Source organism: Quercus lobata, chromosome 4, assembly GCF_001633185.2.
Source record: "Quercus lobata isolate SW786 chromosome 4, ValleyOak3.0 Primary Assembly, whole genome shotgun sequence".
In the NCBI taxonomy this organism is placed as follows: Eukaryota; Viridiplantae; Streptophyta; class Magnoliopsida; order Fagales; family Fagaceae; genus Quercus; species Quercus lobata.
In genome coordinates this window covers 54,482,847-54,554,935 of record NC_044907.1, presented here as the reverse complement: position 1 = coordinate 54,554,935, position 72,089 = coordinate 54,482,847, and the positions used below count along the sequence as shown (strand labels likewise).

At 38.5% G+C, this 72,089-nt stretch overlaps 3 protein-coding genes and 1 pseudogene across 3 annotated transcripts; 1 reads left to right on the top strand and 3 right to left on the bottom strand.

Annotated features, from left to right (window-relative positions):
• Nucleotides 1-37,749: 37,749 nt before the first annotated feature.
• Nucleotides 37,750-39,477, bottom strand: LOC115985467 (flocculation protein FLO11-like). Its single transcript, XM_031108408.1, has 5 exons — nucleotides 39,151-39,477; nucleotides 39,012-39,074; nucleotides 38,335-38,881; nucleotides 38,035-38,214; nucleotides 37,750-37,928 (listed from the first exon to the last, which is right to left on the bottom strand). Exons 1-5 carry the CDS (start codon nucleotides 39,475-39,477, stop codon nucleotides 37,750-37,752), a joined length of 1,296 nt encoding a protein of 431 aa, XP_030964268.1.
• Nucleotides 39,478-54,029: 14,552 nt separating this feature from the next.
• Nucleotides 54,030-57,436, bottom strand: LOC115985466. Its single transcript, XM_031108407.1, has 5 exons — nucleotides 57,167-57,436; nucleotides 56,703-57,080; nucleotides 56,381-56,575; nucleotides 55,213-55,600; nucleotides 54,030-54,397 (listed from the first exon to the last, which is right to left on the bottom strand). The coding sequence occupies exons 1-5, from the start codon at nucleotides 57,434-57,436 to the stop codon at nucleotides 54,030-54,032; spliced, it is 1,599 nt and encodes a 532-aa protein (XP_030964267.1).
• A 1,600-nt stretch (nucleotides 57,437-59,036) lies between these two features.
• On the top strand, nucleotides 59,037-60,251 carry LOC115985464 (annotated as a pseudogene).
• Nucleotides 60,252-68,218: 7,967 nt separating this feature from the next.
• Nucleotides 68,219-69,085, bottom strand: LOC115985463. Its single transcript, XM_031108406.1, has one exon. It carries the CDS (start codon nucleotides 69,083-69,085, stop codon nucleotides 68,219-68,221), a length of 867 nt encoding a protein of 288 aa, XP_030964266.1.
• Between the last annotated feature and the right edge of the window lie 3,004 nt (nucleotides 69,086-72,089).

Below are 72,089 nucleotides of genomic sequence, written 5' to 3'. Positions count from 1 at the left end.
CTTTGTGAATAAAACCTCTCCTTAGGTGTTCTAGCTCTTTCTTGTTCCAGGAGAGCCGCTACTTTAGCCATAGTAATGAAGCGCTGTTCTGCGTTTCGTGGGACACCTCCTGCTAGTGTCTCTTCTCTGTCTGCTACATGCTCTGGGTCATGCTTGCTACCTTTCTCCTTTGTCTTATCTGCTTTTAGTTGACAGATCTCTTCCATCATTTGTTGCTGCGAGTGCTGCAGTGATTGCAATACTTCAATAAAAGTACTAACATTGTCCCTGGGACTCTTGGCTGCAGCTGAGGATCAGACCTCGTTCTGTTGGCACTTTCTGTTTGGTTAGGTTGTTGTTGGTGGGGCGTTGTTGACCTGGATTCTGCTTGCGAGGGTATGACACTCATATTCCATGTCGTTCTGAACTTTGGTGGCATTGTTTGCGAGGGGCTCTATTTTTTTTTTCTTTTACCCCTATCTGTTTCCCAACTCCCCAGTGAAGTCGCCAATTGTAAGGTGGTGGGCTGTGATAGTGGTGTTGGGCTTCTTCCTGCTGCACTAAGCCCAAATTTTTTGGATAAGGGAGTTGAGACCGGTCCAGCTTCAACTTAAGTTGGTCCAGCTTTTGCGCAAACTAGGACAGGTCTGCCAGGAATGTGTTCACGGTAGGCAAAATTGTTTCAAGCAAGTTATGGCAGACAGACATGATAATAATAAAATAAACAAAAAATATCTGGCCACTCAATGGGAAAGAACCAAACAACCCTTAAACTCAATTACAACAGCAATATTAATCGTTTTTATGGAAGGGAAAGAACAGAACAGAAGTTAAGAAATATTAATATGTATGGGTTAGTCAGAATGTTAGGGAAATCGACCAAAATCCGATCCGTAGGAGTAGAGACAAAGAGGAAAGAACGTTCCTTCTCAACGCAGTTAATCTCTCAGGAAAGAGTCCTACCATGGAGATTAACTGCCCTGAGGGAAACGGACCTGAGTGGTTTTTCTACACAGATGCTCCTTGAGGTTTTCACAGAGAGCCGAATTTCATGGGAGAGAGAGGGAACCAATCTACCGGTGCATACCTATCATTCTAATTCTCACTTTTGTCTTTCTTTCTTGTGGTTTTCTTTCTTTCTTTTCCCCCTCGTTTCTTTGCTGTTTCTTTGTTTCTCTTTTTAAGTTCCTATTTCTTAGTCGAAGTTCCCGTCGTTCCCCCCTTTCTGCTCACGCCAAGACCCTCTTTTTATAGTGCTTGTCGTGACCAGATTTTACTATTTTAGCCCTTAACTCCCTTTGTCTGGTATGGGTGTACTAGCCGACCATTACTGTTCCGTTTGTGTGTCACCCTCCCATCACCAGACAAGGAAGAGTATTTTGGTTGCTTGTCTGCCATGGCTCCCTTTCCTACTACGGTCTGGGTTCTTTCTCTCTCCCTATCCCTCATGGCATGCACCTAGTGGTTCCAACTCAACTTGTCTCTTTTGGATAGTAAGCCATCCCAGCAGGACACCTCCCTGAAAGAGCCTGACCTGAAACCTTCAAAATAGATTTTTCCCCTCTCCCCACCACCAAACCATGCCTTCTGAATCTCTGACCCCCCGACCTCACCATGCTCTGTATTGGCTGGGTACAAGTTGATGGTGCCTGGGCCTTGCGCGTACCTTCTTTCCATATGTTTCCAAAATCTGCCTGTTGCCCATTCGTCTGCAGTGGTCCGGAGGCTTGCCTGCATTGCCTGCCGTCCGTTTTCTTTGACCTTCTATGTGGTTGCTTCTTGATTTCCCGCTCCTCTCAGGAGCTGGGCTTTATTTGATGATGGATCTTATATTTCTTTGGCCCACCTCATTTCCTGCCATATTTGTTCTGTTATTCCTGCTGTAATGATTTAATCCTGCTGGGCCTCTTTAGGCAAGTCGTTTATTCTTTTTCCCAGTGGCTCGGTATGGCCACTGGTTTCTTTTCTTACTTATGGGCTCCTGTGTCCCTTTTGTTTTTCTCTTTAGCTTCCTTGGCCTATTTGCTTTCTTTGGGCTTCCTTGGCCCTTTTGCTAATTCTGCATTCCCATGGCCTTTTACTAACTTCATTGGGCTTCCCTGGCCCAATAACCTTCTTCTCATCCTTGGGGTTCATGGGCCTGCCATAAACTCCTTACTTTCTTAGTTTGCATTACTTCGGGCCTGCGGCAGCCCTTTCTCACTTTTCTACATCATACACTGCCCATGGGATGCTATTTCTCTCTTTCCGGACTTCTCTAAGCCCACTTGCCTCTTCAAGGCTCATTTGTTTATTTCTTGGGCTTGTGATCCATTATTCCTGCCGCTTAGGCCTGATAGTTTTGCTGTCTGCTTTGCCAATTCTTTGCTGCCCTTGTTATTGGGCTTTCCTTCTTTCCACCGGGATTCTCACAAATGGCCCTCAACACCATCAAATACAAATTACAAACCTGAAATAATAATAAATCTTTTTTTTCCCCATCAAATACAGATTACAAACCCGATTCTTATTAAAACCCAACTACAAGAGGAGCCTAAACGCAAAAATCAGCTGTAGGTATCTCAAAACTATCTCTCAAACACAAACTCAGCCCTAACAAAACCCTTAATCAAACTCTCTCTATTTCAAACTCACTCCCATCTCCTTTTTCTTTTTTAACTCTCTCATTCAATGTAGCTCCCTCCTTCTTTTCTCAACCACAACTCCTCTAGCTGATGTCAATTTTGATTCATGGTTATTTTGTTCTTGAGTTTTTATTATCTAGGCATTGATTATTTTTTGGCCCCCTTTTTGGGCATTTGATTTCTAGGACTAACTTGAAGAATTTGGATCCTTTTCTGTTTCTGATGTTGGACGAATTTGGATCCTTTTTCGTTTTTTGATGTTGGATGATTTTTCAGGTATGAAGAATTCTAATCTAATCTTTTTCAAGTTCCAAATTTGATTGATATGGGTTAAAATTCATATTGAAATTGGTTTAAATGGAACAGAGCCTCAAAGTTATTTTTTAATTATATGTCTTCAATTAGGTTTTATATCGATTTAGGGATTTCAAATTGTATAGGTTTTGTAAGAAAATATTGTTAATATCGATGGATTTCTTAGTGGAGATAGTATCGATTTAATGGTTTTTTTTTTTTTTTTGGGTGTGTTTTTGTGTTTTGAAAGGCCTAAGAGTCGGCTTGATGATTAATTTATTTTGGCTGAAAAATTAATTCTGTGATATGTATGGGTTGTGTGTTGCAGATAGTTATGGGGTTTAATAATAATTTTAGGCATGATTGATTTGTTTACCTCTTGATTTCATTTTTTTCCCTATAATGAATGTGTTGTGTAGAAAGAATTGGAGAGAAAGATCTATGAGAGGCCCTTCACTACTATCCGGTTCCCTTTGATATTGATGAAGAGATTACTGCATCAATTGCTAATCTAACATAACCGGATGAAGCATGGAGTCGAATGTTTTGTCTATGAGATTGTTCTGGTATTGGACAGATTTTTTTTCTTCTCTTTTATACTCTTCCATAGATTGTTTGTTCTTCTCTGTTTTGGTTTTTTTTTTTTTTTTTTTTTTTTTTTTTTTTTTTTTAATTTGAATCATTGATGCAACTAAATGACCAATCTTTGGAACTCTGGCATATTTCTCAAGGAGTCAATAGTTTATAGTTAGCATGTCTATTTGTTGGGCTTGGTTCCTGCGGTTGTTGGGGGTTTGTTTTAGTTTTGCGTTGCTACTGGGGTTTGTTTTAGTTTTGGGTTGCTGGAGTTTTTAATATTGTTCTTTAACTGAATTTGTTTTAATTTAGGCTTATTTTGGATTTATCAAAAATTTATGCTTATGTTTGGGCATGTGATTTTTGAAAGAAAAATTCATTTTGTTAACAGAGAATGTTCATAATATATGATTGTTTTAGGTCCTCAGATATTGTCAAGAACTTTTTTTTTTCATTTTTGTTTCTCTGTTGATATGACTTTTGATTTTAGTTCTAATATCACATTAGCTACTGAGCATGTGAATCTATTTCCAACTACTAAAGCTTAGAATGACGTGTTTTTGATGTTGTCTTCCAGATCTTGCACATTTTTTTGCTGCCTCCTAAAGATTGCAATCTATGTAGTTCTGTACCTCTATAATCATAATGCACTTGAGCATGTGAATCAGTTTCTGACTATTAAAGATTGCAAAGCCAATAATTCTTTTCTCTGAGAAACTGAACATTTTGGTACTACACACAGACAGACATACATTGATCCAAGTCTAGGTTTAGAAATATATATTATGTTACTTTCTTTTTTGCTTGCTTGGAGTTGCAAAGGATGTAGGAGTTAATTCTCTTACTGTTGTTTTTGTAAGTAGGTATTAACTTGATTTAGGTGGTCATTTACTGCACTATTATTGATCTTCGTTATTCTGTTTTTTACAAATTATTTTAATTAAAAAAAACTAAAAAAAATACTTATTTTGTAGGTTCTACTTTCATTTTTGGATAAAGAGCTGCATACTTAACTGCATCGACTCAAGGTTTGTTAACAATTTCTGTAAAAAAAATTTAAAAAAAAGTTCCTGTTGCATAAAAGTTATATATAAATAGTCAATATAAAACCATTAATCAGACCATTTACTGCTTTGCTACTAATACACATATTGCACTATATGTCTGCTGTTGATAGTTTTGTTTATGGAATCTATATTTGTTCATTATTCTGTTTACTTGCTAAATAAAAGAAAAAACAAAAAGAAAAAAAAATTGACTCTTTTGTTTTTAGACTATTTTCATTTTAAAATTTTTTTAAAAGTATATTTAACTTAGCTGAGTTGTTATACAAAATAAAAGAAATATTTCTTTTAAATGGTTGGAACATATTGTTTATTGCAATTGTTATACTCATTATAATTGTTTTTAGTTGTTTTTCCAATAATTCATTGTGAGATGGTAAAATATTTCTTTTAAATGGTTGGAAGGTAAAATATTTGTTTTCAATCATACAACCTGCCCTTGAATATTTTGTATCTATAAAAATTCTTCTCTTTGCTTTGTAGGGGCCTTTTTTGTGTATTGTGCGTTGGGTTGGGCTGCCTCCTGCGGTAATGGGCCCGAATATTTCTGAGTAAGGGAGTCGGGGCCGGTCCAATTGTAACTCAACTTGGGCCGGTTTGTGCACAAACTATGCCTTGTCTGCCAGGAGTGGGATTACAGCAAGCAGAATTGTTTCAGATAAGTTACAGTAGGCAGATATATTAATAATAACTAAAACAGAGTACTCTGACTATTTAAATAAAATGGCCAAGTAATCCCTACTTATAAAACATGATTACAGTCGTGATAATGTCATTTATAGAGAAAGTAAAGGAGAAAGAAAACAATATGAACTAATCAAGAATGGGCATAAATCAAGTTTTAAGTTTGGTCTGCCGAAACAAAGCCAAATAAGGGAGAACGCCTCCTCTCAATGCAAATAATCTCCCAAGAAAAGATCCTGTCGTGGGGATTAATGGTTTTGAGGGAGTCGGACCTGAATGGTTATTTCCCAAAAGGAATCCTTGTTACGTTTTGGAAGAGAGCAGGATTTGAAGAAGGAGAGAGGGAAACCGACCTACTGGTGCATGCCCATTGTATTATCTCTTTTTTTTTCCTCAATTACCTCTCTTTTTTTCTCTGTTGTCTTTCTTATCTTTTTTCTTTTCTTTTACTCTGTTTTCTTTTTTTTTTACTCCGTGAATACTCTGTTTTTCGATCCTCTTCTTAGGGCACGGCAATGGTCCTTTTATAGTGCCTGCCGTGGCCAGTTTTTACCGCTTTGCCCCTTAACTGCCTTTATCTGGTTTGGGCGTACTTGTCGACCACCAAAGGTGTGTGACATTCACCCTTGCCAGACAAAGGCAGATTTGTTTCATTCCTCAATCCACCGTAGCACTCTTTCCTACCACTGCATAAATGCTTTCTCTCTCTTTCCCTTAAGGCATGCACCTAACGGTTCCCCCCTCAACTTTGCCTCTTTTGGGTGGTCTATCATCCTAGTAGGATGTACCTCCCGAAAGGGCTTGAGTAGGAGCCGCAAAATAGGTCTTTTCCCCTCTCCCCACCACCAAACCATACCCCATTTACCTCTTACCTCTATCCCATGGCCCCATCACGTCCCATATTGGCTGGGTACAAGCTGGTGGTGCCTGGGCCTTGCGCGTGCTTTCCTTTTAGATATGTCCAAAAGTCTGCCTGCTGCTCATGCGTTTGTCGTGATCTAGAGACTCTCTGTCAGTGTTTTCTGACCTTTTATGTGGGCTTTTCTTTGGTTTCCCACTCTATTCAAGAGCTGAACTTTGTCTGATGATGGGCCTTACATTTCTTTGGCCCACTCTCGATTTTCTTTATTTCTTACAACGTTGTACTGTTATTCCTGCCGTAATAACTTAATCCTGCTGGGCCTCTTTTGGGCCAGCCATTTATTCCTTCTCTCAGTGGCTTGTCATGGCTACTATTTTGCTTTTACTTATGGGCTCCTATGTCCCTTTGGGCATCCATGGCTCGTTTGCTTTCTTTGGGCTTCCTCAACCCATTTGCTAATTCCACATTCCCATGGGCTTTTTACTAACTTCATTGGGCTTCCCTAACCCAATAACCTTATTCTCATCTTTGGGGTTCATGGGCCTGCCATAAACCCCTTACTCTCTTAGTTTGCATTGGCTTGGGCCTGTGGCAGCCCTTTCTTACTTTTCTACCTCATACACTGCCCATGGGATGCCATTTCTTTCTTTCCGGGCTTCTTTGAACTCACTTGCCTCTTCAAGATCCATTTGTTTATTTGTTGGGCCTATAATCCATTATTCCTGCCGCTTGGGCCTAATGGTTTTTTGCTATCTATTTTGTCAATTCCTTGTTGCTCTTATTATTGGGCTTTCTTTCTGTCTGCCTAGGCTCTCACAAATGGCCCTCAACATTTAGCCCCCTGAACATATGAAATGTTCCTGCGATTCATATGTGAATGAAAAGGCGTTTCTGCCCTTCTCTCATCTTTTTTTTTTCTTCTCTTTTTTGCGGGTCTTTTTAAGCTGTGGACCCCTTCTTATACATATATATATTATATGTATATTTTCCTTTCTGCTGCGAACATGGTTGTCTTTTCGAATTTCCTAGTTTGGCAGTTATTTTCGAAACAGAGCCGCCGCTTCATTAATTTCATCCCATTCTGATGGCTAACCCGTCACCTTCTTTCGTGCTATTATTAATGACCTGGGTATTTAAGGAAGAATCCTTCTGCACTTTAAACACAAACTCTTTCTTTTCCCAGAACATACACTCTCCGTCTCTTACTCTCCTTTTTTCTTTTCAAACACCCATACCCATCTTCTCCAACTGAGCCTCCTCACCATGTCGCCGGTGAAAAGCCAAGGCTCTTCCTACCGCAAAGGGAAGGCAATCGCTTCTGATTCTCCTGCCATTCCTGATGTGAACGAGGAGATGGAATATTCTGATTTGGAGCAATCCGCTGAGGAAGAGACGCAGTGCGATCCCAACAGTGAATACGCTCCTTTAATCGACCCGTGGTATGAAGTCCATCCTCACTTTTCAAAAGTTCCTGGTGACTATGCACCGCCGCCGCTGGGTCGTGTGTGGATTGCCCTTGTCCGGCAAAACCCCGACGTCTCTTGGGCTCCTTTAGCATCTTCGATCCCCGATCTGGTCATTCGCCAAGGTACCTCACTTCCCATACCCCTTCATTTTGAATTTGGGTCCGGTACAGCCTCGGGTTGGAGGGAATGGGTTGACAGTGAGCTTTCCGATACGGGCTTTATGGGTTTGTTGCAACGAGCCGGCGTCTTGAAGGTTGTAGTCTCATCTTGCTGCTTGTCGAATTTCCAAGACCTCTATAACCTCCGTCATTTGGTCCGACGATGGTGTACTACCACCCACACCTTCTTTTTCTGGTGCGGCGAACTCACTGTGACCCTTGAAGATGTGGCTAATTAGTTGCTCCTGCCCATTCTTGACAATACCGATCCTGCCACCCTAGAGTTTTCTCCGGAGGAAGAGGCCATTGAGGCTGAGTTGAGGAAAAGGATGGCCGGAAACGCCAAGTTGTCATATTGGGTGAGTTCTTCCTCTAAGTTTTCTGTTGCTGCTCGCCGTGCGGCTTTTATTGCATTTTGGCTTTGCAAATTCGTTTTTAGGTCCCACCCCCACTACGCCATAAAGTCTTTGTACTTTCATTTAGCTATTAAAATATCTGCTGGGGTGAGCCTGCCGCTAACCCCCATGTTCCTGAAACATTTGTATGTTCGATTAGACATTCTCCGTAGTGATGAGAGTCAGGCTGGGTCCTACCACATTGTTACATCTTCCATTCACTGTAACATACTTCAGCAGTTGTTGTTTGAGCATTGTGCTCAGTACTTGACAAAGTGTAGATCTGCTCGGTTTGCCAAAGAGAAGTACCAGACATGTCCAAGAGTGATTATTGACTTTTGTGGTAGGTTTGAATCTGATTTTTCGCTTGCTTTTTGTTGGTCTGGTTTGAAGCCGATTGGCTATTCTGTGGTTGAATCTTTTGATGAGGGCATCGGTTTTTCTTGAAGAGCCTATAGAAACTTGGGTGCATATTACACTTGCGTGGATTCTGCCATGGGTTCGTTTGTTGACACCATTGGGCCCACTACCCCATTGGTTAGTTTTGATGAGACAGGAATCACCTATCTTGCTACTACTAATTCCGGATGGCTGCCTTACCTAGCCGATGAAGGCATTAAGTTTGTTCACAATCCTGCCAATCGGGTGAGAAGGCAGTTTGGGTTGGATCAAGATATCCCTGATGACATTTCTTTCCTTATGGAATCTCCTACTTCAGTCCGTCCTTTCCTACGGCACACTTCCTTTGAGTTTTGGAGGCAGCGTTTCAACGCCGTTACAGTTCCCGGTTCACTAAGGGAGGGTCTCTGTACTCTTCCCATGCACGGTTATTGGCACGCAGTGATGACTACATTTGTGGATGAGCTAGCAGGTAGCCATGGCTTCTCCCTTATTCCTCCTGATGGGCTAGGTATGGTTGTCTCAGTTAACCCTCTCTTCCTTTTTCCTTCTAAATCTGTTTTGGCGTATGCTAGAAAACAAAGCCAGTCAGCCATCTTTGAGTGGGACGCAGAGAAGAAAGGATGGTACTAGCACGCTGGTGATTACCCTCCAGGTTGGGAGAAGAAAGTTAAAGTAACAAACATCTCTATACCGAGCAAGAAAGCTCCTACCAAACTTAAGTCTGTCGGCAAAACCAAGCCTACCACCCCATTATCTCCTACAGGTGCTCCTTTGGCTAGCAGAACTCATGGTAGCAAAAGGAAGACTACTCCTCACCCCGTATCTGCCGCTGAACGGAGGGTAAGTTATCTCCCATTTTTTTTTCTTTGACAAAGCTTCTTAACTTTCTTGCGGCTGACTTGCTAATTTCCTCTGCCTCTTTTCTTTTTCTCGCATCTGTATGACCCTCAAGGACGGTGTCATTATTTCTGCCGGACTCACTACTTCAGTTCCGTAGACTAAGGAAAAGGGTGAAAAGCTTGTGGTTGACTTTGGTGATTTTCTGTAAGCCCAAAGAGCATCCGGCAAGTGCATCGCCCATCCTCCCGTATACTCTTGGCTCATTTTGCTGATGATCTTTATGAGAGTTTTGTTTGTTGCCTCTGCCTGCCCATTCCCTTGAGGGTAATAAGTTGATGACCTATAGTGCTTGACTTGGTAGAACTCTAGCATTCTCCTTACATCATTGTTGACAAATGGTGTGCCGTTGTCACTGATGATTCTGTGGGGCACCCCGAACCTCACAATTATATTTTCTTTGATGAAGTTTGCCACTGCTCCTCCTGTGGCCTTACGGAGTGGCACTGCTTTTGCCCACTTAGTAAAATATTCTCTAACCACTAATATCCATATGTATCCACGTGATGGTGGGTTAACTGGTCCTACCAAATCTAGCCCCTAAGTGTGGAAGGGCCATGGGGTGACCATGTTGTGCAAGCCCTGTGGATTGGTATGAATCAAATTGGCTTGCACTTGACAACTGTGACACTTTTTTATAAATTCTGCCGCATATTTCTTCATGGTTGGCCAGTAGTAACCCATCTGCAGCAGGCATCTGTAAAGCTTTTTTTTCCCTTGGTGTTCACCACATTCCCCTAAATGTACTTCTTTTATCATTTCTTTTGCCTCTTCAAGGCTCCAAACACCTCTAAGGGTCTCCATCATATCCCTTTTTGAAAAGGACCATGTTATGCAAGAAGTAACGTGTTGCCAACCTCTTAAGCTTGTATCTTTCATTGTGACTTTGTGGCAGGACGCCTTTTGTTAGGTACTGCATGAAAGGGCTTCTCCAATCCTCACTGATGAATACAGCGTAACTTTCCTCCCTGTTTGCCGCAAGCTGGCAGGTCCCACACTAGGTTTGGATTTGATCTGCATCTTTGCCCATGCTTGGCTAATAGAAGCCTGCTCTCTGAAGTCTTCAGTAAAGACTGACTTCTCCGCAAGACCCGCAAGTCTTGTCGTGTATTTCTTTCAATTTTCTCTGGGCTTCCTCCTGCCCCACGCATCTGGATAAGACCCCACCTGGCATCCTGCGGTACAACTCTTCTTTTATCAAGGCATAGTCTTTTAACATCTTTAATTCTGCTGCATCGTCTCCCTTCACCAAGGTTTCCTTTATGGGGATTCGCCAATCCCCTTCACCCTGTTCCTCCCAGAACTTTTCCTTCAACACCTCAATGATGGATTCTTCCTTCTTGCTGACTTCTATATTAGTGCTATTCCCTTTGAAGATTATTTGCAAACCCAATGCAGCTAACGCGTTCATAAACCGATTTTTGTTTCTCGGAGCATGTTCTATTTCAAAGGTTGAGAATTTTTCTTCCATTCTCTGGGCCATCGCTCTGTACGGGGCTAGGCTAGGCTCCTTTAAGGAAAAGCTTCCTTTGGCCTGGCATTTGACTCCCATTTCGAGCGCCGTGGCAAGCCCGGTTAGATAGGCCTCGTACTCCGCCGTGTTGTTTGAACAGGGGAACTCTAACTTAAATGACAGCGCCATTGCCTTTGTCTTCTTCATGATATAGAACTACTCCCACCCCTCCAGAATGGGTAGTAGAAGACCCATCGAATTTCATTACCCACTGTTCTCTGACTTCTTCTACCATGGCTACTTCCCTTGGAACTTCATCATCCAGTGGGAATTCTTCCTCTTCTGGAAACTGTGCCAATAAATCTGCTATAGCCTGACTTTTCATTGCCCTAGGTGTCCCCATTCTCAAGTCGTATTGTGATAACTGTAGCAACCACTGGGATATCCTGCCAGAGAGGATCGGCAGTTGTAACAGAGCTTTAATGGCATGGGAATTAGTCATTAGCCATACTTCGTAGGCCAAGAAATAGTGACGCAACCTCTGCGAAGTGTATACAATGGCCAGGCACGCTCTCTCTGCCCTTGGGTAACGAGTTTCTGCATCTTTTAAGGCGTGGCTGATGTAGTATATTGGCTGCTCGACACCACCTCCATCTTCCTGAGCGATTAGTGCACCGATGGCATACTAGTTGGTAGCCAAATAGAGTAGCAGTGGTCTTTTATGAATAGGGGCCTACACCGTGGGAAGGTTCATCAGTATCTGCTGTAGCCTTTTGAAGGCCGTCTGCTAAGCTTCCCCCCATTCAAAACTTTGCCCCTTCTTAAGCAACTTGGTGAAGGCAGAGGTGATTGATGCTAACCCAGGGATGAATCTCTGGATATATGAGACTTTTCCTAAGAAACTCTTCAATTCTTTTACTGTGGCCGGAGGTCTTATAGTTGCTATGGCCGTGGCTTTGGCCGGATCCATGTCTATGCCTCTGTTGTGAACCAGGAAACCCTAAAATTTCCCAGAGGACACTCCGAATGCGCACTTGAGGGGATTCATTCTTAACTTAAAAGCTCTGTATCTTTCGAATACTCTTTTTAACACACGAAAGTGTTCTTCTCTCCTCCTTGACTTAACCACTATGTCATTCACATAGTCTTCTAGCTCCTGGTGCATCATGTCATGAAATATGGCCGTCATTGCTCGTTGATAAGTTGCACCTGCATTTTTTAACTCGAAGGGCGTCACAGTATAGTAGAAATTGCCCATGAGTGTTCTGCAAGCAATTTTCCCTGCATCCTTTGGTGCCATCTTGATATGATTGTACTCGCTGAAACTGTCCATGAATGAGAACATGGTGCTTCCTACCGCGGAATCTATTAGTAAATCCATGTTCGACAATGGGAATTCGTCCTTTGGACAAGCTTTGTTGAGATTCCTAAAATCTACAGAACATCTTATTTGGCCGTTCTTCTTCTTCACTGGTACTATGTTGGATAGCCAACGAGGATGCTGAATAAGCTTGATGAATCTTGCGGCCAGCAACTTCTACACTTCTTTGACTATCTGCCCTTCTATTTCTGTGTGAAATATCCTAACAGGCTGGGCCACCGACTTGGTCTCTGGGTCCACATTTAATGTATGCGCAACTAGCCCGGGATTCAGCCCTGGCATTTCACTGTAATCCCAAGAAAAAACGTCTTTGAATTCTTTCAACAACAGTATAAGCTCTGACTTCTCCTTTTCTATCAGGCTTGCACTAATTGAGATAGGCTTTGGTTCTCGTGAATAAGACCCTAAGTCAACTTCTTCCAATTCTTCCTCTGCCATAACCTAGATGTCCTTTTCTGCCGCAATTGCCTCATCCTTCTCTTCTTCTTTTCCCAAACTTCCTTCAGCAACGCAACACGCCAAATTCTTGTGTTGCCCTTTTTGGGTGGGACCCACTTGCATCTCACCCGTGGGCCCCACGCAGCTTCATAATTTATACACAATCCTACCATCAAGGCCTCGAACCCTGATGCACTGGGGTGTTTCGTCTGGCTCTGCGGCAGGGGCTTCTTTTCTTTTCTCCTTTCGTGCTAGCAGTTCTCTTAAATCGGATTCTGGATTGTCTTGAACATCTTCCCACCTAGGCACGAAGGTGCCTCGTGGCTTTGAAACCGAGTTTTCCCCAGATGGAGCCCATTGGTCATAAAACATGGTTTCCACCAAGTGGGCTTCTGCCTGCTTGAATGGCAAGGGGTTTGCAGCTATGCGTATCATCCTGCCATTCAATCTTCCTTTCACACATTGGTGGTAGGTGGATGGGACTAGTCGGTGTTTGTGTAACCAGGGTCTTCCCAAAAGCACATGGTAAGATACTTCCATTCTGACCACATGGAAACGAGCTAAAGAGGCTATAGGGCCTACTTTCAACCATAGCTGAACGTGTCCTGTGGTGTACTCACCTCTTCCACCAAACCCCATTACTTCCATCGAGCATCCTTGGATCTTTCTTTCTGAAATTCCTGCGGCTTGCAAGGTGCTCAACGGAATGAGGTTTACGGAAGCACCTGTATCCATCAAGGCCCTCTTGATGGGGATTTGATTTATAGATGCTGCTAAATAGAGAGGCCTCCTATGATCTGGGTGCCCCACCTGCATATCCTCATTGCTGAACGTGATTTTTGTTGATTCCTACAGGAGGGCCCTGTCTTCTGGCATTTCTGCTGATAGGCACTCCACCCCTGCCCCGGAGGCGATGCTTACCAAAGCCTCCGTGGCTTTTTTTTCTTTCTTTTGCTGTAAGTCCCAACTGGTCAAATAGATTTTTGAACTTGGCACTCTACTAAAGAGTGGTAATCGCCGCGGCAGGTAGGGCCAAGTTTTCTTCCTCGTCTTCTCCCGGGTCTGCATATATCACCACTACTGCTGCACCCTTTCCCTTGTGGTTTGGGAATGGGTTTTTTTGGACTTCCTGCTGGGTTAGTTCTAATGTGTCTTCTTTAATCCTGCGGTGCACCAGCTTGCGAAGTGCCCAACATTCTGCGGTAGGATGTTGTACATAGTTGTGCAAGCGGCAGAAGCGAGGATCCCTCCTTTCTTCCTCAGTGGGCTCTCTAGAAACCTGGTTGGGTTTAAAGATCCTATCCGCTATCCATTTGTCAAGTAGCACATCCAGCTCCTTAGGAGTACATGGTAAGGGTGGGGGTGTATCATACTCCCTCCCCTCTATTTTCCTTCTCCGATCTCCAGTGGACACCGCCATAGCCTGCGGGGCGTTTCTCTTGTCTGAACTGGGTTTTACAAACTGAACCGTCTTTCTAGCTTTCTGTAATAGCTGTGCGAACTGGGAAATTTCTAGATTTTCCAGGATAGCTCTAAATTCCCGAATCATATTGGTCATGCACATTTCCACTAATATCCTTTCTTCACAGTGGTCGTAGCAATCAAGTGCTATGTCCCTGAACCGTTTGATGTATTCCATCAAATCTTCACTATTCTTTTGCTTGGTTGCTTGCAGAGTTGCGAGCGTTACCATTTCTTCTCCGTGGAAGTACTTAGTGTAAAATACGTCCACCATGTCATCCCAAGTTAGGATCGATCCTGGTTTTAAGCCAATGTACCAGGTGTATGCCCGGTCACACAGTAACTTTGAAAACTCCCGCAGACATAAGTCTTCATCTGATGTGTAAGGGCCAAGGGTATCAATAAATTTGCTCATGTGCTCTACTGCACTTCCCTTCCTGCCATCGTACTGTGCAAAGGCCCTTGGTTCATACCTCTTGGGGTACGGTTTACTAAGTAATTTTAGAGGATAAGGAGGTCTTCGTGCGTAAAACCTCTCCTTTGGTGTTCTGGCTCTCTCTTGCTCCAAGAGAGCCGTTACTTCAGCCATGGTAATGAAACGCTGCTCTGCGTTCCGTGGGACACCTCCTACCAGTGTCTCCTCTCTATCTGCCTCATGGGGTCATGCTGGCTGCCTTTCTCTTTTATTTTTTCTGCCTTCAGTTGACAGATCTCTTCCATCATTTGTTGCTGCGAGTGCTGTAATGATTGCAATACTTCAATGAAGGTGATGACATTGTCCGCGGGGACTCTTGTCTGAGGCTGAGGATCAGCCCCCGTTCTGTTGGCACCCTCTGTTTGGTTAAGTTGCTGTCGGTGAGGCGTTGTTGGCCTGAATTCTGCTTGTGAGGGTACGACACTCATATTCCGTGTCGTCCTGAACTTTGGTGGCATTGTTTGCGAGGGGCTCTATTTTCTTTTCTTTTCCTTTGCCCCTATCTGCTTCCCAACTCCCTAGCGGAGTTGCCAATTTCATGTAAGAGCCTTTTTTGTGTATTGTGCGTTGGGCTGGGCTGCCTCCTACGGTAATGGGCCCGAATGTTTCTGAGTAAGGAAGTCGGGGCCGGTCCAATTGTAACTCAACTTGGGCCGATTTGTGCACAAACTATGCCTTGTCTGCCAGGAGTAGGTTTACAGCAAGCGGAACTGTTTCAGATGAGTTACAGTAGGCAGATATAATAATAATAACTAAAACAGAGTACTCTGACTATTTAAATAAAATGGTCAAGTAATCCCTACTTATAAAACATGATTACAGTCGTGATAATGTCATTTACAGAGAAAGTAAAGGAGAAAGAAAACAATATGAACTAATCAAGAATGGGCATAAATCAAGTTTTAAGTTTGGTCCGCCGAAGCAAAGCCAAAGAGGGGAGAACGCCTCCTCTCAATGCAAATAATCTCCCAAGAAAAGATCTTGCCGTGGGGATTAATGGCTTTGAGGGAGTCAGACCTGAATGGTTATTGCCCAAAAGGAATCCTTGTTACGTTTTGGAAGAGAGCAGGATTTGAAGGGGGAGAGAGGGAAACCGACCTACTGGTGCATGCCAATTGTATTATCTCTTTTTTTTTCCTCAATTTCCTCTCTTTTTTTCTCTGTTGTCTTTCTTATCTTTTTTCTTTTCTTTTACTCTGTTTTCTTTTTTTTACTCCATGAATACTCAGTTTTTCGATCCTCTTCTCAGGGCACTGCAAGAGTCCTTTTATAGTGCCTACCATGGCCAGTTTTTACCACTTTGCCCCTTAACCACCTTTGTCTGGTCTGGGCGTACTTGCCAACCACCAAAGGTGTGTGACACTCACCCTTGCCAGACAGAGGTAGGTTTGTTTCATTCCTCGGTCCACCGTAGCACTCTTTCCTGCCACGGCATAAATGCTTTCTCTCTCTTTCCCTTAAGGCATGCACTTAACGATTCCCCCTTCAACCTTGCCTCTTTTGGGTGGTCTGTCATCCCAGCAGGACGTACCTCCCGAAAGGGCTTGGGTAGGAGCTGCAAAATAGGTCTTTTCCCCTCTCCCCACCACCAAACCATACCCCCTTTACCTCTTATCTCTGGCCCATGGCCCCACCACGTCCCATATTGGCTGCGTACAGGCTGGTGGTGCCTAGGCCTTGCGCGTACTTTCCTTTCAGATATGTCCAAAAGTCTGCCTGTTGCTCATGCGTTTACCGTGATCTGGAGACTCTCCCTCTGTGTTTTCTGACCTTTTATGTGGGCTTTTCTTTGGTTTCCCGCTCCATTCAAGAGCTGGACTTTGTCTGATTATGGGCCTTACATTTTTTTGGCCCACTCTCGATTTTCTTTATTTCTTGCAACGTTGTACTGTTATTCATGACGTAATAACTTAATCCAGAGGCTTGTCATGGCCACTGTTTTGCTTTTACTTATGGGTTCCTATGTCCCTTTAGGCTTTTCTTTGGGCATTCATGGCCTGTTTGCTTTCTTTGGGCTTCCTTGGCCCATTTGCTAATTCCACACTTCCATGGGCTTTTTACTAACTTCATTGGGCTTCTCTAGCCCAATAACATTATTCTCATCCTTAGGGTTCATGGGCCTGCCATAAACCCCTTACTCTCTTAGTTTGCGTTGCCTTGGGCCTCCGGCGGCCCTTTCTCGCTTTTCTACCTCATACACTGCCCATGGGATGTCATGTCTTTCTTTCCAGGCTTCTTTGAGCCCACTTGCCTCTTCAAGACCCATTTGTTTATTTGTTGGGCCTGTGATCCATTATTCCTGCCGCCCTAATGGTTTTTTGCTATCTATTTTGTCAATTCCTTGTTGCCCTTATTATTGGGCTTTCTTTTTGTCTGCCTGGGCTCTCACAAATGGCCCTCAAGAGGCTTCAACTCAAACTTTTCTCATAAAAAATACTACTTTTGTTAGTGGGAAAGAAAGGAAAAATAGCTACCATACATCATCTGTAAAGGATAAACCAAACAGCTCAGCAACCCAATCTGTTCTGTGTTAGACACCACCTTTAAGATAATATACCCAATTGTTTTGTTCTTATTACAGAATCTAAATCTAAATTCCCAAATTTGAATGTTTACATAAATGTATGATCTTTTTCACTCATTTTTATTATGTCCATGCTTTAATTTAAAAGATATTGCATTAAACGACATCATTGGGTTATTTTGGCATTTTAAAAGGTGCAGGAGTGGTGGAGAAAGTAGAGGTAGAGGTGGAGATAAAGGAATATAAGTATGAGGAATTAGTTAAAGCCCTTGAAAATTTTGAAAACAGGTATTATATCTTTCTATTCTTTTTGTTTGTTTATCTAATTCTTTGACTGGATTGAAAAGAATTAGATTCCTATAGGTGTATAAAATTTGTTAACCCTAACAAACTTTAGTAGTTTTGGAAATCCTTAAACATTTTTGGCAGTTATAAATAAACAGTTAAGTTCTTTCTGATACAATGTAGAGTCAACAACAATATGCTTGCACTTGTTTTCTCATATTTAATATGATAACTTAAACAAGTCTTATGAAGAAGGTTATTTTTACTGATAAAATATAGTTAGTGAAGCTGCCTCCAGCAATTTAATAAGATTTTGTTGTTGATTTACAAAACTCTTTGAATATTATGCTCATTTGTTATTAGTGCATGTCATATATTTTACTTTCTGTTAGTGTTTCTTTTAAATGTGTTATGTAATCTTTTGATTTGAAATTTTACCCTTTTTGTTGTGAAGGCAATAACCAGTGATAGAACATCATATTATTTTTCATCTACTCAAATTGTAAATCACAACAACGAAGGGTATGTAAGCTTCTACCTAGAATGAACATTTTAAATTGCTTCAAATGGGCAATAATTTGTTTTGTTGGTAGATTAAAAAAAAAATTATATATATATATATATATATATAGACACACTCACACATACCTTGGTTGATCAGCTCAAATCCTAATGAAATTTGTATATTCGTTTTTGTGTGAGTTATTCCTTAAAATCCAAAGCGAAAAGGTTCATTTAAGTTAACTAAATTGTTCTCAACCCTACTAAAATGCATTTAATTTTATTAAAAAAAATATTTAGCATTTCTAAGAACTTTCCCATGCATCGCACGGGTTAGCGACTAGTATCTATAAATTATAAATAAATTCTATTAAAAGATAATACAATTTTCATTGTTGTTTATTAAAAAAAAAAAAAAAAATCATTGATCGTTACTATTTTATTCTACCACTTTCAATCATAGTCTAATCGTTAACATGATATTAGAATACCTGCTGTCACTCCCCCAAAGTGTCAACAATGATTTAAATCATTTAATAACTGATTGAGCTTCATAGTAAAAACTCTTGTAACTACATCAGGTTAATCTTCTGCATTTAAATTCGGATAACCTATTGAGAAAATAGCTCAATAACATTTAAAATTATAGTTGTATATTTATATATCAACTACACTCATCATACACGTTTTGCACATGCAATAATACTCTTTTTTATTTATTTGTTTTTTTGGTTTAGTATTATACTCTGTAATCCTTAAAAGTGATATATAAATAACCATATATATATATATATATATATATATATTTAAGGAGGTAAGGTAACATGGAATAATGTTAAAAAATGAGATAGAGAACCGTAAGAAGTTGGAACTCATTGGAACATTTGAATTTATTGATTGGGATAAGAATTGTGATAAGTAAAAAAAATTTAGATTTGAACAAAAGAAAGATGATATACGTTAATGTAGATAGATGAGGATTTGTGAAAATTGTATAAAATTTGGATAACAAAAATTTTGGAATGTTTTAAAGAATTGAAAAAATAAAAAATAAAAATAAAAAACCCATAGAAATTTCACGATAAGAATGAATAGTTTTTACATGAGGTAGTGGATTATTTTTTTGGAAGGAGTAGTTTTGTATTTTTATTTTTATTTTTTATAAAGATAATTGAAGTATTTGAATTCAAATAGATAACAAATACACATAGGAATCAGACATTTGAATACAAATGGGTGGTGAGAATAATGGCTTTTTCTTTTTTTTTTTTTTTTTCCTTTTGTACATGAGATAGTATTATTGTTTTAACCTTTTTGCTTTTTTGTAGGAAAAAAAATTAAATTAAAGGTATGTTATTTTGGAATTTGTATGAGAATATTTTGGTATGCCAAAAATTGAAGAAGAAACAGGAGAACCCTCTTTTTTTTTTTTTTTTTTTTTAAGAAAAGAGATATGTGTGCTTAAGGTAGAGATTAGTGATAAAATTAGCATTTAAAAAAATAGAAACAGTGCATAACTATAAACTTGCAATCACTAAGGGTGGCATAATATATAACATTATCCCTATGTCCTCATTAATAGTATATAATAGACAAATACCATAAGCCAATTTAACCCAATTTTAGTTCTTCACGGCTAGATCTTAGTTTGCAAATTAAGTTCTGAAATCTTCATCTTTTATCTAACATTTTTTTCAAGGATTTCAATACAATACAATTAAGGTAGACTTCAAATTCGTAAGAATACAAAGAAGCCTGAAAGCTCAAAAATGTGTTAAAACACAAGAGCTGTTTAGACCCCCAAATTAAAGATTATGGCTCGATTGATTTTACTCTAACTTATACAAAGTGCTTCTGAGAGAAAACCCTAGCCACAAACATTGAGAATTAGAGATTGTTATACGCACAATTCTCTACACAATTACTTGTGGATTTTCCTCAACTCCTACCTCTCCATTTCCATACCATTGAGAGGTTGATAGCCCAAACACTTACCACACCCTTTTAGAGTGTCAAGTGAGGTTTTGGTGCTGCTGGGAAGTATTGGAAGAAGCTAGGCTTTGGCGGATGCAATCGGGCATATTGTGGGATCCAGAGAGCTAAACAAGACATGGTTCCGAGAAGCCTTGTTGGAGTAGGAGCTTGGAGGGCTTAGGTGCATTGGGTAGACTAGGCTTGGAGGGTCTTTTGCTATTCGAGTATCCCAACTAATTATCTAGTAGATTGATTACTGCTTGAAGGGCGGCAGAGAGGTTTTACGCCGAGTACTTTGGTTTCCTCTTCGATAACACATCAAAGTGTTATCTTGTGTTTGCATTCTTCTTCCTATTCTTTTACCTTTCATTTTACTGCTGTGTTATAATGATTATGGGTTAGAGTAGTTTGTTTATTTATTCTCTTGCATTTACTCTTTTTTGCACTTTGTATAAGTTAGAGTAAAATCAATCGAGTCGTAATCTTTAATTTGGAGGTCTAAATAGCTCTTGTATTTTAACACATTTTCGAGCTTTCAATTGGTATTAGAGTAGGTTCACTCGCTATGGTTTTATTACCTGAGTGTGATCCTTGACCCTTTTGTGATGGACCGATCACAATCACTTAATGCTCTACCATTCTTTGATGGGAGCAACTATGCATTTTGGAAAGTCAGCATGAGGGCTTTCTTGTGTGCTATAGATGAGTTGGTATAGGACTTCGTCGAGAATGGGTATGTTAAACCCATGACAGCCAAGTCCGAGTGGGACAAGGCAACTCTTGCTTTGGCTAATGCAAACAATAAATCTATTAATGCTATATTTTGTGGTGTGTCTATTGATGAATTTCATAGGATATCGCATGTGAAGACAGCCAAGGAAGGTTGGATGATTCTTGAGACTACCTATAAGGGTACCAAGAAAGTCAAGGACACGAAGCTCTAAATGCTTACCACCAGATTTGAAGAGCTCAAGATGGGTGATGATGAGTCTTTCAATTCATTCTATGGGAAGCTCAATGAAATTGTAATTGCTAAGCTCAATCTCGGAGAGAAGATTTAGGATGCTAAGGTGGTAAGAAAGATTTTGAGGTCCTTACCGGAAAGCTTTCGTGCGAAGGTCATAGTTATAGAGGAAAGTATGGATTTGGATGAGATCAAAATCCAAGAACTCATTGGATCTCTCCAAACATATGAGCTGGTATTGCCTTCTCACAAGACATGCAAATCTCTTGCTCTCAAAACCATCACTGAGGGAATGGATGACTCCTTTGAAGAAGATGATATGGAGAAGGAGGTAGCATTCCTTGCAAAGAACTTCCGAAAATTTCTGAAGATGAAAAACAGTGGGAAGCCATTCAGTAAAGGAAAGTTTTCATCCTCTAAAGGTGATAGGAAGGAGTTCAAAAAGAAAGATGGAAAGGAGTTTCAATCCCCTCAAGGAATCGTGTGTTACGAATGCAATGACCATGGACATCTCAAGAAGGAGTGTCCCAACTATTTGAGAGGGAAGGGTAAAGTGTTTGCCACTACCCTTAGTGATTCTGACAGCTCAAATTCATATACGAAAGGAGAATGTGACAATGAAGGAAACTACAAAGCCTTCATGACAATTGCCTTCGTTGATTCAAAGAATGATTTGAGCAATTTGGTTGATGAACTTGGTAATATTTCTAAGGATGAGGAAATTAAAGAATCAGAAGATGAAGACATGTGTCAAAATGAAGGGGAGATCAACCTTCAAGAAGCATATGATTCTCTGTTGGAAGATTGTGGCAAATATGCCAAAATTGCGAACCTTGCTGTGAAAAAGATGAAAAAGGTTGAAGAAGAGCATAGGTGTATACTTGTGCAACACAAGGAAGCAAAGTGTGAAGTAGAAAGACTCAAGGGAGAGTTGGTTGAAGCTTACTCTAAAATCAAGTTTCTTGAACTTGAAATTATTCAAGCTAATGTCAAGGTTGAGCACATCTCTACCAAGAAACTTGACAATGTGCTGTCCTCTCAAAAATCTTCTGATGATAACATCGGTTTAGGCTATACAGGAGAAGGAAGTTCTAACAGCGGACCCAAGAAGGAAGTAAGGTTTGTATCAGCCAAGAATGATGAGAAACTCAAAGAAGTGAAGCCTGAGATTGAGACCCCTGCTACTGTAGAAAGAACCATTGGTACAAGACCAAAGGAAAAAGGGAAGTCATTACCCAAAAATCAAAGGGTGCCTCACGTGAAACATGTGTGTCATCATTGTGGTGTACAAGGGCACACAAGGCCGAATTGTTTCAAGCTTCATGCTCTAAAAAGGGCCAACTCTATCCGTGGCCAAGAAAGTTCAAAGAGAAGACCAAAGGAAGTACAAGCTAAGGGAGATAGTGAAGGACATCTCATTGGAGATTTAATGGAAATGCTAAAGAACATATCACTATGCTAGCTTCACTCCGAGGTTTGAAAGTTATGTAGGCCATACCCTGCCATCTAAGGCTCTCACCGAAAACACTCGTAAAGAGTGGGTGAAGAAGGGTACCTATGCATGATCACTCTCTATGCCCATGCATTAATACTTCCGATGTTTAGGGTCATAGATTCATGCATCATGACATACATATTTCTCTTGTGTCATTGCCTCCAGTTAATAGCATGTTTCTTTTTCAAGTTTCATTTTGTTCTTGTTGTTTTGTTGATCTTACTTTTCTTGTCCTGTTTTTTAATGTGTTCAAAAATTCAAAAACCCATAAAAATTGAAAAATCTCCAAAAAGTTTGATTGCTTGTGTTGTGTATATCACATGTGAGTTTAGCCTAGTACCTTCATACTAATAGCGTAGTGAATTTACGAGCTTAGCTTGTTATGTATGCACATCTATCTGTGTGGGAGAAATCTTGAAAACTATGTGTGATTGTTGTAAATAGATCTTCAAGCTTGTCATGGATGATTGGTCAATAGTCTTAATGGTCTTGATACTTGCATAGACTTGTGCCTATATCTCTTCCCACTTTACTTTTATGACTTTGCATTAGAGCTCACTAAATGTAAATCTCAAAATGAAAAAGAGATTATGAGCTGTAAAAGCCATCACACGTACTAGTATTTGACTAGGAAAAAGGGAAAGTGACTTTTAAATTGAAATGTATGGTGCTCAAAAAGCCAAAGGCTCACTCTCAATATTGAAATATCAAAAATTTCAAGCACTAATCTCAAAATAAGATGTATTGTTCAGAAATGATCAAATGTTATGATTTGTGTAGAAACCAAATGAAAAGTTTCTAAGTTTTGTAATCATTTTCTTATGGGAGGTCATATATGTTCATTTCTATAATTGAGATAAACCATTTGACTTAGTAGCAGTTGTGTATGACTTGATTGAGTTGATCATTGAAGCTTCACTCTGGTTTAAGGATTATTCCACATTTGATACTCACCCACAACACACAAGTTTAGTTTAATTAATGCTTATCTCATTTATGTGATTGTACATGTTCAAATGTGATGTGTTTGCTCAATTGCTTGATGATCAAACCCAAAATATTTTTGAGTATTTTATATGTTTTTTAAAGTGATTTTATACTTTCGTGCTTTAAGTTTTTGTTCAAAATGCTATTTTGTGTTGTTCTTAAAAAACTAGTTTAGAGGCATTTTTGCAAGAAGCTTGCAACTAAGAGCTTCCCGCGAAAAGAGTTTAAGGGAAATCTAAAAATCTCAAAATTCATACAGAGAGTATTGCGACTGTCTCGCAACCAAGCACTTCTCGCGAAAGTTTCTGTTCTTCAGTGGCATTTTTCACGAGTAATTTCACGACTATCTAACCCGCAAAAAACGTGTGTTTTCAGTTTTATAGGGCTGATGTGACAGTTTTTTAAAATACTCTTTATTTCCCTCTTATTGCCTCACTCGAACCTCTCTTAACCCAAAACTAATTTTGAAGCAAACCCCATCATTTTCAAGCTTGATTTCTACACAATCAACTTAAAGGTATGTTTTTCTTAACCTTCTTCTCATGTTTTTTCTAGATTATGCAGAAATTAACTTAGGGTTTTAAAATTTGGGATTTTTCGAAAAAGGGGTTGGGAACTTTGTTTTTGGGCAAATTTTTTCAAAATTTTGATTGGGCTGTGTCCCATTTGATTTGTATGTATCTGTGTTGACCTCTTGTGGCATTTTAAACCTGTATTTAGGCATATTTCTATGTGTTCATGCATTGCCCATAGGTGTATTGTAGTGTTGCATGCCATGTGTTTGACAAAATGCTCAAGTGACATTTTTGTGGTGTTTTGGACTCAATTGAGTTCCATTGTTTGGGTTTACCCTTGATTGAAATTGCTTGACATGTTTTGATTAATGGGTGTGTGTTTTACACACTTTGCCCATCTTGTGCCTCACCATGCCTTGCCATGCACACACTAGGCACACCTCATGCACTATAGATGCACACACATGCACAGTTTCTAATTTCTTGCATTCTAGTTATTTTTTCATGGTTTAGCACTTATAGCATGTTGTTTTAACATTGTTATGTTCTGTGTTAAGTTTTTATACTTAAGTTTTTGGACTAACTTGAATCTAATTAAGTTTGTGCTCAGTTTTTATGTTATTTCACTTGCTTTTCTCTTGCTTGTAAATTATGTGTGCAGATGTCTCCATTCAAGACGTCAATTGTGAAAGGAGGCAGCAACAAAGGAAAAGAGCCTATAATTGATGTTGATGATCTCTCACCAAGGCCAAAGAGGACTCGATCAATAATAGGAGTTTTTGAACCTGACAAGTTCAGATCCTATGCTGCATTTCAAAATTATGCGATCTATTTTCGAGAAGCTTCGTTGTTGGTTGAAAGGGCCGTTGATCAGCCATCTCTCCTTGACACCAATATTCTCAAATGGTTTGCCACCAAGGATTGGAACTTTCTCCTCTCCAATCTTGATGATGCATACAAGAACTTGGTGAAAGAGTTCTATGCCAATGTCATTGTTGAAGGAGAGGAGCTAAAATGTTGGGTTAGAGAAAAGATTTTCTCAGTAACACCAGTTTATCTAGCGGAGATCCTATATATTAATTGGCCAATATTAACTACACCATTGGTATATGATGAACTGAATTTGGATAAGGAGGTTCTTTGAGAAGGTTTAGGAGATAATTTGGAGTTCGCATCCAATGGGAAGTCAGTAAGTGTGGCATCTCTATCTCCTGAATTAAGGCTACTCACGATGATCATGTTTAGCAACCTCTATCCTTTGTCAAGTGAAGCGCAAAGGCAAACATCCCTTGGAAGATAAGCACCCATATCCTCGGCCAAGTCCAATTAACATCTGCACTCTCGATGCCAATATGAGTCACACCAAGAAGAGTACCAAGCAAGAAAGCCATACTATTCCTGGAATTTCAAGCTCTACCTCACCAAGCTTTTGATCAATAGCTAGACAACATCATGGCTGCTCTCCAAGAGATTAATACCAAAATATTCGAATTAGCTACAATCATGCACTCCCAACACATTCGCTTTGACACAAAGTTCACATCTCTCCAGACTCAGTTGGACCAAATTCAGAGGAAGTTAGAAGAACATGGAGACTAGCTATTCCATGAAAAAAAGGGGGAGATGTTGTCATTGATAGGGGGAGTGTAGAGATAGGGGGAGGAGAAGCTAGAAACTACTGTTTGTTGATAGTTTTATTGCTTTCTTTTAATGCTTAAGTACTTTGGGTTTATCTTTCAGTTTAATATTCAATACTTGTGTTTATCTCACTGCTTTGTAGCATTTCTTTGTACTTTTAGATGTTGCAAAACTATCTTAAGTACCTCACACTTGTACCCTCATAGGATCTTGTATCCTAGATACAAATACTTTGTGTATTTTGCATTGGTTGTATGTTGGACATGCAATTGATCATTATGATTGGTCTTTATTGCTTTGCATGTCCGGATGAGCATTTACTAGCTAAATGTTCATTGTCGTCATTGTCGTCATTCTTTGATCAAGATATGCTTACATGTTATATAGTGTTTACAAACTTGATCGCACTTTACTTGCTCATGTACATACCATGTATTCAACTTTTCATAAGCTTAATGAAAGTTTTGTTTGTGTGCGAGTGTTTCAGGTTACAGGTATATACATGCAAGTGCTTCACAGCTTCGAGATTAGGTGTGTGTGAGTTTTGCCACTGTTCCCAAACTCACGTTTAAGTCTAGAGTCTGTTTTAGGGGTTTTGTCATGGAATAGCCAAAATGGGAGATTGTAAAGTTGTAATTTACAACTATGTATTTGTTAGCTTTTATTCCGTGCCAAATTTGATTGTAATTATATTCAATCTTATGTACCCTATATTTCATTTGGGTTTTATTTGTAAGGGTTGTGTGTGAGAGAGAGAGAATGTGAAGACTCAAGGCAATTGAAGACTAAAGTTGTTTTTACGGGTAGCTCGTGAGTAAGCTTCCCACGAAATGATGCATGTGCCCTGCATATGATTGGAATGCAAAGAGTCAGGACAGGATGGAGACAGCTGGTTATCGCAAGTGTCTCGCGGGTAAGGCCTTCCTATAAGACACCCGCGAAACATTCTGTTTTGCCAGATTGTCATTTCCGATATAATCTATCCTTACCCACACTATATATACCCTCATTACTCACATATGTTGAGGAGTGCTTTTGAGAGAAAACCTTAGCCACAAACATTGAGATGTAGAGATTATTATACCTATAATTCTCTACACATTTACTTATGGATTTTCCTCAACTCCTACCTTTCCATTTCCATACCATTGAGAGGTCGATAGCCCAAATACTTACCACACTCTTTTAGAGTGTCAAGTGAGGTTTTGGTGCTACTGGGAAGTATTGGAAGAAGCCAGGCTTTGGCAGATGCAATTGGACATATTGTGTGATCCAGAGAGCTAGACAAGACACGGTTCCGAGAAGCCTTGTTGGAGTAAAAGCTTGGAGGGCTTAGGTACATTGGGTAGACTAGGCTTGGAGGGTCTTTTGCTATTCATGTATCCCAACTAATTGTCTAGTGGATCGATTACCACTTGGAGGGCGGCAAGAGGTTTTATGCCGAGTACTTCGGTTTCCTTTTCGATAACACATCGGCGTGTTATCTTGTGTTTGCATTCTTCTTCCCTACTCTTTTACCTTTCATTTTACTGTTGTGTTATAATGATTATGGGTTAGAGTAGTATGTTTGTTTATTCACTCACATTTACTCTTTTCCGCACTTTGTATAAGTTAGAGTAAAATCAATCGAGCCGTAATCTTTAATTTGGGGGTCTAAACAGCTCTTGTGTTTTAACACATTTTCGAGCTTTCAAAGCCAAATACAAATATAAATCAAGATCTCCTCAAATTCTACTCTACAAAATTCGATTCACTTCCAAAATGAAAGCAAAATGTTACATATAAGTCCAGGTAATTTAAAAATAAAAACAAAAGAACTAATTAGTATTTTAATCAAAGTTGTTAGCAACTTAGTATCAACACACAATTGATACCCATGATGACGAAAGTTCAGTTTTTCATTACACACTAAAAACAAATTCAAAAAATAAAAAAAAGCATTAGAAATATTGGGTTTCTTGGATGAACAATTATTCTAAAAACTATATCCTTTCTTTTATCCTATTTTCTCTTGGATTTCTCAATCTTCTAAATTTATATCTTATGTTTCTCTCTGCATCCACATCCATATTGGATTAAAGCAATATCTCTTTCATCTTTCACAAACAAAAATCTTTTAAAGGTTTTTTCTTTGACATTCTGTTCTTAAATTTTTCTCTTTTGGCTTAAATATAAACTATGGTAAAGTTAATTCTTTCTCCTATAGAGTAGTATATCTTGATTCCATCTATCCCAGATCATTTCTTATAATTATCTAATAGGACATTTCCTATTAGGGGTATCTTTCTGAGATAAGTATCTAACAAATCTGGTGTACACTCTCGTACTTGGTAATAGAGTTGGCTATAATTATTCAAGTAGGGAAAAATAATTTTAATTTGATTTACAGATTCAACTACACAAGAAACTCGTAACAGAACTGAGTACAACAAAACTTGAATCTCACCACGCATAACAGAACAGATATTATACATATTACAGGAAAAACAACTTCAAAATTAAATCTCTCCGCAAAGCATAACAAAACAAAAGAACCTAAAGTAAAATTGCAAAAGAAAAATAAATATCAGCACAGCGTTCAATCTAATATTGATTTTATCCCAAAGATATCATAAAAAATAATTACATGTAACTGTTTTTAGTTCCATTAATTTACAATGAAGACCCAAAACTAAAACATGTTGGTATATAATAGTAATAGGTGATCATACCATAATATGATGCACCCTTACTTATATAATAACCCCCACTTGGTGGATGGTGTTGCTTCACCAACCTATAGTAGAGAATTAATTAAGCATTAGAATTAGTTATATACTGAAAAGTTATGTCTCTTAGATGAGATACAACTCTTGGTAAAAATACATATCTCTTCCCAAAAGGTGTGAAGGAATCTATAAATACTGGGATTCCTCATTCATTTTTACATTACATTTTTATTCTCTCTCTATTTGTGTCGGTGATTCCTAGTCTAACAACATTACCATACACAATAAGGGACCATCAGTGGTATCAAAGCCAATGGTTTCACAGAGAAAAAAACACACCACCACAACCACAACAACAACCACCGCCCTCACCCACAAGTTATAATCATTCTACCAATTTGTTGAAATTAATTTTTCAAACAATTTGTAGACAAGTATTGGGCTTAGTAACTACACGGTCTTATTATAATTATCATCAATACATTGCCTATCCTAATGAACCACCGTTTTGGTTGAGAATTGGCAGTCTTCCATTCACCAATGATATTCATCAAGTACATGAAAATTTTGTTCTTCAAGAAAAATAGTGGAATTCTTATATAGAACAAGAAAATGTACAAGAAACACTAAATTCACAGGACTTTGAGATTGACAGTTTGAAAATTGAAGAATAAGAACATACCCATTTTTGCACTACAACAAAATGTATTTTCAGTGACGAAAATATTCATCACTAAAAGTCCAGTTTTTTTTTGGTCAAGAACCTTTAGCAACGAAATCTACTATTTAGTGACAGAATAAATTTCATCGCTAATACCCCATCGCTAAAGGTCTTAGCGATGAAATATTTCATCACTAAAGGTTCAATTCGTTTAAAGAAAAAAAAATTAGTGACAAAATCATTTCATTGCTAAATATTTCATCTCCAAAAACACTTGATTTTATTAAATCATATTTAGTGACGAAATATTTTGTCGCTAAACTATTTTGTAAGAAAATTCAGGTACATATAGTGATGAAAAAATTTGTCACCGTTGAGGGTCATTTGTGAGAATCCAAGTAGAAAGAAGCAAAGCCCAACAATGAGGGCAGCAAAGAATTGGTAAGCAAATAGCAAAACTATTAGGCCTAAATGGTAGGAATAATGGATCACAGGCCCATGAAATGAACAAATGGGTCTTGAAGAGGCAAGTGGGCTTAAAGCCCAAAAAGAGAGAAATAGCATACCCATGGGCAGTATATGATGTAGAAAAGTGAGAAAGGACCGCTGCAGGCCCAAAGTAATGCAAACAAAGAAAGTAAGGGGTTTATGGCAGGCCCATGAACCCCAAGGATGAGAATAAGGTAATTGGGCCAGAGAAGCCCAATGAAGTTAGTAAAAGCCCATGGGAATGCAGAGTTAGTAAAAGGGCCAAGGAAGCCCAAAGAAAGCAAGTGGGCCAAAGATGCCCAAGAGAAAGACAAAAGGGACATAGGAGCCCATAAGTAAGAAAACCAAGGGTCATACCAAGCCATTGGGGGAAAGAGTAAACGACTGGCCTAAAGAGGCCCAGCAGGATTGAGTTATTACATCAGGAATAACAAAACAATATGGGAGGAAATAAGGGAAATCAAGAAGTGGGCCAACGAAATATAAGGTCCATCATCAAATAAGGTCCAGCTCCTAAGAAAAGCGGGAAATCAAAAAGCAACCCACATAAAAGGTCAAAGAAAATGGATGGCAGGCTATGCAGGCAAGCCTCCAAACCACGGCAGACGAATGGGCAACAAGTAGATTTTGGACACATATGGAAAGAAGGCACGCGCAAGGCCCAGGCACCACCAGCCTGTACCTAGCTAATACAGGGCATGGTGAGGTCGGGGATCAGAGATTCAGAGGGCATGGTTTGGTGGTGGGGAGAGGGGAAAAATCTATTTTTGAGATTCCGGCTCAGGCTTTTTCAGGGAAGTGTTCTGCTGGGATGACTTACTACCCGAAAGAAGCAAGCTGAGGTGGAACCACTAGGTGCATGCCATGAGGGATAGGGAGAGAGAAAGAACCCAGACCGTAGCAGGAAAGGGTGCCACGGCAGACAAGCAAACAAAATACCCTTCTTTGTCTGGTGATGAGGGGTGGCACACAGATGGAACAGTGATGGTTAGCCAGTACACCTAGACCAGACAAAGGAGGTTAAGGGTTAAAATAGTAAAATTTGGTTACGGCAGGCACTATAAACCATTCAGGTCCGTTTCTCTTAGGGCAATTAATTTCCACAGCAGGACTTTCCTAAGAGATTAATTGCACTGAGAAGGAACGTTCTTTCCTCTCTAGCTTTGCTCCTGCAGACCAGGTTCTAGTTGATTTCTTTATCTTTTGATTAACCCATACATATTAATATTTGTTCACTTTTGTTCTATTCTTTTCCTTCTGTAAAAGTGATTATTATTGCTGTAATTGTGTTTGAGGGTGGTTTGGTCATTTCCCACTGAGTAGCCAGATATTTTATTTATTTTATTATTATTATTTTTGTCTGCCACAACTTGTCTGAAACAGCTCTGCTTGTCGCAAGCGCGTTCCTAGCGAACCTGGCTTAGTTTGTGCACAAGCCGGACCAACTTGAGTTATAGCTGTACCAATCCCAACTCCCTTATCCAGATAACTTAGGCCTAGTGCCGCAGGAAGCAACCCAACACCACTAGCACAGCCCAACACCACTAGCACAGCCCACCACTTTACAATTGGCGACTCCACTAGGGAGTTGGGAAATAGACAGGGGTGAAAAAATAGAACCCCTCGCAAACAATGCCACTAATGTCCAGAACGATACGAAATATGAGTGTCATGCCCTCGCAAGCAGAGTGTAGGCCAACAACGCCTCACCAATAGTAACCTAACCAAACGGAAGGTGCCAACAGAACGGGGGTTGATTCTCAGCCGCAGCCAAGAATTCTCACGAACAATGTCAGTACTTTTATTGAAGTACTACAATCACTACAACACTCGCAGCAACAAATGATAGAAGAAATCCGTTAACTAAAAGTAGACAAGACGAAGGAGAAAGGGAGCCAGCATAACTTAGAGCATGCGACAGACAGAGAAGAGACACTAGCAGGAGGTATCCCACGGAATGCAGAACAGTGTTTCATTACTATGGCTGAAGTAGCGGCTTTCTTGGAATAAGAAGGAGCCAGAACACCTAAGGAGATGTTATATGTACGAAGGCCTCCTTACCCACTAAAAGTACTCAGCAAACCATACCCCGAGAGGTATGAGTCGAGGGCCTTTGCACAATATGATGGCAGGAAAGGAAGTGCAGTTGAGCACGTGAGTAAGTTTATTGATACCCTTGGCCCTTACGCCTTAAACGAAGACTTATGTCTTTGAGAATTTTCAAAGTCACTGTGTGACCGGGCATACACCTGGTACATAGGCCTAAAACCAAGATCGATCCCCACTTGGGATGACATGGTGGATGTATTTTGTACTAAGTACTTCCACAGAGAGGAAACAGTAACGCTTGCAACCCTGCAAATGACCAAGCAAAGGAATGACGAAAATTTGATGGAATACATCAAGAGGTTCAGGGACATAGCACTTGACTGCTATGACCATTGTGAAGAAAGAACCTTAGTAGAAATGTGTATGACTAATATGATTCGGGAATTCAGAGCAGTCCTGGAAAATCTAGAAATTTCCCAATTTGCACAGCTGTTGTAGAAAGCCAGGAAGATGGCCCAATCCGTAAAACCAAGCTCAAACAAAAGAAACTCCCCGCAGGCTGTGGCGGTGTCCACTGGAGAATTGAGAAGGAAAACTGAAGGGAGTGAATATGACACGCCCCCACCCATATCGTGTACTTCTAATGAACTGGATATGCTACTAGACAAATGGATAGCAGACGGAATCTTTAAACCCAACCAGGTTTCCAGAGAACCCACGGAGGAAGAAAGAAGAGACCCTCGCTTCTACCGCCTACACAACTATGTACAACATCCCACCGTAGAATGCTGGGCGCTTCGCAGATTGGTGCACCGCAGGATTAAAGAAGGCACACTAGAGTTAACCCAGTAGGAGGTCTAAAGAAACCCACTCCCGAACCACAAGGGAAAAGGTGTAGTAGCAGTGGTACTATGCGCAAACCCGGGGGAGGACAAGGAGGAAAATCTGGCCCTACCTGCCGCAGCGATTACCACTCTATAGCAAAGTACCAAATTCAAAAATTTGTTTGACTAGTTGGGACTCACAGCAAAGGAAAGAAAGATAGCCACAGAGGCTTTGGTGAGTATCGCCTCCGGGGCAGGAGTAGAGTGCTTATCAATAGAAATCCCAGAAGACAGAGCCCTCCTATAGGAATCAACTGAGATCATGTTTAGCTATGAGGATATGGGGGTGGGACACCCGAATCACAAGAGGCCTCTCTATTTGGCAGCATCCATAAACCAAATCCCTATCAAGAAGGTCTTGGTAGATACAGGTGCTTCCGTAAACCTCATTCCATTGAGCACCTTATAAGTGGCAGGAATTTCAGAAAGAAAGATCCAAGGATGCCTGATGGAAGTAACAGGGTTCGGCAGAAGGGGCGATTACACCGCAGGCCACATCCAGTTGTGGTTGAAAGTAGGTCCTATAGCTTCTTTAGCTCGTTTCCATGTGGTCAGAACGGAAGTATCCTATCATGTGCTTTTGGGAAGGCCTTGGTTGCACAAACACCAATTGGTGTCGTCCACCTATCACCAGTGTGTGAAAGGAAGATTGAATGGCAGGATGATGCATATAGCTGCAAACCCCTCGCCATTTGAGCAAACAGAAGCTTACCTAATGGAAACCATGTTTTACGACCAATGGGCTCAATCTGGGGAAAGCTCAGTTTCAAAGCCACAAGGTACCTTTGTGCCTAAGTGGGAAGATGTCCAAAGTGACCCACAACCTATTCTAAGAGAGTTGCTGGTACAAAAGAAGAAAAGAAAAGAAGTGTCTGCCACAGAATCAGATAACACACCCCAGTGCATCAGGGTCCGAGGCCTTGATGGCAAGATTGTGTACAAGTTATGAAGGCATGTGGGGCCCATGAGTGAGATGCAAGCGGGCCCCACCCAAGAATGGTAGCACGGGAGTTTGGCATGTTGTGTCGCTTAAGAAAATTTGGGAAAAGGAGAAGAAAAGGATGAGGAAGTTGTGGCAAAAAAAAAATGCACAGGTTGTGGTAGAAGAAGAATTGGAAGAAGTTGACTTAGGGTCTGGTTCACAAGAACCAAGGCCTATCTCAATTAGTGCAAGTTTGACAGAAAAAGGTAAGTCAGAACTGGTACTACTGTTGAAAGAGTTCAAAGACTTTTTCGCGTGAGACTACAGTGAAATGCCAGGATTAGACCCCGGGCTAGTTGCACATACATTAAATGTAGACCCAGAGGTCAAGTCAGTGGCCTAGCCTACTAGGATATTTCACACAGAAATAGAAGGACAGATAGTCAAAGAAGTATAGAAATTGCTAGCCACAAGATTCATCAAGCCTATTCAACATTCTCGCTGGTTATCCAACATAGTACCAGTAAAGAAGAAGAACAGCTAGATAAGATGTTGTGTAGATTTCAGAAATCTCAACAAAGCCTGTCCAAAGGACGAGTTCCCATTGCCAAACATGGATTTACTAATAGATTTTGTAACAGTAAGCGCCATGTTTTCGTTCATGGATGGGTTCAATGAATACAATCAGATCAGGATGACACCAAATGATGCGGAGAAAACTGCTTTCAGAACACCTATGGGCAATTTCTACTATACTGTAATGCCCTTCGGGTTAAAAAATGCAGGCGCAACTTACCAACGGGCAATGACGGCCATATTTCACGACATGATGCACCAGGACCTAAAGGACTATGTGGATGACATAGTGGTTAAATCAAAAAGGAGAGAAGAACACTTCTATGTGTTGAAAAGGGTATTCGAAAGATGCAGAGCCTTTAAGCTAAGAATGAACCCCCTCAAGTGCGCATTTAGGGTGTCCTCTGGGAATTCTTGGGTTTCCTAGTTCACAGCAGGGGGATAGATGTGAACCCAATCAGAACCACGGCTATAGCAACTATAAGACCTCTGGTCACGATAAAAGAGTTAAAAAGTTTCTTAGGAAACATCTCATATATTCAAAGATTCATCCCTGGGTTGGCATTAATCACTTCTGCTTTCACCAAGTTGCTTAAGAAGAGGCAAAGTTTTGAGTAGGGGGAAACACAAGAGATGGCCTTCAAGAGGCACAGCAGATAATGATGAACCTCCCCACAGTAAAGGCCCCTGTCCACAAAAAACCATTGCTACTTTACTTGGCCACCAACTTGTATGACATTGGTGCATTGATCGCCCAGGAGGATGGAGGTGGCGTCAAGCAACCAGTGTACTACATCAGTCGTGCCTTAAAAGATGCAGAAACTCATTATCCAAGGGCAGAGAGAGCATGTCTGGCCATTGTATATGCTTCGCAAAGGTTGCGTCATTATTTCTTGGCCTACGAAGTATGGTTGATGACTAAGTCTCATGCCATCAAAGCTTTGTTACAACAACCGATCCTCTCTAGCAGAATATCCCAGTGGTTGTTACAATTGTTATAGTACGACTTAAGAATGGGGACACCTAGGGCGATGAAAAGTCAGGCTATAGCGGATCTATTGGCATAGTTTTCGTGAGAGGAAGAATTCTCGTTGGATGATGAAGTTTCAGGGGAAGTAGCCATGGCAGAAGAGGTTAGCGAACAATGGGTAATGAAATTTGATGGGTCTTCTACTACCTAGTCTGGAGAGGTGAGAGTAGTCTTGTATCATGAAGAAGACAAGGCAATGGCACTGTCGTTCAAACTAGAATTCCCCTGTTCAAACAACACGGTAGAATACGAAGCCTACCTAACCGGGCTAGCCACGACTCTCAAAATGGGAGTCAAACATTTGAGAGTATTGGGAGATTCAAACCTGGTCATCTGCCAGGCCAAGAGAAGCTTCTCCCTAAAAGAGCCCAGCCTAGCCCCATACAGAGCAATGGCCTAGAGGATGGACGAAAAATTCTCAACCTTCAAAATAGAGCATGCTCCAAGGAATGAAAACCGGTTTGCAAATGCATTAGGCGCACTGGGGTCACAAATAATTTTCAAAGGGGATAGCACTAGGATAGAAGTCAGCAAAAGGGAAGAATCCATCATTGAGTTGTTGAAGGAAAGGTTCCGGGAGGAACAGTGCAAAGGGGATTGGCGGATCCCCAGAAGGGAAGTCTTGATAAAGGGAGAAGATGTCGCAGAATTAAAAATACTAAAAGGTTACGCCTTGGTGAGAGAGGAGTTGTACTGCAGGATGCCAGGTGGGGTCTTGTCCAGATGCGTGGGGCAGGAGGAGGCCTAGAGAAAATTGAAAAAAGTACACGACAAGACTTGCGGGTCCTGCGGGGAGGTCAGGCTTTACCGCAGACTCTAAAGGGCAGGCTTCTATTGGCCAAGTATGGGTAAAGATGCAGATCAAGTCCAAACCCAGTGTAGGATCTGCCAGCTTGCGGCAGACAGAGAGGAAAGTTACACTGTATTCATCAGTGAAGACTAGAGAAGCCCTTTCATACAGTACCTAACAGAAGGCATCTTGCCATAAAAGCACAGTGAAAGATACAAGCTTAAGAGGTTGGCAACACGTTACTTTCTGCATAACATGGTCCTTTTCAAAAAAGGATACGATGAAGACCCTTTGAGGTGCGTGGGCCTTGAAGAAGCAAAAGAAATGATAAGAGATGTACATTCAGGGGAATGTGGAGAACACTAGGGGAAGAAAAAACTTTACAGATGCCTGCTGTAGATAGACTACTACCGGCCTACCATGAATAGAGATACGATAGAATTTGTGAAAAAGTGTCATAGTTGTCAAGTACAAGCCAACTTGATTCATACCTATCCGCAGAATTTACATAGCATGGTCACCCCATAGCCCTTCTACACTTGGGGACTAGATTTAGTAAGACTAGTTAATCCACCATCACGTGGATACATATGGATATTAGTGGCTATAGAGTATTTTACTAAGTGGGCGGAGGCAGTACAACTCCGTAAGGCCACAGGAGGAGCAGTGGCAAATTTCATCAAAGAAAATATAATTGTAAGGTTTGGGGTACCCCACAGAATCATCAGTGACAATGGCACACCATTTGTTAACAGTGATGTAAGGAAGATGCTAAAGTTCTACCAAATCAAGAACCATCGGTCATTGCCTTATTACCCTCAAGGGAATGAGCAAGTAGAAGCAACAAATAAAACTCTCATCAAGATTATCAGTAAGATGAGCCAAGAATATATGGGAAGATGGGCGACACACCTGCCAGACGCTCTTTGGGCTTATAGAAATTCACCAAAGTCAGCCACAGGCTTCTCACCTTTTTCCTTAGTCTACGGAACTGAGGTAGTAAGCCTAGCAGAAATAATGACTCCGTCCTTAAGAGTCATGCAAATGTGAGAAAAAGAAAAGGAGGGAGAAGTCTTTGGCAGAAAGGTGCGAAGATCTAGAAGGACTTGATGAAAAGAGAGAAAAGGCCTAGGAACGCAGTCGCAGATACAGACAAAAGATGAATGAAGCCTATGGCAAGATAACCAAGGAAAGAGTGTTCGCAAAAGGAAAACTTGTGTTAAAGGTGGCAGATTATGTCAGGCAAGGCATGGCAAGACCATCTAAGTTTGCACCGAAGTGGGAAGGACCCTTTGTGATAAGGGAAGCACATTAAAGTGGATATTACCGTTTGACTCAAATAGATGGCAGAGACTTAATGGATCCCATCAATGGGAAGTGGCTGAAACGTTATTATGCCTAAGAAAAAGAGTTATGTGGTTGTCCCTTTCTTTTGTCTTGTTAAAAGCTTTTATGTTTCCTTTACTCTTTTTTTTTCTTCAAGTGATTATGTCACAGGACAAAAAAATTGTAACGTGCTTTCATGAATATGTAATGAAAAAGTACGAAGTATTAGCACTATGTCATAGCAATAGTAAAAGTAGTAACAAAGTGTAGCATCATAATTACAAACTCAAACTGTGGTAAACACACGCCAAATAAGTGCTATAGGAAACATATAAGTATTCTGGATGAAGTAATAAAAGAAGGAAAGCAAAAAAGAAGAATAAGGGAACTGTATCATCATCAACGGAGTCCGAAAATGAGAGTCTGATCTCCAAAACAGCTAGGCCCACCAATGTTAGAAAGAAGGCGCTCGCGACGACCCTCCAGGTCTGCCACCTCCTTCTTCAGAATCTCAATTCGGGCATCTATAGCATCAACAGGTGGCTGAACTCTCCTCATAAAAAGGGCTCAGACCTCACGGAGGTGATCTAGAACAAACCCCACAGCAAAACCCACACTGATAAGCTCCTGAATCGTAGCTCTCCATTGCAGGATCCTCTCGATAGAAACGGTGTCAACAAAGCTGTGCTCAATGTCATTCATCACGCATCCCAACATTTTCAAGAAGTGCTCCCTGGCAGAATGGCCAAGACGAAATCCCTACATAAAATCACCACGGCTACTGTAGACCATCTCCAAGTGGGAAACACAGTCCTCGGGAACTCAGAAGCCATAAAAATCCACGTAAAGAGGACCAGAAGCCCAAAAGTCTACAGGGCCCAGGTCATTAACCTCAGGCTGATCAAAGCGGGTGAAGAAGGCTGCAACTTCATTCGTAGGGTCTGGGATGGTGGCAGAACTAGTGCCCACCTCAAATTGGGAAGGGGTAGTGGGAAGTGGACCTATTAAGAAAAAAAAAACACAAGGCAAAATGAGAAGCCATGATCTGGGAAGAAAAGACTTACAAAGAAAAAATGAAGGAGAAGATAAAGGGGAAAGGAAAGTTACTGAGGCTAGCAGGAATGGGGGCTGCAGGTATGGCAGAAACAAGCATTGTGAGTACAGCAGAAACAGGTGCAGTGGGTACGGCAGAAACAAATGCAGAAGGTGTGGCAGGAATGGGCACTATAGGTATGACAGGAGCAGGCATCCCTACGCCTGCTGCGACTCCTGGCCCCTCAAAAGTCTCTGCAAACAGGAAGATAGGCATACAGATGAAAGAGAGTAATGAGCAACACAAATACATATAAGAAGAAAGCAAAAGGGGGAAAAAAGTGAACTTAACAGAAAAGAAGAGAAGACACATACCCATAAAATCAGGCTCGGGTGGAGCACTCTCCTCTTCATCAAAATTAGAAATCCTCTTCTTCAGGATAGGCACATCATTAGGATCCTTAAGAATGTCATCAAACCCCGCAGAGGATAAGTCTGTGTCAAGACCACGTGTAGCAGAACTGGGAATGGAGGATGGAGTAACAACCAGAGAAGAACCGTCCTTTGTAGCCTGGGAGAGAGTCGCAAAAGGGTCATTGGTGGAAATAACAAGTGGCAGAATAGAGGAAGTGGTCTTGATCTGAACGACAGCAGGAGAAATGGCTCTTTCTAGAGGAGCAGGTGTCTCAAAAGAAAGAGGTGTAGTCTCACCAACCTCTTCAGTATGAGTACCTTCTTCTCTGGGTATCGGCTCGGTGGAAGGGGTAGAAGCTTTGGCAGGAATCTTATGCGCAGTAGTAGAAGGAGCAGGTGTTGCAAATGCCACATCGGCACCATCAAAAAAGCCCTCCATGGGTACAACCATGGAGGCAGAGATCTCCTTGGCAGTAGGGCGATATACGGAGAGAGGTTCGGGCTCCTCCTAAAAAAAAAGAATATAAATATGGATGTGAATACCAAAGGAACTATTAACTATATGAGGCAAATAAAAGAAATGTGGCAAAGGGAGCACGTGCGAAGAAAAGAAAGGGAAGAGAAGAAAAGGGACGTACCTCAAACTCTGGCTCATTAAGTAGAATAGGATGGGTGACTGACAAGTCCTCCTTATGCTTAGACTAAAAAAAAAGGGGAAGTTAGCAAGGTTAGTCGCAAGAAAGATAAGAGGTATTTAAAAAAAAAGGGATAACTTACCCTCCGCTCAGCAAGCACAGGATGAAGAGTTGTCTTCCTTTTGCTACCTCGGGTTCTGCTGGCAAGGGGAGCACCTGTAGGTGGCAATGGAGTAGCAGGCTTGGATTTACTGGCAAATTTAAGCTTAGCAGGAGCTTTCTTACTTGCTGCAGGAATGTTTGTCACTTTAACCTTTTTCTCCCAACCGGGAGGATAATCGCCACCATGCCAATACCATCCTTCTTTCTCTTCATCCCATTCAAAGATGGCTGACCGATTATGTTTTCTAGCATGTGCCAAGATAGACTTGGAAGGTAGGAGCAAGCGAGGGTTAACCGAAATTACCATACTGAACCCATCAAGGGGAATAAGAGAGAAACCGCAACTACCCACTAGCTCATTCTCGAATGAAGTCATCACCACTTGCTAATAACCATGCATGGGAGGAGTGTAGAGGCCCTCCCTCAGTGAACCAAGAATTGTAACTGAACTGAAACACTGCCTCCAGAATTCAAAGGCAATATGCCGCAGAAAGGGACAAACCGAAGTAGGAGACTCCATGAGGAAGGAAATATCATCAGGAATATCCTGATCTAACCCAAACTGTCTTCTTACTCGGTTAGCAGGATAATGAATGAACCTGATGCCTTCATCGACTAAGTAAGGCAACCATCTGGCGTTAGTGGCCGCCAAATAAGTGATCCCCGTCTCATCAAAACCAGCCAAGGGAGTAGTAGTCCCAACAGTATCAGCAAACAAACCCATGGCAGAATCTATGCATGTATAATTTGCACTTGAATTTCTATAAACCCTCCAAGAAAAACCAACACCTTCATCAAAAGACTCAACAACAGAATAACTAATAGGCTTCAAGCTAGACCAGCGGAAAGCCAGCGAAAAATCAGACTCAAATCTATCGCAGAATTCAATAATTACCCTCGAACATGATTAGTACTTATCTCTAGCAAAGTGAGCAGGTCTACACTTTGTCAAATATTAGGCACAATGCTCGAATAACAATTGCTGCAGAATAGTACAGTGGATGGAGGAGGTAACTATATGACAGGATCCCGCATGACTCTCGTCACTCTGCAGAATATCTAACTGGACATATAGATGCCCTAAGAACATGGGGGCCAACGGCAGGCTCACCCCGGTAGATATTTTGATGGCTAAACGAAAGTATAAGGGCTTTATGGCATAATGGGGGTGGGACCCAAAAACAAATTTACAAAGCCAAAATGCATCAAAAGTCACACGGTGAGTAGTTACAGAGAACTTAGAAGAAGAACTAACCCAGTATGATAGTTTGGCATTCCCGGCCATCCTCTTCTTCAATTCGGCCTCAATAGCCTCTTCTTCCGTAGAAAATTCTAGAGTGGCAGGATCGGCATCACCAAGGATAGGCAGGAGTAACTGATTAGCCACGTCTTCAAGGGTAACGGTGAGTTTGCCACACGAGAAAAAGAAGGTGTAGGTGGTGGTACACCACCGTCGGACCAAGTGTCGAAGGTTGTAGAGGTCCCGAAAGTTGGACAGGTAGTGAGATGAAACGAAGGCTTTTAGGACACCGGCTCGTTGCAACAACCCCATAAAACCAACATTAGACAACTTTTTATCTACCCATTCTCTCCAACCCAAGGCCGTACCCAACCCAAATTCGAAATGGATGGGCATGAGAAGTGAGATGCCTTGGCGAATGGCTAGATTAGGGATTGAGGAGGCCAACGAAGCCCAAGAGACATCGGGGTTTCGCTGGCAAAGGGAGAGTGAAACGCGACCTGGCGACGGCGGCGCATAGTCGCCAGGAATCTTTGGGAAGTGAGGGTGGACTTCGTACCATGGATCGATCAGAAGGGCGTATTCACTATCAGGGTCGTGTTGTGTCTCTTCCCCAACGGAGTGCTCTAACTCAGAATACTCTGCCTCCTCGTCTACGTTGGGTACGGTGGGAGGGTTGGAAGCGATTTCTTTCCCTTTACAGAGGGAAGAGCCTTGAATTTTCACCGGTGCCATGGTGAGAGGGCTTGACTAGAGTAGATGGGTATGAGTGTTTGAAAAGAAAAAGACAGTGAAGAAAGGGAGACGAAGAGAATGTGTTCTTGGAAAAGAAGAAGTTTGTGTTTAAAGTGCAGAGGGACTCCTCTTTAAATACCCAGGTCATTAATAATGACACAAAGGAAGGTGACGGGTCAGCCATCAGAATGGGATGAAATTAATGAAACGACGGCTATGCTTAAAGAATAACTGCCAAACTGGGAAATTCGAAGAGACAACCCTATTTGCTGCAGGAAAAGAAAAAAAAAATATATTTATATATATATATATATATGAGAAGGGGTCCACTACTTAAAAAGGCCCGCGAAGGAAAAGAAAGAAGAGAAGAAGCGAGGATAGAAACATCTTTTTATTCACATATGAACCGCAGGAGCGCTTTATATGTTCAGGGGGCTAAATGTTGAGGGTCATTTGTGAGAATCCAAGTAGAAAGAAGAAAAGCCCAACAACAAGGGTAGCAAAGAAATGGCAAGCAGATAGCAAAACCATTAGGCCCAAACGACAGGAATAATGTATCACAGGCCCATGAAATGAACAAATGGGCCTTGAAGAGGCAAGTGGGCTTAAAGAAGCCCGAAAAGAGAGAAATAGCATACCCATGGGCAGTATATGATGTAGAAAAGTGAGAAAGGGCCGCCACAGGCCCAAAGTAATGTAAATAAAGAAAGTAAGGGGTTTATGGCAGGCCCATAAACCCCAAGGATGAGAATAAGGTAATTGGGTTAGGGAAGCCCAACGAAGTTAGTAAAAGCCCATGAGAATGCAGAGTTAGTAAAAGGGCCAAGGAAGCCCAAAGAAAGCAAATGGGACAAGGATGCCCAAGAGAAAGACAAAAGGGATACAGGAACTCATAAGTAGGAAAACCAACGGTCATACCAAGCCACTAGGGGAAAGAGTAAATGGCTGGTCTAAAGAAGCCCAGCAGGATCAAGTCATTACAATAGGAATAACATAACAATATGGCAGAAAATAAGGGAAATCAAGAACAGGGCCAAAGAAATATAAGGTCCATTATCAAATAAGACCTAGCTCCTAAGAGGAGTGGGAAATCGAAAAGCAGCCTACATAAAAGGTCAAAGAAAACGGACGACATGCAAGCCTCCAGACCACGGTAGATGAATGGGCAGCAGGCAGATTTTGGACACATATGAAAAGAAGGCACGCGCAAGACCCAGGCACCACTAGACTATACCCAGCCAATACAAAGCATGGTGAGGTCGGGGGTCAGAGATTTAGAGGGCATGGTTTGGTGGTGGGGAGAGGGGAAAAATCTATTTTTGAGGTTCTGGCTCAGGCTCTTTCGAGGAAGTGTCCTGCTGGGATGACTTACTACCTGAAAGGAGCAAGTTGAGATGGAACCACTAGGTACATGCCATGCAGGATAGAGAGAGAGAAAGAACCCAGACCGTAGTAGGAAAGGGTGCTACGGCAAACAAGCAAACAAAATACCCTTCTTTGTCTGGTGATTAGGGGTGGCACACAGATGGAACAGTGATGGTCGGCCAATACACCCAGATCAGACAAAGGAGGTTAAGGGCTAAAACAGTAAAATCCGGTCACGACAGGCACTATAAAAAGAGGATCTTGCCGTGAACAAAGAAACGGAGCAACAACGGGAACCTTAACTAAGAAATAGGAATTTGAAAAGAGAAACCAAGAAATAGAAAAAAAAATGAGTGGGAAGGAAAGAAAGAGAACAACCAGAAAGAAAATAAAGTGAGAATTAGAACGGCAGGCATACATCGGTAGATTGATTCCCTCTCTCCTTCACGAAATCCTGCTTTTTGTGAAAACCACAAGGAGCCTTTGAGCATAAACTATTCAGGTCCGTTTCTCTTAGGGCAGCTAATCTCCACGGCAGGACTTTTTCTGAGAGATTAATTACGTTGAGAAGGAATGTTCTTTCCTCTCTGGCTTTGCTCCTGCGGACCAGATTCTAGTTGATTTCTTCATCTTCTGATTAACCCATACATATTAATATTTGTTCACTTTTGTTCTATTCTTTTCCTTCTGTAAAAGTGATTATTATTGCTGTAATTGTGTTTGAGGGTTGCTTGGTCATTTCCCACTAAGTAGCCAGATATTTTATTTATTTTATTATTAGTATTATTATGTCTGCCACAACTTGTCTGAAATAGCTCTACCTACCGCAAGCGCGTTCTTGGCGAACCTGGCTCAGTTTGCGCACAAGCCGAACCAACTTGAGTTGCAGCTAGACCGATCCCAACTCTCTTATCCAAAAAACTTATGCCTAGTGCCGTAGGAAGCAGCCTAACACCACTAGTATGGCCCACCACTTTACAGTCACTAAAACTATTTTTAAGAAAATTCAGGCACATATAGCGATGAAAATTTTCGTTACTAAAACTATTTCTTAGAAAATTCTGCTACATTTAGCAACAAAATATTTCGTCACTAAAACCAAAAAAAAAAATTGTTGCTATATTTGGAGACGGAAAAATTCATCGCTAAAACTTATTTTTTGTTTTTATTTTTTTTCATGTCTTTGATATTAACCTGTAACTTGTCATTACATTATTAAAACCTCACATTTGAATAACATATTTATTTCAACAACACATTTATAAGAAACGATCCATACATTCCATAATAAGTAAAAATTAAAACAAGTATCCAATTCAATCCATCCATACAAATTGTTTGCAAAACATACAATAACACAAGTTGTTTTATAATAATACAAAAAGTTTAGCATAATATAATTAGGACCAAAAGAAGATGTCCACAAATGTCTTCAAGTAGTGCCAAAAGAAAATGCCTTAAAAGCCACCATTAAAATCGTAAAATAAAAACATTGACTATGTTATAAAAAACATTTCTAACAATGCATTAAGGTAGCCACACCAATGAATTAAAATCAAAACTCCTAATATATAAGTTGTAGAAAGCAAATAAATATAACCCCCCCCCCCCCAAAAAAAAAAAAAGCAAATATAAATTTTCAAGTGTAATATAATATAATTAGTTTCAAATAATGCATTAAAAAAAGTAGTCACACCATGTAGTGCGGCTCACTAAAATTCATCACTAAAAGTACATTTTGTTGTAGTGTTTGATTGACTAGGAAGACTCTGACAAACTTTATTTCAACATTGAAGGAACCCCATCTAAAAGTGACCCATATGAAATTTTGGATCTAGTTGAGAAAACTATAATTTTTGGACAAGTTGCTGCCAAAGAATTTGTGTTAGAGAACCAGATAAGCGGAGAAGAAGAATAGTTAGAAGAACGTCACTACAGGGATAGACGTGGCAAAACGGGCGGGTCGGGTCGGGTTCGGGTCGGGTCAATCGGGTTTGCGGGTTAAACGGGTCACGGGTCACGGGTCAAAATGGGTCATTTTTAAAACGGGTCAATCGGGTTGCGGGTCAAACGGGTCGCGGGTTGAGTCGGGTCGTGAGTCGGGTCGAGTTGACCCGTATTTTTCAAACAATTTTTTTTTTTTTTTTTTGGAAATAGATGCAATCTGTCAATTGTTTATGAGTTCTTTAATTGTGATTAGATTCTCACTAGTGATATTGTTACCAATTACCACTAAACACTTGAATTGATACCCAAATTTGGTGCAACTCCTATTCCAGCTTTCTAGAAACTAATCTTGGTATAATTGTCAATCTATTTAAAGTAGGAAGAGAAAATAAAGGTGGCAAGTAAAAAATAACAAACTATAATGGAGTACATAACATATTAAGTAAAAAAGAATAAGTAAATATTTTATAAAAATTACACCTCAATCTAAATCTACTCAACATTGGTAAACGTGGCAAAACGTGCGGATCGGGTTCGGGTTCGGGTCGGGTCAATCGGGTCGCGGGTCAAAACGGGTCATTTTTAAACGGGTCAATCGGGTTACGGGTCAAACGGGTTGCAGGTCAAACGGGTCGGGTCAAAACGGGTCTGACCCGTTTTGCCATGTCTATACAGGGAGCAAACCCACCAAGCACTGCTTCAAAGTGATGTCGTTTCACTGCTTTAGGGACATCACACCGTTTCGCATTCTATATTGGATGAGTCTACAACATTAACTCCAAAAGAATCTGAAACTATAGTGTACAAATCTATTTCCAAGCCTAATCCTGATCCACCTTTTATTCAATCTAAGTCAGGCCCATGTGTTAGACAAACTGCTAGGAAATCTATAAGGCCTCAAACAAAACTTCCAAGCCCACTTCATAGGGCCATTAATAGTTGGGAGTTATTCAAGCCTTGAAACAAGTCCACTAGCAAGCCCCACTTGGAGTCCAATTCGTCAAACTCATCCTGAGTCTCTAAACTTGAATAAAAAATTGGCAGATTCACTTGACTTGGAAAATTTTTACCGCACTAACAACGATAAAAGAGAAGTTTCTCCTCGTTTTCAAGCCCGAAACAACAAGAATTTAAACGGTAAACAAGTTAAAGGTATTTCTAATCCTCATAGAAAAAGAAATTTTAGCAAATTTGAGAGAGGAGTCATCAAGATCCATAAGACAATGGCGCAAATTAAGTTCCTCACAATACAAGGGAAGGTATGTAAAATTATTTATGGATATCCGTGGCAAAACCCAAGAAGAGCATATAGGAGGGGATACATGAATGATTACAAGTGTCATTTTATGTAATAGTTTTATAATTTCTTTTAAATAGTGTGCTTATATATAATTGCGTTTTATATTTTTCAAAGACAATATAAGAATTTTTATTGTACTTAATTTGCTTATATAATACTAAGTTTGGTGTGATTATTAATTCTATTTTGTTATCACATTATGCATATTTTTTATAATTTTTTTGGGTTCTATATTTAACCAACCGCAGACTAATGCAGTACATGGGAATATATATAAATATTATGTAATAGGGTGTAATATATAAAAAAGTAACACTTACTTCAAGTATTGTCATTTATTTGTTAGATTTGTCCAAGTATTTTTTTTATCTTTACAAATATATCATTTTATTATTTTTTTGTGTTTGATTAATATCTTTTTAAGGTGAACCATATCATTCTAACTTCTGCTAATTCTAACTTCTGCTGTAGTGTGTTATATTTACCTAATATACAACTAAACTTTATAAGTTTCAAATTAATTATTCAAAATTTTCATCTCTTAAGGAATAAAGAGATTGTCATGATAATCAAAACTCATCACAAAATTACAATGTTATCTTAACCAAAATTAAAATGAAACTAAAGGAATAAAAGATAGACTTTATAATAATTTGTTATTGAAAAAATTGGTAGGCATATTCAAAATCATAACCATGTAGATTGTTTTTTAGTATAAACTCAAATTCCTAAAAAAAAAATTCAACCAAAACTATAAAAGAGAGAGAGAAGACTTTATAATGGGAAATTGAAAAAATACAATACCAAAACACTTAAAAAAAATTAAAAAAAAAAAAAACATCACTCTTAATTAGAGTTATAAGAAAGAACAAAAACTCACCAAATAAAAGTAGAGAGAGAGAGAGAGAGAGAGAGAGAGAGAGAGAGAGAGAGAGAGAGTACTCACAATTTTTGTGTGGGAAAAATATGTATTGAATGGAAGAAATGATATCATATTTATTCAAAATAAAATGGGAAGAAGAATAACCAAATTATAAGAAAGAGAAAAGAATGAAGTGTAATGGTGAAGTAGAAAGTAGTGGGGGAGGTAAAGAGGCAAAGAGGGAAGGGAATGATAATCAAAACTCATCACAAAATTACAATGTTATCTTAACCAAAATTAAAATGAAACCAAAGGAATAAAAGATAGGCTTTATAATAATTTATTATTCAAACAATTGTTAGGCATATTCAAATTCATAACCATGTAGATTATGTTTTGGTATAAACTCAAATTCTTATTTCCAAAAAATAAAAATAAAAAATAAAAAAAAGCAAGTATTACCCAAACAAAATTCAACCAAAACTATAAAAGAGAGAGAGAGAGAGAAGACTTTGTCATGGGAAATTGAAAAAACACAATACCAAAACACACATTAAAAAAAAAAATTCATGATAGAAGATTTGGACATATTAGGATTAATTGTCCTAATTATAATAATAGTAACAAAAATAATGAATCAAGCAGATTATAATGATAATTGAACCATCATTAGACAATTGGTGGATTGATTCAGCCGCGACTCCTCATATAGCAAGAAGTAAAGAATTATTCATTGAATTGAAGGAAAAGAAGATAGGAGAAAATAAAGTCTATATGGGAAATAATACTTATAGTGATGTATTAGGTGAAGGAAAATGTAAATTATCATTTAATGGTATTGTTTTAATTTTAGGTGATGTTTGTAGGAATCATATTTATGTTTCTACAAGATTAAAAAAAAAAAAAGGATTATGAAATTAAGTTAAAGTCCAGTTGTGTGACTATTTGTAAGGGTAATGTAAAACTCAAAGGAGTAAGAATTGATGATATGTATGTATTTAACAATAATATTTATAATAAAGATTCTATTTGCTATTACTTTGTTGTGTCAAATTCTTCTTATTTGTGGCATCTTAGATTAGGACATATTAATAAAAATAAAATAGACTGAATGAGTAAAAATGGTTTATTACCTAATCTAAACACTGAAAATTTTGATGTTTGTGAATCATGCATCAAAGGAAAGATAACATCAAAGCCTTTTGCTAAACATTGGCAATCTTTAGAGTTATTAGAATTAATCCACTCAAATATTTGTGGATCCTTGAGAACCAAAACACACAAAGGAATGAAAAACTTTATCACCTTAATTGATGATTATTCATGATATAGATTTATTTATCTAATCAAACACAAATCTGAAACACTTCAAATTTTAAAAATTATAAAACTGAAGTAGAAAAACAATTAGAACAACCAATTAAAATTATCAACAATGATAGATGTGGTGAGTATGAAACTTTTGATGAGCTTTGTAAGGGGGAAGGAATTAGGCATATTTACACTATGCTTTACCAACCTCAAGAAAATGGTATAGCTGAAAGACAATAGAACTCTAATGGAGATGTCAAGATCGATGGTGGCTCATTCAAAATTTCCACTCACTTTTTGGGGGGAAGCTTTGTCAACTACCACATATTTATTAAACAAAGTTAATACAAAATACAAGGATCTTACACCTTATGAATATTGGACTGATCACAAACCATATTTATCAAACTTAAGGATTTGGGGATTCAAAGCTCATGTACTAATACCGAAACCATTAAAAGATAAATTAAAAGGGAAGACATGGGAGTGCAAATTTATTGGATATGTTCAAAATTATAGTGGTTATAGATTTTATAATCAAGAAAATGGATTGATAAAAAGTAGGGATGCTATTTTTCTTGAAAGCACCAATCAAATTACACCACTTGAAGAGATAAGGTTACTAAAAGACCTTCATAATGAAAATCATGATCAATATATGGATGCTTCTGAAAGTGGGAACAAAAGAAAATTAGATAAATTGATACCTGATCAACAAGCCTTTGATCTTGAGAAGAGTGGGAGTAAAAGGATTAGACGACCATCAACTGTGCTTAAAGATTATTATTTGTTTAATATAGAGGAAAATTTAAGTGAGGACCTAGCTAATTATGGACAAGCAATGGCATGCAATGATTCAAAACAGTGGCAAGATACTATGATGGATGAATTAGAATATCCATCAAGAAAAATAATGTCTAAGAACTAATAGTTTTACCAGATGGAAGAAAAGCCATTGGCTGTAAATGGGTTCTAAGAAAGATATTTAAGGCTGACGGTAGTTTAGATAAATATAAAGCAAGATTGGTGGCTAAAGGGTTTACTCAACAACCCTGTGTAGACTTTGTTGATACATATTCACTACTAGCTAAATTTGCTTCAAATAGAATTATTATGTCTATTGTGGCGAGAATGGATTTAGAATTGCATCAACTAGATGTCAAAACATCTTTTCTTAATGGTGAATTAAAAGAAGACATTTAGATGTTACAACCAGAAGGTTTTGAAATAAAAGGACATGAAGATAAAGTTTACAAATCAAAAAGATCCCCGTATGGACTCAAACAATCTTCTAGACAGAAAATGGTATTTAAAGTTCCATCAAGCAATATTGGAGATAGGTTTTGAGATGAGTCCACTAGATCACTGTGTTTACGTATGGAGGTACTACAATGAATTAAAAATAGGCATAAATGCACTTTTAGTCCCTTGTTTTGACCTAATTTTTATTTTGGTCCCTATATTTTATTTTTACCACTTTTAGTCCCTAAACCAATTAACGCGTGACATTTAAGTCCTTACCGTTACCTAACTAACAGAAAATACTGACGTGGCTGACAGCATAGTAAAATAATAATTAAAAAATCTATTTTGGCAATAAAAAATTGCCACATCAGCGTCTAAATTTAAAAAAATTAATTTATTAATTTTAACTAAATGAAAAAAAAAAAAAAAAAAAAAAAAAAAAAAAAAAAATCTTAGGAAGAACATGATGAAAACAAGAACTCCAACCCAAATCAAAGAACTCAAGAACACAAACCTAAACACATAATTTTCTTTCTTGACCCGTGACTGCCCTCAAATCACAACCACAAATCTACTGGAATCTGCCACAAAACTATCAACTATCCACTTCAAATCCAAAACAATAAACCCATCCACTAACCACACAAACCCATCGGAGCAAACTACCCCACCCAAATTTGATTTAAAAATAAAATAAAATAAAAAAACTCAGCTAGTCTAGGCGCCATTCCTCTTTGATCTGAGAACGAAACCCATCACCAAACTCCAATCTGTGAATGAATCCCACCACGAAACTCCGATCTGTGCCATCACTGAAACCCACCACCAAACTTCAATCCAGCCACCAACCATTACCAATCCAGCCATCGACCGACCCAAACTTTGATCTGTGCCATCACCAAAACTCCACCACAGACACTGATCACCACAAACCCACACCCTCCACCACACTGATCCGTAAACTCAGACCTCCACCACACCAATCCCCACAAACCCTCACCCTCCACCTCACCACAACAAGTCAGCAACACCATATGCACAGAAACCCACAAAAAAAAAAAAATGCCAAAAGAAGAGACCCATTGATTTAAGAGAGGAGCTTGAGGCATATGAGTTTGGGTTTGGGTTTGAGCAAAATCAAGAGATAAAGAGAGTTCAAGAAGGCTAAGCACCAAGATTGGGGGAGAAAGAAGAAAAAGAAGAAGAAAGAAAGAAGAAAAGGAAAGAATGGAGGCAGACAATGATCTGGGGAAGAAAAAGAAAAAAGAAAGAAGAAAACAAAAAAGAAAAAGAGTACGGTGCTTGTGTATCTGATGAACCCAAGAACCCAAGCATCGTATCAAGAACACAAGCACCATTGTTTTTAATCTGTTTCATTTAGTTAAAATTAATAAAATAATTTTTTTTTTTAAATTTAAATTCTGACGTGGCAATTTTTTAATGCTAAAATAGATTTTTTAATTATTATTTTACTGTACCGTCAGCCACGTCAGCATTTTCTGTTAGTTGGGTGATGGTAAGGACTTAAATGTCACGCGTTAATTGGTTTAGGGACTAAAAGTGGTAAAAATAAAATGTAGAGACTAAAATAGAAATCAGGTCAAAACGTAGGGACTAAAAGTGCATTTACGCCTTAAAAATATTATCATCATATGTTAAGGATATATTATTAGCTAGAAATAGTCCAAATATGATGATAAAGACAATGTCTTTCCTAGTATTAAGATTTGAAATGAAAGATATGGGCACTGCTACATATGTGTTAGGAATTAAAATAACTAGAGATAGAAATGCAAAATTATTATATATGGATCAAGAGAAGTATTTGGAGAAAATACTCAAGAAATTTAATATGGCTGAATCTAAAGCTTTGAGTACACCTGTAAATAAAGGAATTATATTAAGTAAAAATATGTACCCTAAAGATTAAAAAAGAACAAGAATTTATGGAAAATGTTCCCTATGCCCAAGTTGTAGGCAGTTTAATGTATGCAATGACTAGCACAAAGCCAGGCAATTGTCATGTGGTAGGATAAGTATGTAGATATCAATCTAATCCTAGAATGGCATATTGGCAGGCAGTCAAAAGAATTTTTAGATATCTTCAAGGCATTAAAGGTATGAAATTATGTTTTGGAATTATTTATCTAGAAGTAATAGGGATATATAGATGCTGATTTTGTAGGAGATGTAGATAATAGAAAATCTACTAGTGGTCATGTATTCCTATTTGGTGGAACAGTTATTTCTTGGTTAAGTAAGAAACAAGGTTGTGTTGCAAAACATACCATGGAGGCAGAATACATATCATGCAGCACAACAGTAAGTGAAGCAGTTTGGATTAAACGATTTGTCAATAGTGTAAAATTAGGTATACCAAATAGACCAATCGATGTGTTTTGTGACAAGTCCACTATCTTGTTAATAAAAAGTGGAGCAAATAGCTCTAAAGGCAAACACATCTAAAAAAATTATCACTATATTCAAAATATAGTGGAAAGGGGTGAAATACGAGTCCATTTTATCCCCTTGAGCGAGATTGTGGCCAATCCTATGACCAAAGGATTGACTCTAGATAGATTTAGAGTGCATGTAGGAAATATGGGACTTATGGATCCAAAAACCTAGGTGGGATACTACATGTAGTTGTATAGATGGAAGGACTAGAGACGCCCTGAGAACATGGCTATGTAGCTTCTGCTTTGGGGACACAATTGATCAGCATTAAGCAAAATAGCATTGTATGAGAAGTTAGTGTATGAATGTAAATACCACTAATGTGCATCGTACATAACATAGCTTGTACAATGAAAAGTCGCTGAAGTCATATGAGAAGACCTTCAAGATACTGGCTTAGAGGAAGTATTAAGCGATTCAATGCAGGTTAACACATGTCTAGCGTGTGTGGCTAAAGGACATTGGTCAGCAGTGCAGGTGTGGACTGAGATTCCCAGCTACGTGTAGTGACAAATGTCCCACATGTTCGATGCCATTCATTTGAAATAATAGTGAGTGATACATCCAGAGTATACTACAAGAGTGGTATATAACAAAGGGTGTGGTCAGTGGTACGTGACGAGATGTGTACACAATTTTTCTAGAGTCAGCCACTGACGCCAATCTATGAAGAACATAGATGAGAATCAACATTGGACAATACCACGGTGGCACCATAGTAAATGTTGATTGTAGTTAACACCACTAGTTATGGTGCAATTAAGTGAGAGGTGTTAGTATATAATAGTGATAGGTGATCACACCATAATATGGTGCACCCTCACTTATATAATAACCCCCACTTAATAGATGGTGTTGCTTTACCAACCTACAGTAGAGAATTAATTAAGCGTTAAAGTTAGTTATTTACTAAAGAGTTGTGTCTCTTAGATAAGATACAACACTTGGTAAATAGACATATCTCTTGCCAATAGGTATGAAGGAATCTATAAATACTGGGACTCCTCATTCATTGTTACGTTACATTTTTATTCTCTTTTTGTCTCTATTAGTGATTCCCAATCTAACGACATTATCATACACAATAAGAGACCATTAAAACAATCATTATGTAATGGGGAGGGGAAAAACTAAGTCATATTTCATAATCTAACCAAAAATACCAAAATCCAAACCAATCCAACCAAAATACCTAAAACTAAGTCATATTTCATACACAAATTTTGAAAAGGGGAGGGGAAAAACTTTACCCATGATGGTCTGATATTGGCAGGTATATGACTAAACGTTGGGTGGTTTTCTAACGAATTCTCAGATTTATCTTCCTTTGTATTTATCTTTGTGTGCCTGTGGTTTTTACTATTTGAGGCTGACAATGGTATAGACGGTGGTGGGAAAACAATCGGGCGATGAGGGAGCTCATTTATTTTCTCTCTGTGTCTTACTCTATGTCTCTCTCTCTCAATCTTTTAACCTTTTTGTGTTATAAACGTTGTGTGTTTTAAGTGGTTTATGTTATGCTTAACCAAATAGTATAAATTTGTCTTTTGGTTGTTTTTGAGGTGTTATTTGAGAAGTAAAAGTGAGGTTGGTTAGGAACATTAAGTATGCAGATGTCTTTATGGGAGATAATTTAGGATTAGACTTCTGAAATTCCAATTTTACGTAGTATTTGATATTCCAATTTTACGTAGTATTTGATATGATATATTATGAGCATTTAATGCATATATACTAACTAAAATAACATATATTTATATCATTTGCACTTGGATTCTATTTAGCTACCAAAAATCATTGTGAATTGTACATAGAATTTTGATTTTTAAAAAAATTGAAAACAATTTTTCATTTGTTATAAAACCCAAATAAGTAAACACAATACAACCAATATGTTATCTCATTCTTGAGTTGTTATGCATCCAAATATCACTTATTATTCACAACATTGGTTTTTTATTTTCTAAATCACCTCGTGTAAAATAAGATCATTAATAATATTAATTCAAAATTTCTTTTTCAAAATTAATTCCAGAGAGAGTGGAGGAACGAGGGCAAGAGCCCTTGCTCCAACCGGTATCATGGGTGGTGTAGAACTGGTCCTGTCGTTTTGTTCTTTGATATGTCGTTTGTTGACTTCTTCTTCTTTTCTTTGCTCTTATCTCTGTCAATCTCTTTGCTACTTTGACACCCCCCCCCCCCACCTCAAGTGGAAGAGGGGCATGTATATTGACCGTGTTCAACTTGGACACAAGTAAAGAGAATTGTTATGCATTCAATGCCTTTGTTAGCAAGTCTGCAATTTGAGAATTGGTCTAAACATGTAGCAACTTGATAAAATCATCCAAGACCTTATCTTTCACAAGGTGACAGTCAATTTCAATATGTTCAGTTCTTTCATGGAAAAACAAGATTAGTAGCTATGTGGAGTTCTACTTGACTATCACAAAACAGAATGGTTGCTTGAGGATGCTTCACTTGAATGTCACTAAGTAGATAAAGAAGCCAAATAATTTCACAAAATGCTACTGCCATAGACCAGTACTCTGCTTCTGCTGAGGATTGAGACATAGTTTGTTGCTTCTTGGATTTCCATGAAATTAGAGAATCTCCAATGAAACCACAAAAGCCAATTACTAATCTTCCAGTGTTAGGGTAGGAAGCCCAATTTGCATCTGCAAAGGCCTTTAGGTGCAGCTTTGATTTTCTTAAGAAGAACAAACCTTGTCCTGGAGTTGCCTTGAGGTATTGCAAAATCTTGTTGGCTGCATTCAAGTGTTCTATGCGCAGCAAAGGTTATATTAGGCCTAGTTATGGTTAGATAAAGAAGCCTTCAAATCTTCTACAACTTGCTTATTGTCACTAGTAATGAGTATTTCATCAACATAGACTAGTAAAGCAATGAAAGAGCTAGAATTTTTCTTGGTAAATATTGAGCAATCAGATTTGGATTATGTGAACCCCAAAAGAATTAAAGTAGTGGAGAATTTTAAAAACCACTATCTTGAAGCTTGCTTTAGTCCATATAAGGACTTAGTAAGTTTACATACTAGCCTGCCCTTGCTATGGAAGCCTGGAGGAAGATCGATGTACACTTCTTCTTTAAATCACCATGCAAAAAAAGCATTGTTGACATCAAGTTGACAAAGGAACTAGCCCTTCACAGCAATAACTACAAGAATACATTTCACAGAAACAAGTTTGGCAACAGGAGAAAAGGTGTTAAGATAATCAAGGCCTTCCTTTTAAGTGAATCCCTTAGCCACTGACCTGGCTTTAAACCTCTCCACTGTACCATTAGACCTATATTTCACCTTATACAACCATTTACAACCAATAGGCCTTTTATTGAGTGGAAGAGGAGTGAGGGTCCAAGTATGGTTAGCTTCAAGGGCAGAAATCTTAGCTGCCATAGCCTCCCTTCACTTGGCATCTTGAGCTACTTGGTGGTAAAACTTGGGTTCCACAATTGAAGAAATCATATTACAAAAATGCAGGTGTTTAAGAGACAATTTATGTGAGGACAGGTAGGAAGATGATGCATAAGAGGTGCTGGAAGGAACCTTAGAAACTTGATTACATTGATATGCCTGCAAATAAGTAGGTGTATGACTAACTCTAGTGGATTTTTGAAGAGGCACAGTAGGAATGATTGGATCAGAGAGGACAATAGGGGTAGGACTTGATTGAGATGGAGGAACAGATGGAACAGTGAAAGTTGAATCTAAAGGAATTGGCATAGAACCAATTAAAATGGATGTGTTAGGGTCAAGGGAAGTGGTGGTAGAAGAAGGAACAACAAAAAGTGTTTCTGCAGAAGGTGTAGAAGAAGAAACATGCTCAGCAAAAAGTGTTTTTGCAGAAATATGCGCATCAGAAATAGTAGTAAGTGGAATGGAGATTGGACAAGAGGAAGACTCAGCAACAAGATCAGTAGCACTAGATAAAGGAAGAGATAAAGGAGGTGACTGCAAGGGTGTTGATGAAGTAGAAAAGGGAAAAATAGATTCATGAAACACAACATCCCTAGAAATAGAAATTCTTCTAGTATGAAGATTAAGCACTTTATAACCTTTTATATCAAAAGGATATCCTAGGAAAACACAAGGGATAACTCTAGAGCCAAACTTCAATCTATGAACAAAAGGAGTTGAAACAAAACATAGACAACCAAAGACCCTAAGATGACTATAATAGGGTTGTTTGTGAAAAAGTAGTTCAAAAGGGGACTTTTGTTTCAACAAAGGAGAAGGAAATCTATTTATAAGATATGTTGTAGTGAGAATGAAATAACCCTAATAGGTTGAAGGGAGATTGGATTGAAGTTTTAGGGCCCTAGCAACATTCAAGAGTTGGTGCTTCCTTTCAACCACAAAATTTTGTTAAGGGATATAAGCACAACTCATTTGATGAATGATGCCATGAGCACTAAAGAATTCAAGTAAAGAAAATTATAGAGCATTATCTAATTTGATTGCCTTAATACCAATGCCAAATTAAGTAAGAATCATATTTTAGAAGGAAATAAGAAGATGTTTGACATCAGATTTGGCTTTCATGAGATAAACCGAAGTAGACCTGGTAGCATCATCAACAATCGTAAGGAAAAACTTATAACCATCATGTGTATTGACAAAATATGGACCCCAAACATCCACATGAATTAGAGAAAAAGATTCAACACACAAATTATTATGAGAAGGAAAAGACAATTTCTTTTGTTTAGCCAAGGGGAAAATAGTACAAACATTAGATAATTTATCAATGAAAGATGGTAATACATCCCTTAAAGGTAACAGTTTATTGAAAGAAGGGTGTCCTAATCTAAAATGCCATATGGTTGACATATCTTTATCCAAAGCAGAAGTTGAAAAAGCTGACTTGAAAGCCTTGTTGGTGGAAAGGTAGGCAGACAGAGAAGGTGCAGTCCCAAAGGTTGATTTCTACAACAAGTACAAACCATTATGGACTTCACCCACTCCAATCGTCCTCCAACAAGAAAGGTCCTGAATGAAACAGAAATGAAAAAAACACAAGACAAAGAAGCAACTTTTGAGTAAGTTGACTAACGGATAAAAGGTTGAAAGAGAATGATGGAACACAAAGAACATGTTCAAGAATTAGAGAAGCTGAGAGTTTAATTGATCCAATGTGGGTGACATGTGTTAATTCACCATTAGACAATTCAACAACACAGTGGAAAACAGTGGTATAAGATTGAAAAAGAGACATGTAACATATAATATGATCACTTGCTCCTGTGTCCATTACCCATGTATCATTACCAAAAGCAGTTCTATTTACAAGTTTAATAGAGAATATGGAATGCTTGAGATTACTTGCCAATGGAGTGGATTGAGATGTTGAAGCTTGATTGAAAGAGACATTGTTGGCCATAGCAATGGCACTATTCTGAGCATCATTGCCTCCAATCATAGCAAGCAGATTCTGCATTGCTCAAGTGTGAAAGGGAAAGACTTTTCTTGCTTTGTGGAGATTGGAGCAGATTCTTGAGTAGACTCAAGAGTGGACACTTGATTGGCCCTTGACTTAGTCTTGTATCCAAGAGGATATCCATGTATTTTGTAACATTTCTCATCAGTGTGACCAAGTAATCCACAATGGCTGCAAGTAGGCCTCTCATTTCCTTTCTTGGAATTCTTGGGTTCAAGAGTCACTGATTTTGCTGCAAGAGTTGTGGATTCAACAAAAGGGTCATTGTTGCTGCCTTGTCCAACTGATCTTTGCCTTTCCTCTTGAATTAATAAGGAGTACACCTTGTCAATTGGTGGAATAGGATCCATCAGTAGAATCTGACCTCGAAGACCACAATGTCAATAGAATAGGATCCATCAGTACAAATTTAGGGGAAATACAATTGATGATCCAAGAGACCACAATGTCATTGCATCGTGCCCAGCTTTGCACAAGAAGAGGAATTTTCTCCATTGCTAAAGTCGAAGAAATAGAACCATCAATCAACCAAAACTTGTTCTTGATTTTGAGGGCTCTTTCCATTGATTGTGCCCATGTAAGATAATTTTCTCCTCCAATGAGTGGTTGAGACATGAGAATTGCACCCAGACTTTCAACGTGGTGAAGGAAAAATGGATGTGACTCATCAATGGTGATACTAGTAGATGCTTAATCAGTGGAAGCCATTGATGAAGCTTCGAAGAAGAAAACCTAGCCTTTGAAAGAGGGAAAAATGAATTCTTGTCAAAGAAAGAGGAAGAAAAATCTAAGCAGAATCAAAGAATTGCTCTGGTACCATATTGAAAATCGGAGAAAATTCTAGAAGAAAAAATTGTATTGATGATGTATATTCAATACAAGCTCCTATGCTACTATATATATATATATATATATGAAAATAGAGGAAGATTAGAGGAGAAACTAACTAACCAACTTTCCCTCCAATAATAACAAACTAACTAACACGCGTGCTAATTACATGCTTAACATTTATACAGAAAAGCTAAGCTACTTGTCGTTTACACCATGTGTTATTCCTTTGCAAGTCCTGTCGTTTTGTTCTTTGATCTGTCGTTTGTTGACTTCTACTTATTTTCTTTGCTCTTATCTTTGTCAATCTCTTTGCTAATTTGATGATGTACAAAAAGCCACTTGACCTTCTTGACAGTCAAGTTACCTGTTTCAATGATTTAAAAATAATGTGACATAATAAGCCTGATTGGTATTCTAAACTGCCATATAATTGGCTGTAGTAGATTTCTCCAACACGGTTTGCAAAGTTAGGTAGAAATTTTCAAATTATCTGTACCACATTTTGTATTCTACTTTATATTCCGTTAATCACAATTTGTCATGTATTTATTTTTTTCTATTTTAAACTTTGACTATTTTATAAAGAAAGTTACACAAATATATAGCAAGTTGTGATTGATGAAATATAAAGTAAAATACAAAAAATGAAGTAAAACACAAAAAATGGTATAGAGGATTTGTATTTCAATTGCACTTTTTTTATATTTATCTTTTATGTGAAATAAATGACTCAAAATATAAGTTAATCCAAACACATTATATGTTTAGTTTATTCATTTTTCTTTTCTTTTTTTTCTTTTTCTTCTTTGGCTTATTTGTACATTTTCCGTTTGCTAAAATCACAGGGTTTTTTTTTTTTTTTTTTTTTTTCACTTTTAACTTTACTTTTTACTAACTTATATTTTAAGTTAAATAAGTCAGTGAAAATTTAAAAATGTTGTTATAGTACCGCTTATGTTCAAAGGCTTACTTTCTTAGAAAGATAAATCGGGGGAAAAAAAAAGCTGAATCTAAAATGAGGTTTTTTCAAAAGTTGTAACAAAGAGAAAATAAATATATCTATAATCTATAAATATGTATGTGCAATATCTTGGAAATCTCTCGTACCAAAAATAAATGGTGAGGGGTCGTCTTCACGTAGTGACACTTCCTTGGTCTGCCTTTGGCCATATGTTTCCCTTCTTTCAACTCTCCCTTGCCCTAGCCAAAGCAGGAGTTCATGTTTCCTTTGTGTCAACCCCAAGAAACATCCAAAGACTTCCCAAAGTTCCCCCTAATTTTGCAACTCTAATAGATTTGGTGGAGTTTCCATTACTTACACTAGACAATGAGATCTTGCCTGAAGGGGCCGAGGCCACTGTGGATATTTCACTAGACAATGTTGAGCACTTAATTTAAGATTGCATATGATCTCCTGCAAATTCCATTCAAGCAATTCATCGGAAATCAATTGCCAGATTGGATTATTGTAGACTTTTGTGCTCATTGGGCTGTTGATATTGCACAAGAGTATAATGTCAAGATGCTTCGGGCATAAGTGACGCTGCAAGGATTTCAAAGGTCCTGTGTGCATGTAATGCATTGGCTATTCGTAGTTGCAAGGAGATTGAAGGTGAGTACTTGAATTTACACGAGAAACAGATGGGAAAGCCGGTGTTTTCAGTGGGTTTGCTCCCTCGGCCTCATGAAAGAACTGAAACATCAAAAACCAATGATGGGTCATGGAGGAAGATCTTTGAATGGCTTAATAAACAAGTTCCTAAGTCATTTGTGTTTGTAGTGTTTGGCAGTGAGTGCAAGCTTAGTAAGGAACAAGTTCATGAGATTGCTTATGGGCTAGAGCTTTCTCTAGTGCCATTTTTATGGGCACTAAGAAGCCCCTTTTGGGGAACTGATGAAGGTGATATTTTGCCTTTTGGTTTTAGCAATCGAATATCTGATAGAGGAATGGTGTGTTTTGGTTGGGCTCCTCAGATGGAAATTTTGGCACACCCAGCGATTAGGGGGTCATTGTTTCATTCTGGGTGGGGATCTGTGATTGAGATATTGCAATTTGGTCATTCTCTTATTGTGTTGCCACTTGTTTATGATCAGTCTCTGAATGCAAGTCTTTTGGTAGATAAGGATTTGGCTGTGGAAGTTGAGAGAGGCAAAGATGGATCCTTTGATAGGGATGGCATTGCCAAGGCTCTGAGATTGGCCATGGTGTCAGAGGAAGGAAAGACATTCAGAGTTCGTGCAAGGAAGGCCGCTGCTATATTTGGAGATGAGAATCTACATCAGCAATACTACATTGGTCGGTTTGTTGAGTATTTGAAAAATGGGGAATAAAACAGCAGTGATTGTCGACATTCATGGTAATAAGGCTTTGGTTTTTTCATAGGAGCCAGCAGCATCCTTTTAGACTTTTTTTTTTCTTTTTTTTTTTTTGGGAGAGAGAAAGCATCCTTTTAGACCTTAATTAAGAATAATTGTCTTAAATTTATGTTGGTACTTTCTAGTAAAGCTAATCGCATCTATTTTCAATTTCTTCAAAAATCAAGAAAAATGCTTTCAAAAATCAAGTAAAGCTAATCGCATCTAGGTAGAATGACTAATATATATATCTATATATATATAATAATAGGTGAATCTGAGAAAAACTCAAATTAGATTTCTAAATTAGAGTTTGAATTTTACGCCATGTGTCCTAAATTATTTATTCTTAAAGAGTTTTATTTTTTAATTTTAGAATCAAATGTGGGACCACGTTATAAATATTTATCTAAGTGTGTTATTAAATACAAAAACCAAAGAGTCTAAAGTAAATAAATCGCAAAAAAAAAAAAAAAAAAATTACTTCACAATAATAAATAAATAAATAACATGGACAATTTACATTTTATACCTAATAATATTTTTACAAAATTTTTTAAAGTATTAACAAAATATAAAAATGACTATCATTAGTATTTAAATTATATATATATAAATTATATTATACATCTTATTGTATATCTTTAAGTGTATTCATGTATATGCATGGGATTACAAGCTAGTATATATTACTCCCTCCGTCCCAGTTTATTTGTCCTTTATTGCATTTTGAGATATCTCAAAATATTGTCCTGTTTCTAAAAATAAAAGTTATTAATTTACTAATATTCCTATTATACCCCTACTTTATTTTCAAAACTATTTGAAAAGAAAACTAACAATTTGTTTTTTTTTTTTTTTTTTTTTAAATCAATCTAATTGGGACACCTTTTTAGTTGCCTCATTAAGAATAACTCTTTTAAAAAAAAATTGATAAATTTATTTAAGAGTAATTTTGTAAACTTATACATTTTTATAAGGTAGACAAGACAATAAACGATATTCCCTTAAAAAGTTTGACTTTTCAAACAGGACAAACAAATTGGAATAGAGGGAGTAATAGACAAAATTTAGAGAAAGTTCAATTGGAATTTGAAATCAGAATGCAATTTTGTGCTATGTATCTAAATTTATGTGGGAATCACACCATAATTGTTCACTTAAATTTGTGCCATAAGTCACTTATGGTTTTTAATATTTGTGCCAAATGAGTTAATGAATGCAAAAGACGAAAAATCTAATATTAATGAACTACAGAATATAAATTATAAAAAAATAAAAAATAAAAAAAACCGACTACATACTCAATAAAAATTACCACATGCTCTATCTTATTAAAATTAGGAAAAAAAAAAATGATCATAAGTAGTACTAAATTTAGGTATGAATTTTAATATGTAACTAATTACGTTTACTTTTTTAAAAAAAATTGACTAATTATTTATATTCTTATGATAAAAATTGTATTTAATTTTAAATATTTTTATACGTATACATTAATGCATGTGTTACATGCTATTTTTTTTAATTATTTATAAAAAAATAATTAAAAAAATAGAATGTAACACATGTAAAGTATGTTTTGTCAAAGGATTTACCAATTTTATATAACATATGTCTCAAACAAGTTTCATATATATCCTAACACAACATTAGATACTAATTAGAAGAGTAAGTTGTTAATATAAAATATATAGTTGGACGCATACCAATTGGTTTAAACTTCCTGATAAGTAGTGTTCCTATATATTATATTAAAGGCCCCATCTCTTTCTTTTCATAACATTATCATGTAATTACTTTTATCATTATCTCTCAAAAAGAAAATGGCTAGCTAAAATGAACAAACAAAGCAACATGATTGCAAATGAATATCGACCCACCATGTAACGGATGTTTATCTGTCTGTTCTTCATGTTGTTTGGTATATCTGACATGACAATGTTTTGAGCATTCACAGTTCAGTAGATAATATAAGTCAACTCAATGGATTATGATTAAAGCATTACTTTCCGTGCCTAAAATGACTTCCTAGAAATATCTATCGGCACGCGGGATCTAAATCTAATAATAGAAAGCTCAAATTTACCGACTAGTTGTCTTCCTCACTTCCAATGAGAATTGAGAAATGCCTGATGGAGATAGATGATTTGTTAGCAGTTATTCGAGAGTTAGGCCTCATATCTCGAAAATTTCTTATCATACTTTTTCTAGATAATGTAATAATGTTGCACAAGCATTAGAAGGATCTGCAATGGAGATATTCTTTTTCATTGTACAGTACCGATTTTTCATTCATATATAATAGATCTCTATCCCTTTTGATTCCAGAAACAAAAAATTTATATAATAATAATGTAGGGCGGAGCCAAGATTTAAAATAAGGGGAATAATCACCTGGCTAGCTGAAGATAAAAATAGTGCATATATAAACTATATGGATGAAACAAGAGTTAATAGTCATTAGAATCTATTTGAAACTAACAACAAAATTTTTACTGTTAAGTGAAATTCTTTTAGTTTTTATTTCCACCCCATTTATGGTCAATAAAATAAAAGTAAGGGTCACAGCTTTGGATAATTCACCTTTTTTTACCTTCTTTTTAATGCTAAACTCATACCATCCCATTTTATTATTATTTTTAGTTAAGTAGATAATAGGGAGAGGGGAGGTAAGATTTGAACTACAAACATAGCTTATCATAATAGATCTCATTACCATTAAACTATTACTTGAATCTCACAATTCACTTTGAAAATTTAGTTCAATGGATAGACTCCTACATATTAATGTTGAAGACTTAAAATAATTATTGACCAATCTCACGTGTTACGAATTAAACAACACTTGTTATATATCAATAACTAGTCTAAAAATAACAAATATGAAAGCAATACTCAAGCTTTTGTAACGAAATGAAAAACTAAAGGATAAAATCTTCAACCAAAAAGGCATACTAGGAATCTAGTGCTGTAAAAAAATAATTGAAGAAAAATTGTTACAACAATTTTTTTTTATAAAACCTTTATATAGCTGGACTTTTTATTGCAAACTCTGTAAATGTTCCATTAGCTATAGCCTTCTTATAGTAGTAGCCCTACAACGTCCTTTGGAATCTTCCTCACCAAATTTCCTCCACAAATTCTTTGTCTGCATGAACCAAAACCTCCGACACTCTAAAAAACCTTTTTGAATATTTTGCAATTGTGAGCCTCATTTGAAAGAAATCTTTCTATTAATCTCTCATACACTCACGTACACTTTGGGATCGCAATTTGCAATCGATGAGTGGGTAAACATCTAAGATTTTTGGAGTCTGATTCAATATAGAAAGGCACAAGGTACCTCTTAATAGCTTAGACTATGGTAGTCTATTCTCCTAAAAAAATATTGTGCAAAGGCAGGTTTATATAAGTGCACACTAGGGTTTGAGAAAAAACAACACTAAAGTTCGGTCAAACAACACTAGGTAGATAAAACCCTACTATCTCGGGTTGATTTAATGTTTCGCTTGGGTGAGATTCACTTTTGTTTTAGTGAAGTTCTTCATAATTCAATTCTTCAAACATTTTTGAGGTCCTTGTGTCAGTTGACAATTACAATGAATGAAATGCACCAAAAAAACACAATTATTATAATACAACCTTATCATGCATGTCATAATCCAACACTAAAATCCTAACACACTTCTCAAAAGGAGTATTTAGAGCTGGGGGGATTTTTATCCCGAATTGAAACTCTCTTTCTCATTTGAGGGGGGGGGGGGGGGGGGGGAGGAGTTGTTAGCTAGCTAGAATGAAGATTAAAGGAAAATTAAGTTGAAATAGATATTTGGGATTGAATAGACAAGAGTTCAATTATATATTTTCTTGCCCTTTTCATCTTTTTATGTCAAAACAAAACGAATATACAAACAAATATCCTCAACTTAGATACTCTAATAATGAAATTGATGAGAAAAGGGACAGGGAATTTTCCTTTGAGTGTTGATCTTTAAAATTCCAAGCGAATAATCATCACCATCTCTGCATAAATGAATCATTATCCTAGAGAACCAAAGGGTATGTAAGCTAATAGATACAGCTTTTTGACAACAGACACAATTTATGGCAATGTGTACTCAGACTGAACATACTATATATGGGCATGCTATGTTTGGGTTTAGTGTAGCCCAATACAACTAATATACGTACAACTATAATACTCCTAGTCCTAGGGGTCTAGGGAGTGTTGCCCTCAACTCCTTCTTTGCTTACATAACCATCTTGACGTTTGAGCTTACGTCTTAAAGCCATTGCTGTTTTTCATCCACAGGAGGCAAAAGAAAAAGAATAAAGAAGCAATGGAGAAAGAATAATGATTCCATGTGAAACCTAATTAATTATGGACTATGCACTTAGAAAATAGAACGTGATACTTTAGTTTAGAGAAAGTTTAATTAGATTTTGAAATTAGAATCCAATTTTGCATCATATGTCGAAATTTATGTGAAAATTACATTATAATTATCTACTTAAGTTTGTGTCATATGTCCACTTAAGTTTTTTAATCTTTATGCTAAGTGAGTTAATAACTAAAAAATATTAAGAATCTAATATTAATAAACTATAAAATTAATAATAATAAATAAATAAATAACTAATCACATATATTCAATAAAAATCACTACACAACAAAGATCACCACACATTCTATCTTATTAAAAATTATTAAAAAAAATTATCATAAATAGTATTAAATTTAGGTAAGAATTTTAATATGTGACTAATTACATTTACATTTTTAAAAAAAATAATTTGACTAATTATTTATATTTTTATGATAAAAATAGTGTTTAATTTTAAACATATTCATACGTATGCATGTCTTAAATGCTATTTTTTAAAATAATTTCACTAATTATTTATATTTTTATAATAAAAATTATGTTTAATTTTAAATACATCTATGTATTTGCATGGCTTATGATGATGCTAAAAAATCACCAGTGATCGTGCCCCCGAGTGATTCCCACAGATCCCCTCGTGGACTTCTCTCATGACGTAGTCTGTCTCCTCGGGTCCCAAACACCTTAGGTATGGGTGGGAGAAACCTCTTTTGTATAGGACTTCTTTTATCAGAACAAAACGCAATGCATGGACCTTTAATTTTCTAGCAACGTCCTTCTCGTCTGGTAGCATGCCATCCCTTAGGTAGGAGACTAATGGTGTGGTCCAGTTGTTTTCGCTACCAATCTCCTACACACTAGTTACTTCATCTATGAGTGGAGAATTTTGAACGAATGATAGTACCTAATCAGGGACGAGCATGTATTCTGCTGAGGCGGCCTTTGCTAGGCGGTCGGCACACTCGTTCTCTTCCCTCGGGATTTGGACGAATTTGATTTTGAGACCGTCGATTCGACCTTTCACCTCCTCAAGGTACTTCTTCATTCTTCCATTCTTGCATTCATAATCACCATTAACCTGACTGGTGACGACCTAGGAGTTGCAGTATATGACCATGTTCTCAGCTCCTGCCGCTCTTGCGAGGTCCAATCCTGCTACTAAAGCCTCGTATTTTGCTTCATTGTTGGTCGTAGGAAAGTCCAGGCGGACCATGCACTCGATCTTATCTCCTTTCGGGGTGCAGAGTACCACACCGGTGCCTCCAGCTTGCCTGTTTGATGATCTGTCTGTATGGATGCTCCACTGTGAAACTACTTCTACCCCCTTGCCTTCCATGAGTGTGAATTCGGTGATGAAGTCAGCTACCACCTGCCCCTTGATAGCAGTACACGGACGGTATCGTATATCAAATTCGCTCAGCTCAACTACCCACAATGCCATCCATCCTGCAGCTTCGGGACTACTCATGGCTCTTCTCAAAGGCTTATCTGTCAAGAAAACAATAGTATAGGCTTGGAAATATGGCTTGAGTTTCCATGCCATGGTCACTAACGCGAACGCTAGCTTCTCCATTGGAGGATACCTTTCTTCTGCTACTTGAAACCCTCGGCTTGTAAAGTAAACTAGTTTTTGCAACCCGTCTTCTTCTCTTATCAAAGCTGCGCTGACCGCAGCTTGCGAGACGTCTAAGCCCAGGTAGAGTTCTTCCCCCGGTTTGGATGGATTGATTAAGGGAGGAGCCGAGAGATACAACTTAAGATTCTCGAACACCTATTGGCATTCATCTGTCCATTCAAACGATTTCTTCTATACGTGGAAGAAAGGTAGGCATTTATTTGTCGCCCTTGTGATGAACCTATTCAATGCTGCTATCTTGCCGTTTAGGCTCTGCACCTCGTTTACCATCTTCGGTAGGGCTAAATCCATTATAGCTCATACTTTCTCTAGGTTCACTTCGATTCCCCCTTTGGGATACCATGAATCCCAAGAATTTCCCCGCTATAACCCCGAATACACATTTGTTTGGATTTAACTTCATGTTGTATGTCCGAAGAGTGTTGAAGGTCTCTTGGAGGTCATTCAAGTGTTCGTCTTCTTGTAAGCTTTTCACCAGCATGTCATCTACATAAACTTCAACATTCCTCCCGATTTGTCGTGTAAACATCTTGCTCAGTAATCTTTGGTACGTCGCCCTGCGTTCTTGAGCTTAAATGGTATCACTTTGTAGTAGAAGAGCCCTTGGCTTGTAACAAAGGAAGTCTTTTCTTGGTTCTAAAAAACGCGTCCATGAAGCTCAGTAGTTGGTGTCTCGTGGTCGAGTCTACCGAGGTATCTATTTGTGGAAGGGGGTAACTGTCCTTGGGGCTGGCTCTGTTGAGGGCCGTGAAGTCTACATACATCCTCCACTCTCCATTGGCCTTTTTGACTATAACCACGTTTGCCAACCACTCTAGGTAGTATACTTCCCGAATGAAATCTGTTCTAACAACTTCCGAACCTCCTCCACTATCGCTTTGTCTCGCTCTTAAGCAAACATTCGCTTCGTCTGTCGAATGGGAGAGGATGAGGGCAACACGTTCAATCTGTGAACTATGACTGAAAAGTCAATCCCTGGCATGTCCTCTTGACTCCAAGCGAACACATCCTGATTCTCTTTTAGAAACGTCGTGAGCTTGTGAGGAATTGACTGACTCGCCAATGTACCTACCCTAGTCATTCGCTCAGGCCTGGAATCGTCGAGTGTTACTTCCTCCAGTTCTTCCACAGGTTCTGCCATTCGTCGTTCTTCTATGCACATGGTTTACTGGTGGTCATCCATTTCTAGCATCGCAACGTAGCATTCACACACTGCTACCTGATCGCCTCTCACTTATCCTACCCCGTACTCAGTGGGGAACTTGATCATCAAATGGCAGGTTGATGCTATAGCCTTCCATGAATTCAAAGTAGGGTGCCCCAGTATGGTATTGTATGCGGACGAGCAATCAACGACCAGGAAGGTTTCGTTCCCCGTGATCTGCTAAGGGTAATCTCTGACTGTCACTGGTAGGGTGACCACACCTAATGGGTACAACCGTGTTCCTCCAAATCCTACAAGCAGGGTAGTCACCTACCCGTATATTGACTACGAGTGAATCATCATGTGGGTGGTGGAGTCGTCGGGCATCTTCCTCTATGAACCCAATGACGAGATTATCAACTCATGCCATCTTCGGGGCATACCCTGTTAGTTGAATATTTTGCACCATCCGTAGGTACACCTTTTGTGCCTTCTTAGAGGAACTAGAAATGCTGCCCCCTATGATCATCCTTATATCTCTCATGGGTGGCCTGGGTCACTCATTCTCTCTTCAGACTGGTGCACCTGGGTTTTGCTTCATTCCTTCCTTGCCTACGAATTTCTACAGCTTTCCTTGACGAATGAGGGCTTCTATTTGTTGCTTCAAGTCATAGTAATCAGATGTATTGTGGTCGTGGTCTCGGTGGAAACAATAATACCTATCCCTGGGCCTCTTGCTGGGATCGCCCTTCAATTTGCTAGGGAAAGTTAATGCTCATTCATCTTTGACCTGCATCAAGACCTGATCAATCGGGGTATTCAAAGGGGTGAAGTTTGTAAACCTCCCCGTCGAGGGCCTGGATCGTCGATCCTCTCTCTTATCTCTTGCTCTAGCCATCTTCCTACCCTTATCCTGCCAGGCTTCCTCCTGCCTCTCTCTCTTCTTGGGTTTTTCTTCGCGTGCCAATAGCGCATCTTCAGCATTCATGTACTTGGTGGCCCAGTAAAGCACATCTGACATGGTTTTCAGGTCATTCTTGTATAAGGAGAATAAAAATTTACCTTTTCGTAATCCGTTCATGAAGGTTGCTACGAGGATCTTGTCGTCGGTTTCGCCGATCGAGAGTGCTTCCTTATTAAAACGAGTTATGTAGGACCTCAGCGTCTCATCCTCCCACTGCTTAATATTCATCAGGCATGCAGTAGACTTCTTATACCTGTGTCCCCTGATAAAGTGCGATGCGAACTGGGCGCTCAACTCTTTGAAGGAACTAATGGAGTTGGGCGTCAGCCTGCTGAACCATATCCTTGTAGGGCCCCTCAGCGTGGTGGGGAAGGCCCTACACATAATCTCATCTGATATCCCCTGAAGGTGCATCAGGGTCTTGAAAGACTCTAAGTGATCCAGCGGGTCCTTGTTTCCGTCGTAATTTTTCACTTGCGGCATACGAAACTTTGGAGGAAAGGGAAAAGAGTTGACGTCCATGGTGAATGGTGAATCTGTTCTATGGACTAGATTGTCGAGATCACTAGAAACTCTTCCCTTAAACGCGTTCATCATGCATTCCATCCGTTCTTTCATCATCTGCATCTCCTCGACGATATGGGGTGGGGCCGTATTAGTAATGGGTGGACGACTCATGTCTTGTCTATCCGGTCTACTCGGGGCGTTATTACCCTCCAACCCCTCTTGGTTCCTCCGGTCAACACTGGTACCTTCTTGATCTTCCTCTTAGGTTCCCATCGTCGTGTTCTTCTATCGCAGTTGTTCCTCTAGGGTTTGGTTTTGTCTGGTGAAGCATTCTACTACTGTTGTGAGGGTTTGGACCTATCTCTCCATGGCAGTAGGTCATGGCTCGTCTCCCTGAATGTTATTGGTGGTTGCCATTGAGCGAGTAAGTACCATGCAACTCTTTTTTTGGGAAGTGTTTGTATGGCTTACAAGTCACTGTTTTCCCCACAGACGGCGTCAACTGATGATGCCGAAAAATCACCAGTGAGCCACACAGTCCTCGCACACTCGAAGCAAGACCTGCACAACAAAAAAAGGAAACCTAGCAAAGAGCACCGGTGTGGCGCTGGCCAAATACCCTCCGAAGGTCAAGTTAGGACTATTCTCACAACTCTAGAGTGCTAGAGAGGGGTAAATTATGCATACCTGTTTTGTGAGCGTCTTTGGGTTTTTATAGTAGTGTAGAATCAGACTCCTATGCTTGCATAACAAGTCTTTTCCATATAGGGAAGATTCTCATTAATGGGCGTATTTTCCATAATCCTCTTTGTGTTAGAATTCTATTCATGATGGGATTCTGCAAGCTAGGGTTAATCATGAGAAGTAAGTCGTTTCCATTTAAGATTCCTTGGAGACCACATAATGACCAAATTAGCGCCACGTGGCCTATTGGTCTGTCCACCCCAGCCCAATCATACCGGATCCGTCCACTTACCTTGATCTGTTAGGCCCTTACAAATGGACCCGTCATCCATAACTCTAATCCGTCATCTTCACTATTCTTCCTCTTGAGGTTACATGCTAGTCTATATATATAATAATAGGTGAAGCTGAAAGAAACTCAAATTAGAATTCTAAATTAGAGTTCTAATTTTGTGTCATGTGTCAACAAATTGTGCCATCATAATTATCTTTCCAATTGTTCAATTAGAATCTGAAATTGAAGTTCAATTTTGCTCCATTTCGTTAAATGTATGTGGGTCATTCTCATTAAAACCACTTCCATGTATTGGGTTAAGTGAGTTACTGTGCTAATTAAGTTTTTTCTTGATCTTTTTGTCAAACGTGAAAACCAAATAGGCTATTTTTATACCCCATGAAATCACAAATTTCACAAGAGACAGGGGGAGGGAGAGAGTCGTAAGGCACAAGGTAGTATATCCTGTACTCGGCATATATGCCAGGTACCTCACAAAGAGGTGGGCCCTACAATCCATTTGGCTAAATGTATGTCAGCCATTCCCATTAAACCACTTCTATTTATCAGGTCAAGTGAGTTACTGTGCTAATTAAGTTTTTTCTTGATCTTGCTGTCAAACATGAAAACCAAAGAGGCTATTTTTATACCCGATGAAATCATTGATTTCACAAGAGACAGAGGGAGGGAGAGAGCTGTAAGGCACGAGGCAGTATATCCTGTACCTGGCATATATGCCGGTTACAGGATATACAAAATCGTAAGGCACTATGAAGGAGATATTGAGGACCACCACCATGTCAGACCATCTCCCACCTTCAACCTAACCTCTTGCCACCAATATATACTGCTTAAACCACTACTGATACAGGTATCTTTAAACAATAAAAATTGGTATCAAATATGATTTAGGTTTTGTTATTTTGGGTTGATTTTTATTAATTTAGGTATTTGGGTTATAATTAAGGTTGAATGATGAAGAAAGAAAGGGCATGATCAAAGACGTTTGAAACCCATTTAGCATAGGGTTGACAGCCATTGAAGGTATTGCCGAGAAACAAGGAATTTTCTTTGCTTAAATGTGGTTTGGTTGTCATCCCACTACAACAAAATGTATTTTCAATGACGAAAAATTTTTTCACTAAAAGTCCAATTTTTCGTCGCTAAGGACCTTTAGTGACGAAATTGGACTTTTAGCAATGAAACTCATTTCGTCACTGAAACCCTGTCACTAAAAGTCCTAGTGACGAAAAATTTCATCACTAAAAGACCAACTTGATTTAAAAATAAAAAATAAAAAATAAAAAAATAAAAACTCTTAGCAACGAAAACATTTCGTCGCTAAATGTTTTTCTCACTAAAAACACCATTCAATGACGAAATTATTTCATCACTAAAAACACTTTAGTTTATTAAATCATATTTAGTGACAAATAATTTCGTCACTAAAACTATTTTTGGGTACATATAGTGACGAAAAAGTTTGTCACTAAAACAATTTTTAAGAAAATCCAAGCACATATAGTGATGAAACTTTTCATCACTAAAACCATTTCTTACAAAATTTTGCTACATTTAGTGACGAAATATTTCCTCACTAAAACAATTTTTTGTTGCTATATTTGTGACCAAAAAATTCGTCGCTAAAACTTATTTTCTATTTTTATTTTTTTCATGGCTTTGATATTAACCTGTAACCTGTTATTACATTATTAAAACCTCACATTTGAATAATGCATTTATTTCAACAACACATTTATAAAAAAAAAAAAAAAAAAAAAAAAAAAAAAAAAAATCCATACATTCCACAAGTAAAAAATAAAACAAGTATCCAATTCAAACTCCTTCCATACAATAATTGTTTGCAACATATACAATAACTCAAGACATTTTATAACAATACAAAAAGTGTAGCATAATATAATTAGAACTAACAGAAGATGTCCTTATATGTCTTCAAGTAATGCCAAAAGTAAATCTCTTAAAAGCCACCAATAAGAAATCTACACAAAAATAAAAACAATAATACATTAAAATCGTAAAGTAAAAACATTAACCATGTTATAAGAAACATTTCTAACAATGCATTAAGAGTAGTCGCACCATGTAATGTGAGTCAATTGCTAAAATAAAGTACTAACCAAAAAGTGTTTTAACTTGAAGTTGAACCACCCCCATAGGTAAGAGTGTCATCATAACCCTTGCTCCTCAAAAAGT

What these genes read in the sequence shown, in the direction of transcription:
- LOC115985467 (XM_031108408.1), bottom strand. Translation starts at nt 39,477, where the DNA reads ATGGTAATTTCGGTTAACCCTCGCTTGCTCCTACCTTCCAAGTCTATC. An exon ending in CTGTGCTTGCTGAGCGGAGG is followed by an intron (nt 39,075 to 39,150) that starts GTAAGTTATCCC and finishes CTTTTTTTTTAG; the next exon opens with TCTAAGCATAAGGAGGACTT. An exon ending in ACCCGAGCCTGATTTTATGG is followed by an intron (nt 38,215 to 38,334) that starts GTATGTGTCTTC and finishes TCCTGTTTGCAG; the next exon opens with AGACTTTTGAGGGGCCAGGA.
- LOC115985466 (XM_031108407.1), bottom strand. Translation starts at nt 57,436, where the DNA reads ATGGATCCTATTCCACCAATTGACAAGGTGTACTCCTTATTAATTCAA. An exon ending in CTAAGTCAAGGGCCAATCAA is followed by an intron (nt 57,081 to 57,166) that starts GTGTCCACTCTT and finishes TGAGCAATGCAG; the next exon opens with AATCTGCTTGCTATGATTGG. An exon ending in TTATTTGCAGGCATATCAAT is followed by an intron (nt 54,398 to 55,212) that starts GTAATCAAGTTT and finishes ACTTGAATGCAG; the next exon opens with CCAACAAGATTTTGCAATAC.
- LOC115985463 (XM_031108406.1), bottom strand. Translation starts at nt 69,085, where the DNA reads ATGAGTCGTCCACCCATTACTAATACGGCCCCACCCCATATCGTCGAG.